This window comes from Cetorhinus maximus, chromosome 4 (assembly GCF_964194155.1).
Source record: "Cetorhinus maximus chromosome 4, sCetMax3.hap1.1, whole genome shotgun sequence".
NCBI lineage: Eukaryota > Metazoa > Chordata > Chondrichthyes > Lamniformes > Cetorhinidae > Cetorhinus > Cetorhinus maximus.
The window spans coordinates 13584141-13656229 of record NC_135882.1 but is presented as its reverse complement, the minus strand read 5'-3'; positions in this window follow the sequence as shown (position 1 = coordinate 13656229).

Sequence of the window (72089 nt, the reverse complement as noted above, 5' to 3'; positions counted from 1 at the left end):
TGGGCAGGACATCCCAACACACTCAGCTAAAATCGAATCACGATCCTAATCCTGCCATATCACCCCTGATTTGAATTTATTCTCTTTTGGTGGGTGTGTTTGTTGTTTGAAACAGCTTTGGAGTTAAAATGGTGGTTGTTGTGAACTGGGTGGTAAGTGGATTTTCGAGATTTTATCAGCTCGCTCACCTTGTTCCCATCAGGCAGTTTGGGTTAAAATTGGGGGCTTTGTTTTTAAATGTATGTACTAGGCCTAAGTCTCATGTGTCAGATATTAATTTGCACCTAAAATAACATTAATCCTGTGGACATTTTATACTAATTAGGGAGGGTTGCTGGTATCTGGCATGCACTTGCAGCTTAATGATTAATGGGCATTGTTAATAGCAATTTGAATCTACCCTTCATAATGTTCTTGCAAATTATGTTTTCTTAAAACTAATATTCTCCCCTGTTAAACCGCTGGACTTCCTTCCACCAGATCTTTATTTGTCAATGCTTCATCGTAGGATTAGATAAACCTCCCTAAATCCATGTGCTGGGAGTAATCATTCTTTTAAGATATTAATCACCTTGAATATCAGTGAAGGTGATTAATTAAATAAAAGCTGGACTAAAAATTGGATGGGACAGAAACCCTGGCTTGTTGCCTCTCCTGTTAAAAATAGATCTCACTGATTATTGAATTTATAAACTAAGGTTTTGTCTTTTGATTGACTTAAAACACAACATTCCATTGTAAAATAAGCCCATTTGTCACCAAAAATATTACGTTTTTAACATCATGTTTAAGATTTAACTATAAGTAATAACATAGTACCTCTATGACTCAATATTCTTTTTGGATTTCTTGTTTAAAGCAGCTAGTAAAGCAGAGTTCTTCTTCTCTAACCTTGGAATTAAAATAAATAGGATTTTTGCATGTGGTTTGTTACAACTTGAACTTGATTTAGTTAATCATATAGTTTCCCCTCTTAATTATAAATCCACAATGCTATTTATATCGTAACCAAAGCTAAAAGTTGCATACCATCAGAATTTGTTTCATCTGTAATTTTCATCAACCAATCTGATTTATACTTCAGGGACAGAAAACAGTGACTGTTTTTCAAAGAAGTGAGTTGAGTAGTGAGAAGGAATTAATGTACATTTATATAGAATAATATAATAACCATAGCCAAACTGGGAGGGACAGTGGAATGGAAGGATGAAGCACAATTTTTAGAATAAAATAGACAAGATACAGATGTGAGCAGGAAAGTAGCAGATAATATTTAATGCAGACAAGTGTAAAGCACCACAGATGGGAAGGAATAATGGGCATTTTTAAAAATTCATTTACGTGTGGGCGTCGCTGGCCAGGCCAGCATTTATCACCCATAATTACCCTTGAGAAGGTGGTGGTGAGCTGCTTTCTTGAACCACTACAATCCACATGGTGTAGGTACACCCACAGTGCTGTTAGGGAGGGAGTTTCAGGATTTTAACCCAGCAACAGTGAAGGAATGGCGATATATTTCCAAGTCAGGATGGTGAGTGGCTTGGGGGGGAACTTCCAGGTGGTGGTGTTCCCATGTATCTGCTGACCTTGTCCTTCTAGATGGTAGTAGTCGTGAATTTGAAAGGTGCTGCCTAAGGAGTTTTGGTGAGTTTCAGAAGTGCATCTTGTAGTTGGTACACACTGCTGCCACTGTTCATTGGTGGTGTAGGGAGTGAATGTTTGTGGAAGGGGTGCCAATCAAGTGGGCTACTTTGTCCTGGATATTGTCAAGCTTCTTGAATGTTGTTGGAGCTGCACTCATCCAGGCAAGTGGAGAGTATTCCATCATACTCCTGACTTGTAATGGCGGACAGGCTTTGGGGAGTCAGGAGGTGAGTTACTTGCTGCAGGATTCCTAGCCTCTGACCTGCTCTTGTAGCCACAGCATTTATATGGCTAGTCCAGTTCAGTTTCTGGTCAATGGTAACCCCTCAGGATACTGATAGTAGGGAATTCAGCGATGGTAATGCCATTGAATGTCAAGGGGCGATGGTTACATTCTCTCTTGTTGGAGATGGTCATTGCCTGGCACTTGTGTGGTGCGAATGTTACTTGCCACTTGTCAGCCCAAGCCTGGATACTGTCCATGTCTTGCAGCATTTGGACATGGACTGCTTCAATATCTGGTGTTGAAATAGCTAAGGACAAAGTTTAAAGAGACCCAGAAGCTTTAATAGATTAAACACTAATCAACAAGTGCAGACCAGCAATCAAGAAAACTAACTGAATATTGAATTACATATCTGAAATAATAGAATGGAAGTCAAAAGAAACCATGATCAACCTGTATAGTACTCTGGTGAGACCGCATTTTGTGTCTTGTGCCAGTTCTGTTATAAAATATATATAAAATCAGTGTTACCTCAGAATCTGCAAATTAAACATTCGGAGTCTCTGGTCAGCAAACTGGACTATTTTGTTCAATCCATCAACCTGTTAAAAATGCACATTCAACAGTGAGGAGAGGTACGATAACGATGAAATAATCTCAAGTCCTAACCACTGCAAAATGAAACTTACTTTTAAATAAAAATATAGGTTATCGACTTTCTTGGGCCTTAATTCTTCAAATAGTGCCAACTTCCTCGTGGAATATAATTATCATGTACTTTCAAGTTGTACTTGAAAAGAAGGGGAGGAATCAAAGGAACTCTATCCCTTTTAAGATGTTTTTTACCTGATGTGATTTTTCTCTGGCAGGTACTCTTAGCGAGTTACATGCATCATTTTCTTTAGCTACCAAATTAAAGTAACATAGAAGATAAAATAATTGGAAAATTAAGGGATTTGCTTGGGTCGGGGTGGGGATGCTGCTGAACAGTGGCTGAGGGAAATCAGAAGTAGGAGGAAAATTGGATGAGGCACGAAAATGCTGGTTGTATTCCCAAAAGCAGATTCACCAAGTGTTTCTGCTGGGGTTTGGGATTGTTTGGGTGACATCTGCTCCATACCCTAGAGCTTTCCTCCACTGCCAGATTTTCTGCTGCTTCCACTCCCCTGTAGCCAATGATCTGGATGTCAGGAAGAAACTGATACCCAGGTCTTTGCAGAGGTGAAATTGGGGCCTGCCATGGTCATGACCTTGAAGATCCCAAAATTGACTCTTAAAATTACTTTGTCAGAGTGGCAAAAATTTAGAGGAGCTCTTAGGGGTGGGCAGATATTGGCGAGGGCACCCTGCTGTGACCCGAGATATATCAGAGGGTCAGGAATGGAGGTCAGTGACATAGCGGACAAGATTTTAACTCATTCAAAACCCATTCAACTCATATCAAGTTAAAATCAGGGAGTGTGAAAATTTTCAAGCCCAGGTCTTTTCCTAAACACAAGGAAACCTACCCACTCCCTAAATCTGTGAAGAGGTTAAACAATATCATCTCTCTTGACAGTAATAGGTTGTATTTTTGTTACCTTTGTTTCTCTAGAAGCGAGGCAAAACTTGTGGGGTGAATTTCCTTGAGGCTTTCCCTACTCCACCAAAACAGTGTTTCTGTTGATCTTTACAGCAGTGCAGCAGGAGAAGCCCTGAGGAAATTTACCCCATTGTAAATGGTAGAGGAATTGACTAATTGACCTGCAAGAAGGTCACTCACAGCAATTATCTTTTAGTATATACTATGATACTTTCGAAGCTATCATACGTAAAAATATGACCTCAATGGTATCACAACTCCAAAGCACCACATGTACATATAGCAAAAATACTGCAATTGGCTCAAATATGTTCATGTTAACAATCCATTATGTGATACGTGCATGAATTAAAAATAGTTTATGAAGAAGTAGCAATGTGAAAGTGGCAAAAAAGACAATTCTCCTGTTTATCAAAGCAGCCATTCACCACCCAACATATACCGCTAAACAGACTAATCAAATAGCTCATCCACCATTTTGTGTCTTTGATTAAGTGTGAATGCACAGCTTGGAATAAAATTTATAATGAAACAAATGCATAAACATTTACACAATTTGAAACAGATCATTAAAGTTATCCATTAAAATTGAGTAAACAATTTTTGAATTGTCTGGAAGAAGTTTTACTCACACTGCACCTGTAGCAAAAATGGCTCTGCTAAACCACCACTCAATTCTGGGTTAATTAAGTCCAACAGTTGAATTCTAGGAGAGCTGACAAAAGAAGTTGGAGCCAAAACTGACAAAAGTTTTATAGGGCAGAATTTTTCGCTCGGCAGGCGGGCACACGCCCGACCCACTCGAGTGTGAAATGATGCGCATTGATGTCGATCGAGCATCCCGACGTCAACACACACTCTCACAATATTTCAGTCGGTGGGCATGCGCGGGAGATGGAGCTGCGCCCACCATTAATTAAGAGGCCAGTTAAGGCCTCTGACACCTCAAATGTCGGTGATTTTACGTAGCCTGTGCGATTTCTTGGCTGTAGCACGGGCAAAATGGGCAGGCGACAATTTGCAAAAGCTCATCCATGGGCGTGATAAGAAGGGTCAGCAGCATTGTCAATGTGAGTAATGAGGAGTTTTGGAGATCGTGTGCTGCTGGTTGCTTATTTGAACTGAACAGCTTCATCTCACTTCAGACTTCATTCTGAGCATTTCTAGCTTTATTTAAGGACTCATTGTTGTCTTCCAGGCCCCTGGAGGATTCAGACTGTGTGGGCCCTTCCAGGTAACAAAAGCCTTCCATAACCCTAGTGATGGGATTGTGGTCTCTGCTGGAGGCACCTCCTCCTCTGAAGAGGAACACAGGGGCAGAAAGGAGGGGAGGTCAGGTGTCCCAATGCAGTTTCCAAAGGAGCAACCTGTGGGCAGAGAGGTGCAGGCACGGGGCGGGGGGGGGGCAGGGCCAGCACAAAGTCCAAGGTGGAAGGGGCCGCAGAAGACGCCACGATCCTGCTGCTAGGATTTACAGGCGGCGATGCAGCTACCTCAATATGTCTGAGGTGCAATGCCGAAGGAGGCTCCGCCTCTCCAGGGAGGCCAATAACTCCATTTGTCAGATGATCGGGCCTGAAATCAGCTCCGACTGTGTGGGTGGACACCCTATTCCAGTGGCTCTGAAGGTCACAGCAGCCCTCAACTTCTATGCCTCCAGCTCTTTCCAGGGCTCAGTGGGGGACCTGTGTGGAGTCTCCCAATCAGCTGTCCACGGTTGCATCAAACTGGTGACAGAAACTTTGTTCAGGCATGCATTGACTTTCATTCATTTCCGCATGGACGAGACCAGCCAGGCTGAGCATGCCAGAGGCTTTGCAGCGATTGCTGGGTTCCCCTGCTTCCAGGGTTCCATCAACTGCACACATGTGGCCATCAAGGCATCAGCGGATGAGCTGGGTGCCTTTGTCAACAGGAAGGGATTCCACTCCATGCACGTGCAGATACTGGGTGATCACAAGATGCAGATTCAGCAAATCTGTGCAAGGTACCCTGGCAGTTCCCATGATGCTTGCATCCCGAGACACTCCCAGGTACCGAGGCTCTTCAGTGCTCCAGTCCAACTGGATGGATGGCTGCTGGGTGACAAGGGCTATCCCCTGAAAAGGTGGCTCATGACGCCTGTGCGCTACCGAAGAACAGAGGCCGAGCAGCAGTACAACAGGAGCCATGCCTCCACAAGGGCAGTGGTAGAGAAGACCATTGATCTTCTCAAGATCCGTTTACAATGCCTGGACCGTTCAGGGGCGCATTGCAATACTCCCCAGAGCAGGTGTCACTGATAGTGGTGGCATGCTGCGCTCTCCATAATCTGGCACTGGCAAGGGGGCACCCAGTGGAGGAAGAGGATGTTGACGGAGCTCCACAGGCAACAGATGATGAGTCCAGTAGTGAGTCTGAGGATGAGAACGGTGAGGAGAATGCTGAGGCCATGGAGGCAGACCTCGCTAACCACCAGGGAGGCAGGGACACCTGGGACGCATTGATCCAATGCTCCTTCAGCTAGGCTACCAAATAAGAATCACCGCCACATGCCAGGGCCGCAACCTCCAAACTTGATCCCTGAGAGGAGCATTTCCTTGGCCACCAAGATACACTCAGTGCCTGTGCAGGCCTACCCTACAGAACAAATGAAGCATACTCAGGCCGATAACACAAAATCAAATGTCATTTAATGTTGCAAGTGACACATTGCCGAATTGAACATTGTGTTGGTTGTAACACAATTAAAAAACTCAAAGCAAAATGGGGGAACAAAATATCACCTGTGACAAGCCCATCTTGTGCTTAAGGTGCTTCAAATTCACGTTTGCGGGTGGTACGTCTAGGTGCTCCCCTATCACTGGCACTGACATTGGAGACAGCCTGCTGATTCTGCTGTCTTGTTGGCCTTGAAGACCTTGGTGGTCATCCTCTGGCCAGTGGAGCCTGTGCTGGCCCCGTCTGGGAAGGAGCAGCCAGTGCCACAGCTGGCATCTCCCCAGTCACCGCAGCCTCATCAGATGCCACAGTCACTGGCGGAGGGGAGAACGAGCTGTTGCCGTCATTCAGAGCGTCCTGAGAGGAGCCCGCAGAGACGACAGGCAGCTGATGTGCCAACGTGAGGTCGCTCTGGACCTCCCTGCTCACCACTGATGGGTGGGCACCTAGCTGGGATACTGGGTGCCCCATCCATCTCACACACGGCCACTGATCAGTTAAGGTCATTGCTGGTGTGTGGGCTTGCAGGTCCGAGTGCATCCTGATTGTATCCCTGGTGCAGCCTCTCCATGAGTCACCACTCTCTCCATGGATGAGACATTGCGCTCAGCCATGAGGGTCAACGCAGTGGTCATGCTCCACAGGGACTCCTCCTAAGCAGAAACCATGGCATGCAAAGCCTCATGGATCTCCGTCAGATCCTCCCGCACATCCCGCTGCCTGATGGACGACTCCACAGGCCCATCATCAGCCTTCGACTGAGCATTGTCCTGGTCTCCAGCAGTCCTCCGACTGCTGGTGCCCTGGGCCTGCGTCCGTCTGCACCTCAAATGAGTGTGAAGTGCCCTCATCAACGTGCACCGAGATACTAGACGGTGATCTAAGGCTCACTGAGGTGCTGGTATCTGCGCTGGTGCCTGCTTGACAGAGCAGATGTGACGCAGGTGCATGGGGAGCATGGTGGCCCTTCAGGGTCCTCGGTGCGAACGCCTGCTGGTAAACCTAAAAGAGAGAAGAATATGTCATTAGTGAAAGTCATCACACTGTCCCTGTGCATGCCAGGCACCCTGGTGAGACAATGGAGATCTGCTTCATTGTGCCCTCGTCTTTCGATTTTCAATGGGGACTCCAGGTTTGAAGCTCACATCAATGAAGAGAGTACACTAGGATGTTGCACAAGCAGAAATTCTCACCTCGGTGCACTGCACTCTTACCTTCGTCTGACACCCTAACCTCACTGTGGCTGGTTGACTGAGATGCATGCCGCCTTCTCAAGCTCCAAGACCTCCTGCTCATAGCGGGTGAGGATGAGGAGGTGTGGGGGTCCTCCGCCAGTCCACGACCTCTCAATACTGTTATGAGATGTCTTCTCCTGAAAGGATAGAGGGGCATTGATTAGTCCACTCTCTACCTGCACCGCCAGTGCAGCCTGGCCAACCCCACCTGAGGAACACCTTGCAGGGCACACTCGAGTCATGGCCCTTGAGCTGCAAGACACTCAGTCCAAGCAGCCAGGGCTCACTTCCTTGGCCAACTCCAGTATCATTGACAGGTGCCACTAAGACTCTTACACCCCTGAAGTCCACGGTGGGGGTGGCCAGCCCTTAACTGTTCTTCATGCTGACCCATGCCAACACGGTACTCACCCTTCCTGAGTGCAGCAGATCATTGAAGCGCTTCTGGCACTGGAGCCAGGTGCACCACACCGCATCGTGGCTGCTCACCCGGGATGCCACCTCCTCCAATGCCTTCTTGGTGAGGTGCAGTGGCCTCCTCCTCCCGTCTCTGGGGACAAAGGTGTCCCTTCTGGCAGCCACCTCCTCCAGGAAGGCAGCGAGGCATTGTCGGAGAAACGTGGGGCCGACTGCCCCACCGACCTCATCTCCCGCATGGATTCTCCTTCCTGGGTCACAGCCATGTCACTGCTGCAGCACCACTTTTGAATCAGCCGCCGGGTCACCATTGGACCCGGTGGGCAACAGGCCCCCGCCTTCTCGGAGGTTCTCCAGCCGGCTTTCACGCTAGGTGGGCCTTAATTGGCCCGCCAGAGTGAAATCGCCTTCTGGCATTGATCACGGGTGGCTGTTGGATTCCAGACCGCCACCGCCCGCCAAGGTCAAAATTCTGCCCCGAGTATCTGTAATATGGAAGGAATAACAAGCTATTTACAACAATTTGTATTTATATGGCGTCTTTAATATAATGAAATGTCCCAAAGTACTTCATAGGAGCATTATGACCAAAGTATGACACCAAGCCATATAAAGAGATATTAGGTCAGATGACCAAAAGCTTGGTCAAAGAGGGAGATTTTAAGGAGTGTTTTATAGAAGGAAAGCGAGATAGAGAAAGAGGTGTAGAGAGGGTATTCCAGAGCTTGGGACCTGGGCAATTGAAGGCACAACTACCAATGGTGGAGCAATTAAAATTGAGGATGCACAAGAGGCCAGTATTAGAGGGGCGCAGATATTTCAGAAGATTGTGAGGCTGGAGGAGATTACAAACATAGGGAGTGGGCAAGGCCATGGAGGGATTTGAAAATGAGGATGCAAATTTTAAAATCAAGACATTGCTTGGCTAGGAACCAATGTAGGTCAGCACATGGATGATAGGGGAATGGGACTTGCTGCAAGTAAAGACACGGTCGGCAGAGTTTTGAATGACCTCAAGTTAATGAAAGGTAGAAAGTGGGTGACCAGCCAGCAAAGCATTGAACTAGCCACGTCTAGAGGAAACAAAGGCATGAATGAACATTTCAGCAGCAGAAGAGCGGAGATGGGCAATGTTGGAGGTGAATAGGCAGTCTTAGTGATGGCACAAATGAAGCTAGAAGCTCATCTTGGGATCAAATGTGATACCAAGATTGCAAATAGACTGGCTTAATCTCAATCTCAGAGTGTTGCCAGGAACAGGGATGAAGTTGGTAGTTAGTGAACGGAATTTGGAGCGGGCAGTGGCCTCGGTCTCCCCCATTACATAATTTTGAGGAAATTTCTGTTCATCCAGTACTAGATCACAGATCAACAGTCCAATAATTTAGCTACAGTGGACAAGTTGAGAGAGGTGGTGGTGAGGTAGATCTGGATGTCCTCAGCATATTTGTGGAAATAACACTGTCTCCAGATGAAGCTGCCATTAGATGAGAAATAGGAGGGGGCCAGATCCTTAGGGAACACCAGAGGTAATGATGCGGGAGCGGGAAGAAAAGTCATTGAGAGTGATACACTACCTATGATTAGACAGATACAAATGAAAACACGTGAGAGCAGTCCCACCCAGCTGGATGACAGTGGAGAGGCGGTGGAGGAGGATGGTGTGGTTTACTGTGTCAAAGGCTGCAGATAGATTGAGGAGGATGAGGAGGAAAAGTTTACCTTTGTCACAGTCACTTAGGATGTTATTTGTTACTTTGATAAGAGCTGTTTTGGTACTGTGGGAGGGAAGGAAACCTGATTGGGGGGATTCAAACATGGAGTTCCAGGAAAGGTGGGAACAGATTTGGGAGGCGACAACATGTTCAAGGATTTTGGAAAGGAAAGGGAGATTAGAGTTGGGACAATAATTTGCAAGGACACTGGGGTCAAGGGTTGGTTTTTTGAGGAGAGGGGTGATAAAGGCAGATTTAAACAACAAACTTAATTGGCCCGCCAGCGTGAAATCGCCTTCTGGCCCCGATCGCGGTTGGCAGTTGGCCTCCCAACTGTACCCGCCGAGCCAGCCCGACAAGGGCAAAATTCTGCCCACAGATTCGAATCACCAGATGATCCTATAAAGAATCATGCCAGTCATCCAGAGGCCTGCCCTCATGATCTGGAGACATAAGCTCAAATTCCACCATGGCAGCTGGGAAATTTAAATTCAGTTAATTAAATAAATCCAGAATAAAAAGCTAGTACGAAAATGGTGTGCATGAAATCACTGGATTGCTGTTAAACCCACCTAGCTCAACAATGTCCTTTAGGGAAGAAAATATGCTGTCCTTATCCAGTCTGGCCCACTCCAGATCCATAGTAAGGTGGTTGGCTCTTACCTGTCCTATGAAATGACCTAGCAAGCCAGGCAGTGGCATCAAACTGCAGAAAAAAAATGTCTAAGAAAAATAAAGCTGAATTGACCACCTGGCATCACCTGTAAACCAGACATGATAAAGGCGCAATCAGTTGGGTCAACACAGCAAAGACGTCCTCACTAAAATCTGGGAACCTGTGCCAAAATTAAGAGAACAGTCTCATAGACAAGTCAAGCGACACAGTCGTCTTCATAGAATCAGACTTTTCAGACAATGACCAAGACTCCTCCATTACCATCCTTGAATATGTCCTGTCTCAGCAATAGGGTAAACCCACCAGAGGCTGCAGTACAATTGAAACGGAGCAGCCCTGGGAGTCCTCCAATTTGACTTCGGATCTTATGAAGTTTCATGATATCAGGTCAAACAGGGGCAAGGAAACTTCCAATCATTTACCCGCCATCCTTCAGCAGATGGAGCAGACTTCAGTCAATTCAATTCACTCCATGTGATATCAAAAAATGGCTCAGTGCACCAGACGTAGAAAAGTCTGTGGCTAGACAATATCCCAGTTCTGGTGTTGAAGACTTGTGCTCCAGAACCAGCCTCACCTCTAGCCAAACTTTTCTAGTACTGCACCAGCATATACCCAACATTGGGGAAAATTTCCCAGACACAAAAAGCAGGATAAATCTAATCTGGCCAATTAACATCAGTTTACTCCTAATCATTAGCAAAGTGTTATCAAAAATGCTATCAAGTGGCACTTACTCAAAATAACCTGCTCACTGATGCTCAACTTGGGTTCTGTCGGGATTCAGCTCCAGACCTCATTACAAGGTTCAAACATGGACAAAAGAGCTGAAATCCAGGGGTGAGGTGAGACTGATTGCCCTTGATATCAAGGCAGCAATTAACCATTAAGGAGCCTTAGTAAAATTGAAGTCAATGGGAATTGGCTGAGGGGACAGGGGAATCTCTACACTGGCAGGAGTCGTATCCAACACAAAGGAAGATGATTATAATTGTTGGAAGCCAATCGTTACAGCCAGAGGACTTCAGTGCAGGAGTTCCTTAGTGTTACGGACCAAAACATCTTCAATGGCTTCATCAATTATCTTCCCTTCATCATAAGGTCAAAAGTAGGAATGTTTTCAGATGATTGTACAGTGTTCAGCTCCATTCACAACTCATCTGATAACAAATCAGTCTGTCCCTACGTGCAGAAAGACTTGGACAACCCTCAGGTTTGGGCTGATAACTGCCATGTAAGATTCGTGCCACACAAGTGCCAGGTAATGACCATCTCCAACAAGAGAGAGTCCAACCTTCTCCCTCTGACATTTAGTGGGATTACTATCTCATCATCAACATCCCAGGGGGCATCACTGACTAGAATCTTAACTGGATGAACCACATAAATAGTATGGCTACAAAAGCAAGTCAAAGATGGATATTCTGCAATAAGTATTCCACCTCCTGACTCCCCAAAGCCTGTCCATCATCTACAAGGCATAAGTCAAGAGTGTGATGGAATAATCCCCATTTGCCTGGATGAGAGCAGCTTCTATAGTATTCAAGAATCTTGACACTATCCAGGACAAAGCAGCCTGCTGGATGAACACCCTATTCATTCATTAAGCTTTAAACGTTCACTCCTACCACCACCCACACACTGTGGCTATAGTGTGTACCACATACAAAATGGGAATGGGATAAAGCAACTTGCCAAAGCTCTTTCAACAGCAGCACCTAAATCCAAGACCTCTACTGCCTAGAAGAACAAGGACAACAGACACACGGGAACACCACCACCTGCAAGTTGCCCAGCAAGTCACACACCACCCTGAGTTAGAAATATAGTCATCAATCCTTCATTGTCTGTTGCTGGGTCCAAATCCTGGAACTTTCTACTCAACAGCACTGTGGGTGTAACTACAGCACATGGACTGCAGAGGTTCATGAAGGCGGCTCAGCAGCGCATTCTCAAGGGTAATTAGTGATGGGTAATAAATGCTGGACTTGCCATCAATGTCAAACCCCATGAACAAACTAATGAAAAATAATAATGAACACAGAAAGGGCTCGAACATCTCTGATATCAAGACACCATGTCTCGTTATTTTGATTTAGCTCTGGGAAAAGGAACAGAGATCAGCACATAACCTGAAATCCTGATCTTCTTCAAACTAATGAGAATCTGACCATTATTTTTTCTAATCTGCCTGTTCATCTGAATGATACCTTAGGCTCCGTCTGACAAAATCAATCAACTTGATTGGTAACTGCAGATGCACTGCAGAAACTCACCAAGGCTCCTTAGGCAACACCCTCCAAACATACAACCACTACCATCTAGAAGGACAAAGGCAGCAGATATATGGGAACACCACCACCTGAAAGTTCCCCTCCAAGTCACTCACCATCCTTACTTGGAAATATATCGTCGTTCCTTCACTATCGCTGGGTCAAAATCCTGGAACTCCCTCCCTAACAGCACATTGGGTGTACCTACACCACATGGACTGCAGTGGTTCAAGAAGGCAGCTCACTATCACCTTCTCAACGGCAATTAGGGAGAGGCAATAAATGCTGGCCTAGCCAGTGAAGCCCCACATCCCTTGAATGAATTTAAAAAAAAACTAAGATTCAGTTGGATTTACTTTGGAAGATTATAAAAGGTGGTATTTTAGCCACTTAAAACACAATGGTTATGATTTCACAGGTTGGCCGGGAGGTGGGGGTGAGTATTGCTCCCTGCCCATTGCAAGAGTCGACCGGAGCTGATGCACCTAAAAAAGGCCGCCACACAGCCATGATCTGCTGCAGATGGGTTAAACAGGCTGAGAGTGGGGTTTTCACCCCTCAGTAGAACAAAGTCCTGCCCCCAAGAGCTGCCAATCAGTCTGAATAGCCGGCAGCTCTGAGAGTCCCAGCAGCACCAGAACTCAGTAATGCGCACTGCTGGGACTACAAGCAGGTCCACGCAGAACTTCGATAGATCCCTGAAGCTTTTAGGGCGTGGAGCGATTGGGCAGCTTAGGCAGGGGGGTGTGTGTTGTTGGGTTTGGGAGATCAGGTGGGGAGCAACAAGATGGTGAGGGGGAGTGGTAACATCACCCAATGCACACAGGGTTCCCCCAAAAGATGTATATCCACTTCCTTCCCACCTTTTAACCACTTGCATTAAAAAAAAACAGCCTGCCCATTCCTGTCCGCCTGCCCATGCCAACTGTGTTATGGGATAAAATCCAGATCAATGTTTTGGGAAGTTAGGAGATTCAAGGAAGTTGCAAAAAGCTTTCAAAGCAAATGGACAATTTACCTGGCTTCCCACTATAAATTACCATTGGTATTCAAGCCTAGATCTGTTGCAGGCAAAAAAGACAAACTTTTACTACAGGAAGTTGGACTCATCAATGCCAGACATCTTCTGCTTCCAAAATATATCATAAATTCTGTTGGAAGTGGGACAGGCAGAAGAAGAACTCACCCCTAAAGTGGCAAATAAATGCAAATGACAGTAAAACCCTAATCGGGCAGAAATCTCATTATTTCCACCTGTATGGCACTTAGTGTTGCAATCCCTCTAGGACAGTCTAGGTTAACCTCCAGGACACTACTGCAAGCAAGCCTGGAGAAAAATCATAGGGCATTCAAAAAGTGCGTTTATTTTCATTTGCCTTGAATATTTTTGTTTAATAATTATAAAAAATATTGGAACAGGGCAAAAGGCTCTTTGATTAAGAGTTAAAAATCATCCAGTCAGGTAACAAAGAAGCTGATTTCTTGAGAAAGCCGTGCACCGTGAGGGTGGAAGTGCTGGGCAGCCAATGGCAGGAACCTGGGAAGTCATGTGATGAATCTCTAGGAATACATCCAACTAGAGTTGGAGTTGGAGATCCTAAATCCACCTGATATGGTTCTAGCAATTCACAAACCAGGAAGGAGTTTGATTTTATAGACTCTGAGATATTCGGCAGAATCGTCCCAGATTTGCACTAAGTGCAATAGCAGGCAGGTAAAATGGCGCAATGGTGGGTTTTCACCCTGTATCATCTTAAACCCACCACATTAATTATGTATGCCCAGGAAATGCGCCATTTCGATGGTGGGCAGGCTCTCATTTGCCCGCCATGCCATCACCTCCATGCCTCATCGAGCCAGGCACCATATTTAAAGTCCAGCCGCGCGTACACATCTCAGTGCTCTCAGCCCACGACAGGAAAGATGTCCATAAAAGGCAAAAAGACTGCAGTCCCCAGGTTCAGTGATGTGTCACTGGAACATCTTTTGGACAACGTGGAGGCCTGCTGTGATGTTCTCTACCCCCACTCTGGCCGCAGGGTTGGCAGTGGCATGACCAACCAAGCGTGGGAGGCAGTGGCAGTGGTGATCAATGCCAATGCTGCACAGAAGAGTTTGGCCATCCAATGCAGATAGAGGATGAATGATCTCATCCATGCAGTCAGGGTATGGCAACCATCTCATTGCTCTAAACTCACACTCAAGCCTATCACACATTCACTGGCATCTCACTCACTGCCAGCTCAAGGGACATCACCACCCATTCTCAGACACATATACCTTCATATGTCCATCTGGCCTCATCTCCTCTGGAGACTGCCTCCTCAGCCTTCACCATCTTGAGGCCACTTACACAGATCAACATGTGCCTCCACACACACCCTGGGTTACCCTCCCTCCCCAGTACAGCCCTCGTCCTGCAGCCTCTTCCCTTGCCTAAGGCCACTTCTACCCCTTCGCCAAGCAAGCCCTAGCCTTGCAGCCATTGAAAAGCCACCCATATATGGCTGATCTGGTAGGTAGAGACTTGCCGTGAGCCCCACCTTAAAAGTGATGCGGTACGTGTTTCCCGGGAATGCCTGGCACTGATGACTGCGAATGCTAACCGAAGCAAGGTAGGCAATCAAAACTTGAAGTCCGAGCGAAGTGCAGCCCACCAGGAGCACGTTGCTTATGTGCTGTTGTGAAACATGTCAGCATGTTTACCCACCGATGTGGGCGGACGATCTAGCCGGGCAGGCCTAATAATGATATGCTGATGTATTACAACGGGGTTTCCGATGTGCAATGGTGGAGAATACAGCCCGCCATCGGCAGACTGAGCAGACGATCACGAACTGGTTTCATGCCGTCATGAAACCAATTGTGCCATATTGTCCACTCATGCCACCCGCCCGACGCTGGAAGGCACGAAAAATCCCGGCCTTTGCTAACTTGACATATATAACAATGAGTTGCAAATCGAGTCGCAGGGGTCAGTAGCTGCAGCCCAAAAAGACCATATTGCATAGAAAATAAGGGCTGTGTCACATTCACTTCAACAGAGAGAGTAATGCTAGTTTGAGGCGATGATTGGAGGTCTGGTTGCATTAGGATACAGTCTCCAATGTTTATAGCCTTCTACATTGTTGCTAACAAGATTTGGCTGCTATAAGTGGTGGATGATAAAGTCAAAAAGGTGAGTAACCAACATATTTTTCAGGACCAGGCAGTCTCCATTTAGCAACCGTCTTTCCTATTTATTAGCATTTGCATCCAGAATCTCATCACTAAAGTAATCGGACTGAGGTGTGAACTGTTGGTTTATTTTTATTCATTCATTTTAGATGTTGTTGGCTAGGCCAGCATTTATTGCCCATTCCGAATTGCCCTTGAGAAGGTGATGGTGAGCCAATTTTATGAACTTCGGCAGTCATGTGGTGAAGGTATTCCCATCGTGCTGTTAGGGGGGAGATTCCAGGATTTTGACACAATAATGATGAATTAGCAGTGATATATTTCCAAGTCAGGATGATGTGTGACTTGGAGGGGAATTTGAAGGCAATGCTGTGTCCATGTGTCAATTGCCCTTTCCTTCTATGTGGTAGAGGTCAAAGGTTTGGATGTGCTGTAGAAGATGCCTCAGAGAGTCACTGCAGTGCAACTTGTAGATAGTGCACATTGCAGTGACAATGTGCCGCTATGGATGGAGTGATTCTTTAAGGTGGTGGATGGGGTGCCAATGAAACTACTTGAAGACTCCATCATAGCTGAAATCAGCACAGCCTTTTAATTGTTGGCAGTTCAGTACCCAATTGTTGATGCACTGAAAACATTATAAGCAGTACCTTCGTAATTAACTCCTATGGTAATGGAAAATGCTTAGTGCTATTTATCCAATATGGGTGAGCACCTGTGCTAAGTGCGGGTGAGAACTGTACAAAAAAGTGCTTGAAAAAGGTATTGGGCACAACTTTTCTTCCTCTTGTGACGTTTATGTATTGTGTTTCTGCTGAAAACCAAGATTACTTTTCTCTCATTGCTAATAACCAATTTTAATTTTTCCTGACCAAGTAGGGGCAATGATTTTATCATTGACTGCAATTAATATGTTTACATTACTGACTATGATATACAAACATTGCTTCTTTGATTGTGTTTGACTTTTTGGTTCTTGTTTCTGAGGCAAAAGACCAAGTGCTCAAGTCCCAATCTAGTACCTGCATACATAATCTAAGCTGACCCTTCAGTGCATTACTACATTAGGCTTCAAGGCTGGATTTTCCCACAGGCTTCGGAACCCTGACATCGGGACCAAATGGGAGTCCCGAGCTAGATGGTGGAGCTATTTTCCCAGAGACAGCCTCCTAATTGGCTGCCTCCAAGCTTGCCATTCACTTGAGGAGGGCAGATGGGTTCCCAATGCTGCTGGCCCTGTGATTGGAGAGAGGCAGACACTGCTGAGGCAGGTAGGGGAACACAAGGTGCCTCAAATTGGAGGCGCCTCAGAGGAGTGAAAATAATGAATTTTTATTTAGAGGGACCATACAGCCTAACGCCATCAATCAGAGTGGAAACCCCTCTCGCAATAGCATTTGGGTCACAGATACAGCCTTTATTGGCAGAGGGCTCCTCTTAGGCACATCAGCCTTCTGCTCCTGTGGTTCACCCCCGAACCTCTGCAGGGAGGCCGCTGCCATTAAGCTGGTGACCTCCGCACACAGTGGAGGGCATTGCAGGGGCACTCTGCTGCCTGTAAAATGCCAGAGAGAACTCTATATGCTTGCTAATTGGGACTTTAAATATGCAGATTGACTGCCCTTTGCAAGGTACCAGACAGCCGATCTGCATTCCTGCCCAACACAGGGAAACTTCCCTGGAGGTGGGAATGTGTCGGGGGGGATGAGGGTCCCTGCTATTTTCCCAAAACTCCTGCTTCTACTTCCACCACAAAGGGGCCGGGAAAATTCTGCTCTTCAAAAGGAATTCATAACTGTAAAGTTCTTGGGAACAAATGCCTTAAATGCAAGTTTTTTTCCTGCAAGCCCTTGTACATAAAGCAAATTTATACTAAGCCTACAAATGTTGTACAGTTTCAAATAATGAAAGCTGATGTCTTGCAGTGAAATCTGGTATATTTCTAAAAAATCTCTTGGTTACAATTGCTGCAGAAAAGGATGGACTCTACAAGTAGTTGATGATAGGTACTTTGTGTTATGAGAAAACAAGTACAGGGTAAAGAGAAATAATTTCTGATTCCTTTTATGTAGACATGAGGATTTATATTTATTTATTGCTTTATGCAGGAATTTGTTACTCTAATGCTAGTTCTCTGGTGTTATAACTGATCTTCCTGGAAACTGCCTTAATATAAAACCAGATGGACAAGTGAATAGGGCTACCAATTCCTATTAAAACAGTACATGCCCCACCACCTGAAGAGTCAATTTTGAACAAATCCTCGCTGATGCCAGCTGCCCCACAGCCATCCAAGGAGCGTTAATTGGCTAGAGGTGGGTGTTTCACCCCTCCCTCAGGAGGAAGTCCCACCTTTAAAGATGGGACTGCTTCGCAGGGAGTTCTGTAGGTCCAGCAGCACCACCAGGAGCGGTGGCTGCTTCTGGACTACGTAGGTGCAGGGTGTAGTGGCGGGGACGGGAAGGGAGCCCTGGGGATGGTGGGGGGAAGGGGTGGAAGGTCGTGATTATGGCAAGGTCAGGTGGGGAGGCAGCATCTGGATGGGGCGGGGGTTGCCTTGTGTGGGATACTCGATCTGGAAAGGAGGCCAGTGATGGTGGTGCCCCAACCTCCTCCACTTCCCCATCTGAGGCCCGAGCAGGCTTTGCTGCCAGGCATCCTCACCCCACCCAGGAAATCTTACGCAACCCCCCCACCCCACCCCCACAACACCAAAACCTGCAAACTTGCTGGCGGGGGACCGTAAAATTCTGCCCATGAATTTCTGCTTTGGCATAATGAACTTGAGGTCACAATATATTGCAGCTATTATTTCCCCATATAAAACACTCAAATTTCAGTTACAACTTTAGACCATAAGATCTAGGAGCAGAAATTAGGCCATTCGGCCCATCGAGTCTGCTCCGCCATTCAATCATGGCTGATAATTTATCAACCCCATTCTCCCGCCTTCTCCCCGTAACCTTTGATACCCTTACCAATCAAGAACCTATCTATCTCGGTCTTAAATACACTCAATGACCTGGCCTCCACAGCCTTCTGTGGCAATGAATTCCATAGATTCACCACGCTCTGGCTAAAGAAGTTTCTCCTCATCTCTGTTCTAAAAGGTCTTCCCTTTACTCTGAGGCTGTGCCCTCGGGTCCTAGTCTCTCCTACTAATGGAAACATCTTCCCCAGGTCCACTCTATCCAGGCCTTTCAGTGTTCTGTAAGTTTCAATCAGATCCCCCCTCATTCTTCTAAACTCCATCGAGTATAGACCCAGAGTCCTCAAACGTTCCTCATAGGTTAAGCCTTTCATTCCTGGGATCATTCTCGTGAACCTCCTCTGGACCCTCTCCAGGACCAGCACATCCTTCCTGAGATACGGGGCCCAAAATTGCTCACAATATTCTAAATGTGGTCTGACCAGAGCCTTATAAAGCCTCAGCAGCACATCCCTGCTTTTATATTCTAGTCCTCTCAAAATAAGTGCCAACATTGCATTTGCTTTGTGTAGAAGGGACAAGGTGCTTCTTCAGAGTGGAGAGAAAATCACAGGAAAAATCATCACAGACTCTTCTCATGCATTCCAATATACTATTTTAAAACAATATTGGAAGAAGCCTTGTGCACGGTTCTCTTCACAGGTCGTTATTTTTCACTGTTAACACGAAATCTGGAGTCGTTCTTTTTGCTTTTCGCTTTCTGGTGGGATTTTAAAATCACAAACAGTTCCACTTTGATGAGAGAGGTTTCAGAAGAGAGAGAGATGGGGTAAGGCCTTTTTGCCCCATGGCAGTTTCTCTACGTAGAATCAAGTATCTTTTCACTCAAGAGCTGGATTACGTACTTCTCTCTAGTTTCAATCTGGGTTTATCTTAGCCACTATCTCTGAGAGCTCTGTAGACTCTGTGTCCCCGTAAAAAGCAGCAAGTGTCCTTCGCAAATGCAACATAGTAGCTGCTGTAGGCCAGTGTCCTTTACTTCGCAAAAAGTGTTCTTTTCAAAAAGTTCAAAGTACATATATGGCCAGCCGATGGACATATGAAGATATGTAACATGTCGTCATAATAATACCTTCACTAATCCCAGTGCAAAGGCTAGTGTGCTGAGAACGTGAACTAGGAGTCCAAGTGTTGGTCTGAATTTCTAACATGCTTTTAATATGTGAAACTTTGTCAAGATGCTAAAAATAAAATCTTGCATCACGGAGGAGAAAATAAATGATCCTCTCAAAAAACAGTACAAAAATTTATAATCCGACACTTGTTGTCATCTAGGAGGTGCATTTTGATAAAAGCTTGAGTAAACCTAACAGCAGTCTACTCTCATGCTGAAGGACAAAATAAGAACATTGAATTAAACAATACTGTAATCTTAACACTGAGTACCTTGTATTGGAGTTCATTCACACACGTGTGGAGCCTTATATTTTCTGTTGCAAGCAATTTAAACTCATCAGATGATTTCCCACTTTTACATTTTGCTTTCACTGCCTGAAAATTTAACACAATGGATTCCAGTTACACATTTTTCTGAATATTTACTGTACAGTGAAGATGTGTTACGATCATTTAATATTGGTAATTGATGCACTGGATAGAAATATCATACGAAGAACTATAAAAAGTTCAATAATCTACAAATTTTGTTGCAGAATTAAACTGCATTATTTTCAGTTTTATAGGAAAGATGAAAAACCTTGGGCTACATTTTCTTCTTCCAACAAGATGAAAGTAGTCATGGATGAGTATAAAGCTGTAATCTTCACTTTATACTTGTTCTGCCAATATTAATAAAGGCAAGAAAATATATCCCTTTATTTCTGTATTTTTTAAAATCAACAATGAGGTTGTATTACAGCTTGGAGCTATTTTTAGTTGAATCTGGGAAATGACCTGTATGGAACAAAACAGCTAATGGAATTTTGCTCTGCTGTTGGCCAAATTTGTTCCCGTGGACACCACGTAGCATTTGTGCACAAGACTGTCTCGGGAGCAGAAGGCAGGGTAGGAAAGGAACCAAGAGCAAAAAGGGAAAAAGTCAGAAGAGCCACAAAGACAAAAGCAGAGCAGAACAATACCATGCAATAGGCAAAGTTGAAAATGAAGTATTCTATGCTGCAAGCTCGATATTATAAACAGAACGTTTTATCAAGTTGATTTGCACACAAAGGCAAAAGTATTTTATCTAAATTCTCAATTAAAAGGTGGCTATACATCAGGGTGATTTATACCCTGGATTTTACAATAGATACTGCATAAATATATTAAAAGTGTAGCTATGAAAGCGAAAGTATTTTAGCACATATTACATCTTCAAATTTGTCACAATTTTCCAGTAAAGCATAAACTATTTTTAGTGTAAAATCTTTCCCTTTAGAACAAGGTAAGTATGTAGTGCCAATAATAATCTGATTTTTTTTCCACCTGGTCCTGTTTCTGTTTACATGATGTAGCAGCTTTCGTCTGATGGTAATCTGCAGTACATTTATTTAGCCCTCCTGGCTTGTGTGTATTGACATCCTGTAAAACATCAATTATGGACCTGATTTAATTGATGAAATAAAGTGTCACAAAATATTTTTTTTTGTTTGGAAACAGATGTAAAGGTTTCTGGATAACTGAGAGATGGGCTCATTTAGCATATTGTTATGACCAGGTTAGCAGGGGAGAACTGACTGTTCTCTTTGTCCTACTCCTCAGTTGGTTATAACAGTTTAAGTTTAAAAGGGAGGTGATATTGCCAATTTAATAGATATTTAACTGTGTATAGCTCAGTACATGAAATAGTTCAAACAGGTTCCTTCAGTTAACAAGTAAAGACTTAGTTTTATTACTAAAACTCACTCATATAAAGATGCAGAAATTATTAACAAAAAGTTTAAAATGTACAAATATGTCCAACTACCCACTAATGCAAAAACAACATGGACACAAAAAATAAACTCTGCTGAATAACTGATCTAAAAAAAACTTGGCCATGTAACAAGTCAGAAAAAATTATTCACAGAGTGTCCCAGAGGCTTGTTTACAGCTTTAGGGTCCTTTTCCATATTGGAGCAGTCAGGGCTGGTTAATTGGAATTCTTTAAGAACGCTCTGTTGCATCAATGAGGTCTTCTGGTGGGTTTTTCAAATCACAAGCAGTTCTGCTTTGATGAGAGAGGTTTCAGATGAAAGAAAGATGGGATAAGGCTATTGCCCCATGGCAGTCTCTCTGACTATATAAAATTAAGTAACTTTTCACTCAACAGCTGGATCACGTGACTTCTCTCTGGCTTCAATCTGGGCTTTACTTAGCCACTATCTCTGAGAGATCTATAGACTCTGTCTCCCCATAAAAAGCAATTGGTGCCCTTCACAAATGCAACATAATAGCTGCTGTAGGCCAGTGTCCTTTGCTTAGCAAAAAGTGTTCTTTTCAAAATGTTCAATGTAATTATATGTCCAGCCAATGACCTAAATTAATATTTTATATAACATATCTTCATAACAATACCATCATTAATAAATTTGCCAATATCTTTGGGACTCTTAGCTGAAAGATCTGTCTCCTCTCACCACCCTTTCTATGGTGTTAAGTAAAGTCCTTATTCCTTGCAGCTAGCCACCACGTCCTAATCCTAAATCTCACGTCAGCACACTAATCATTCCATGTTGTTATACAAGAGAGCCAAACAATAATCAGTCCTTAATAAAAACAAAAAGTGCTGGAAAAACTTAGCAGGTCTGGCAGCATCTACAGACAGAGAAACGGAATTAACGTTTCGAGTCGAATGACTCTTTGTGGGAACTGACTAATCAGTCCTTGCATGAAATAATCCATTGATATATTGCATCTGTTTACAAAAAATATCATTTGGTTTTGTCACCAAGCACACCCTTTGTGACTACACAAGCTTTACACTGCTTGATTCTAACATTTCCATTTGCCAATTCAGGGCCTGAGCTCTAAGATGTAGATAGCTCTGCAAAATGTTATTAGCCTTCTGGGAGGGAAGGAGTTCTTCTCTCAGGGTCTCAGGAGAAGGGGAAAGTGGTTTGTGAGAAGGAGGATTGTGTATGAAGATACCATCATCCTCAATGACTTCAGATGTGTAGCTGGCCAGGGTCTCAGCGAAGGCTACTCCGATAATGTCCAGCACTGTTTCCTCCATGGCGGTGAGGACATGTGCTGTGCCTGTCACCTGCTGATTAGCTGATACGGTGCCTGGTAAGGCACCAACTTGTCCTGCAAGAGAAGTGGAAGTGTATCAGTGAGTGTAGTTCAATCTATAGCTGTCATGGTTGATTAGTTGGCATTGTATGTGGGGTGTGAGGTTTGACCAATGCTAAGTGCGTGAGGGTGAGGTGAAGTTATTAATGTGAGATATAAGTCATGATTGATAGAGATTGTTGATGGGTGAGTGATGGGGGTGTGGTACATTGAGCAGTGACTATCGTTAGTGGTGCAGTTGCTAGGATCTGGCATTTGAAGATGCATTCACTAATCATGACTACACATCTGAGGTCACTGACCTTTTTTGTGTAATTGCATCATAGTCCTCAGCGCTTGACTCCTGGCTACCTGGTTCCATTACTCTGTAAAGTTTGTCTGGAGGACATCCAGGCCCCCTGTGGCTACATCACATTTCTCCTCCTCTCCAACTTCACCACCAAGGCCTCCACTGCAGCATCAGACTAACTTGGGAAACACCCCTTCACTGGCCGTAATTCACACTTCTTTCTGCAAAGTCTCTCTTCCACAAATTGTTCTAGCAGCTGCTTTAGCCAAAATGCACCTCCCCTCTAAAAACTGGCTTTTAATAGTGCAGGCTAAAAGTATTGCATAACCTGACACCCCCTGCTAAGGCATGTAACCATGCAACTGCGCATTCAGCATTGGCTGTATGCAGAAATCATGCAAATTAGTAGGCAGCGCAAAGCTGGTGCATTGGAAGCAACAAGCACAAGACTAATCAGACATCACAATTACCAGACCCATTTTCCCCAGGTATTGACTTTTACCCCCATGTTTCTTTAGTAGATGGCTAAAGTAGATAAGGGAAATTCACTTTGTGAAGTGACTCAGATATAAGACAAGGGGATAAAAGCAAAATACTGCAAATGCTGCAAATCTGAAACAAAAACAGAAAATGCTAGGAAAAACTCAGCAGGTCTGACAGCATCTGTGGAGAGAGAAACAGAGTTAACGTTTCGAGTCCGTATGATCTCTGAAAAAGGGTCATACGGACTTGAAATGTTAACTTTGTTTCTTTCGCCACAGATGCTGCTAGACCCTTTTAAGGCAAGGGGAATTAGATTAATCTGTGCCAATTAATAGCTTTTGAAACTTGCAGGTATAACAGTGTGTATCACAATTGTATTGAAGCACCTCAGTGCAATGTGATCTATGTCGATAACTTGAATACCATTACGCTGTCTGACTGCCTGTAATGACCATGTTGAAATGTCTGTAATGTTCATTGATTGTACTGAAGCACCTCATGATCTACGTGGATAACTTGAATATGATTGCACTTTTTGTGATGCCAATTTTGAAATGTTTTGCATTGTTCTTTCAGATATTTTATGAATAGAGTGCATTTTTCCAAAAAAAAAGTTGATTCTTCATGGGCTGAACAGAGACAGTATGGGCCGGGATTTTCCATGCCCGCCGGTGTCGGGCATGTTCGGTGGCATGAGCAGACAATATGGCACCATCAGTTTCACGATTGCATGAAACCAGTTTGCAATCGTGCACTCAGCCCACCGATGGTGGGTCACGCTGCCCGCCATCGAACATGGGGAACCTCATTGTAATACATCAGTGCCACCCCCACCTGGATTGTCCATTCAAGTTGGTGGGAAAACGTCAACATGTTTCACGACAGCACATTAGGAGGGTGCACCTGGTGGGCTACACTTCGCTCAGGACTTCAAGGTTGGTTTGCCTACCTTGCATCAGTCAGCGCTCACAGTCATCAGCACCAGGTTTCACAGACAGAACCGCATCACTTTTAGAGCGGCACATGGCAGGTCTCGACCTACCAGATCAGCCATATGTGGGTGGCTTTTCAATGGCTGCAAGGCAAGGGCTTACTTGGCGAAGAGAGGAGAAGTGGCCTCAGACAAGAGAAGAGGCTGCAGGACAAGGGCTGTACTGGGGAAGGAGGGTAACCTAGGATGTGTGTGGGGGGGGCACATGTTGATCTGTTAAGTAGCCTCAGATGGCGATGCCTGAGGAGGCAGTCTCCAGAGTAGATGAGGCCAGATGGATATGTGAGAGTATGTGTGTGAGAATGGGTGGTGATGATGCTTGAGCTGGCAGTGAGTGAGATGCCAGTGAATGTGTGATGGGCTTGAGTGTATGAGTTTAGAGTGATGAGATGGTTGCCATACCCTGGCTGTACAGATGAGATCATTCATCCTCTATCTGCATTGGATGGCCAACCTCTTCTGTGCAGCATTGGCACTGATCACGACTGCCATCGTCTACCAAGCCATTGTAATAATGTTGCTGCTCCTCCTGCAGACAAAGCGGGGTAGAGGGTATCACAGTGGGCCTCCATGGCATCCAAGGGGCAATTGAGGGTTGCAGTCTTCTTGCCTTTCAGGGCCATGTCTTCTTTGCTGCAGTCCTGGGCAGGAAGCACTGAATGCAGCTGTACTTTAAACGTGATGCCTGGTGTGATAAAGCAACGAGATGACAGTGTGGCAGGAGAATCGGAGCCCGCCTGCCATGGAAACAGCATGTTTCCCGGGAATGCATAAAAAATGTGGCGGGTTTGGGATGAAAACCCACCATTGCGGCCGGTGGGTAAAACATCGTTTTACCGCCCACTACTGCACTCAGTGCAAATCTGGGACGATTCCACCCATGCATTCACATGATGAATACTGAACAAGGTAATTATTGCTACACATCCTTGTACTATCCTTGCTGCCGCTTTTCATTTTAGCAGCATGTGGCCCTCCAACATAATATGTCATTCGATGTCAAAAGATTTATTGCAATAAAATATTTCAAGGTGGTGTGCGGAGACAGTGCAATGAAGCTTCATTTTTTGAAAAGACTGGTCGGAGATGGCAAGGTGCCTGAAATCCCTCAACTCTGTTGATGTGCAGGCACTTGATGGAGCCCAGGTATGTCCCAGAGCAATGAAGGGAAAACTGAAGCACTGGGATGCTCCCATTAACTTGTATGCAAAGAAATATAAAGCATTTGCAGCACAGAAACAGCCATTCTTCCCAAAAGCTCCAAGCCGATGTTAATGCCTCATGCGAGCCTCCTCCTACCCTCTTCATCATTTTCACAATATGTCCTTCTATTCCTCCCTCATACTTTCATCTACTTCCCCCTAAAATGCATCAATGCTATTCATCTTAACAGTAGCAAATTCCACATTCTAACCACTCTGGGTAAAGAATTCCCTTTCTGCTGTTACCCACAAATGCAAACATCATCTGCAAGTAAACCCTTCCATAATCTTTAAGATCTTTATCAGGTCACCCCTCAGTCTTCTCTTTTTCAGAGAGGAGTCCCAGCCTGTTCCAGCTCTTGGCCTTACAGCAGTACAGGTAGGAACCTGGAAATATATCTCTAGCCTGTTCTCCAGATCAGGAGTCCTTTAAGCGGGAAAGGAGAAAACTTACAATCAGCTGCCTAGGGTTTAGTGGGCAGTGACAGCCTCAAAATGGTTTTATTGCCCTGGGGCTGGCTCCATTTTGAAAGTGGACTATACTGTCAGGCGTCCAAAGTGTTTGTATGTTTCAAGCGTTAAGCCCCTTTCAATATGGGAATCAGGGTCCTAGGACGATTGCAATTTTAGGTTGGAACTATAGGCCTGGACAGTACAGGATCCTTCCAGTTACCACAAGCATTGGAACCAGGCACCCACTAAGGCAAATGCTCCATTATTCTTAATGCTCCAGAATTGACAGAAACATTTTGCATGCATGCATTGCATGAGTTCCTCAGGGTAGTGTCCTAGGCCCTATCATCTTCAGCTGCTTCATCAATGACCTTTCCTCCATCAAAAGGTCAATTTTGGGGATGTTCACTGACTGCACAATGTTCAGTATCATCCGCAACCCCTCAGATACTGAAGCAGTCCATGTGCATATGCAGCAAGACCTGGGCAACATTTAGACTTGGGCTGATAAGTAGCAAGTAACAGTCGCACCACACAAATGCCAGGCAATGACCATCTCCAACAAGGGAGAATCTAACCATGGAATGACACTACCATCACTGAATCCCCCTATCAACATCCTGGGGTTACCATTGACCAGAAACTGAACTGAACCAGCCATATAAATATTGTGGTTACAAGAACAGGTCAAGGGCTGGGAATTCTGCGACATATAACTCACCTGTTAACTCCCCAAAGCTGTCCACCATCTACAAGGCACAAGTCAGAAGTGTGATGGAACACCCTCTACTTGCCTGGGTGAGTGCAGCTCCAACAACACTCAAAAAGCTTGACACTATCCAGGGACAAAGCAGCCCGCTTGGTTGGCACTCCATCCACCAGCTTAAACATTCACTCCCTCCAGCATCGATGCCAAGCAGCAACAGTGTGTACCATCTACAAGATGCACTGCAGCAACTCACCAAGGCTCCTTAGACAGCACCTTCCAAACCCCCCCAACCTCTATCAGCTAGAACAAAAAGGGCAGCAGAGACATGGGAACCCCACCACCTGCAAGTTCCCCTCCAAGCCACACACCATCCTGACTTGGAACTATCGCCGTTCCTTCACTTTTACTGGGTCAAAATCCTGGAACTCTTTCTATCAGCAATGTGGATGTACCTACACCTGATGCAATGGTTCAAGGAGACGGCTCACCACCACCTTCTCAAGGGCAATTAGGCTTCAGCAACAAACATGCCATGAAAGAAACATAACCTGAATCACTTCTGCCCCAAACTCCACAAACACAACATATCCTCCCTTCCCCCGACCACATCTACACTTGAACTGCATAAGGGAGAGATGGTGGTGCAGTGGTAATATTAATGGGCTGATAATCGAGCGGCCTAAGCTATTCCTTTGGGGGCACAGGTTCAAATCACACCATGGCAGCTGGTGGAATTTAAATTCAATTAATAAATCCTGGAATATAAAGCTAGTCTCAGTAATCATAACCATGGGCAGAATATTTCAGTAGGGGTGGGCCCGACACGCATACGCACGATGACGTCGGGCGTGCGTCCCAATGTCACCGTGCACTATCGCGATATTTTGTTCAGTGGGTGGGCGCCGGAGTCAGCTACAAGCCCGCCGAAATGTAAATGGCCTATTGAGGCCATTAAGAGCTTAATTAAAGCACTTGTGTACGCTGCCTGTTCAACCTTAAGGTTGGTGGGCAGACGAAAAGCCCAAGCAGCCTTTGCGTTTTTCAGGAAACCTCACCCACGAGTGGGATGAGGTTTCGTAAAGCTTTTATTGAATAAATAAATAAATTTTCATAAATATAAAAACATGTCCCAACTCATGTGACACAGTCACATGAGGGGACATGTTTAAATAAATTTTAAAACCATTTATTTAATTATTTTAATATCGATTCAATCTCCCTGAGGCAGCTCCGTGCCTCAGCGAGAGTGAAGTGCTCTTTTGCGCACATGCACGAAAGAGCGCTGGCCCCGACTCCCCCTCCTGCCCCCACCCGCACAGGTAGCCTGAGCACTACCGGCGGCGTATTACGCTGGACAGGCCTTAATTGGCCCGCCCGTGTAAAATGGCAGCGCGGAGCTGATTGTGGGCGGCGATTGGCTCCGCGCCCACCCCTGCCCAGCCCACCCGCCATATGAAACATCCTGCCCCATGAAACTATCCTTGATTGTTGTAAAAACCCCTCTGGCTTTTTGTCCTTTAGGAAAGGAAATCTGATGCGCTGACCTGGTCTGGCCTACATATAATTTAGTAATGTGATTGACTCTTAAATATCCTCCAAAATGGCCTAACAAGCCACTCAGTTCAAGGGCAATTAGGAATGGGCAACAAATGCTGGCCTTGCCAGTGATGCACACACCCCATGAACAAATCATGGAAAATATAAGGTATGGTCAAGCACATGATTTGATGGATTTTTAGCATGGTTTGTTTCCCACTGTTTTTGTGAAATTAAGTTTCCACTTAGTTATGATTGAATGGCGGAGCAGACTCGATGGGTCGAATGGCCTAATTTCTGCTCCTATGTCTTATGATCTTATGTGTGCATGTAGAAATTCTGAAATGTGAGCTGTTAGCCCTGAACTATACTTTGATTGCCTCAGGGATTTTGAAGGGTTGAACAAACAGATTTGTACATATAGGTAGAGCTGAATGTCAAAATCTGGCAAAGGGTGGTGGTCGCCTTGTTTGCATGTCTTTCAAAAGGCATGGCCTACTGGAATTTAGCCTGCTAATGTTTAATAGAAACAATAGCAAAATGGTTTTGTTACTGAGCTAGTAATCCAGAGGCCTAGACTAATGAAATGAAGGCATGAGTTCAGATCCCACCATGGCAGTTGGGTAATTTAAATTTCGTTAATTAAATAATTCTGTAATAAAAAGTCAGTATTAGCAATAGTGACCATGAAACTACAGGATTGTTACAAAACAACATCTGATTCAATAATGCCCTTCAGGGAAAGAATATGTGTGAATTCTGACCCACACCAATGTGGTTGACTCCTATCTGCCTTCTGAAATGGCCTAGCAAGCCACTTTGTGATCAAGAATATGTTTCACCACTACCTTCTCAATAGCAATTAGGGATGGGCAATAAATGCACGTGGCCCTGCCAGTGATGTCCACATTCCATGAATGAATTTTAAAAATAGGTTGCAGAATACCCTTCTCCTTGGATTCCATTAAGGAAATTCTTAAGCTCAATAACAATTAAACCAATTAGCATGGCAATTTTGCTTCATCTCTCCCTTCTCTTGCCAAGCTTCCTTTCAAAGCGAGCTCACTCATACATTACACTGGAATAGTAGTTCATGCCTAGAACATGTTTTATTTATGTTTTTATTAATATATTATTCTACAGTTAGTTTCACTTTACTCTTCCCCAGTATCCAATTAAACAGTGATTGGCATCTCAAAGTTTTAACATTGAGTTTGAAATTCCTGTTTACAGTATGGGGAGAATTCTCACCCCATCTGGGGGGTTGTGCGGGGGCGAGCGCAAACCTGATCGGCGCCCCCAATCGGCTCTGTGCCACCATTTAACGTGGGCGGGCCAATTAAGGCCTGCCCAGCGTGATGCGCACCTGAAAACGCTGAGCTCTCTGTACAGACGGGGGTGGGGGTTTCCCTGAGTCGGGGCTAAAGAGTGCAGAAATCTCCTTGAGGCACCTCTGTGCCTCAGGGAGATTAGTTTAAGTTTTAAACATCTAAGTAAAGAAAATAAAAATTTTTAAGACATATCCCCTCATGTGACAGTGTCACATGAGCTAAGACATGTCAATTAATTTTTTAAAAACATTTTATTCAATTTTTAAACACTTCATGAAATCTCATCCTGCCCGTGGATGAGGTTCCATGAAAAATGCGAAGGCTGCCTGGGCTCTTCGCCTGCCTGCCAACCTTAAGGTTGGACGGGCAGCTGAGTTTATTACCTTAAATTAGTTTTTAACAGGCCTTAATAGGCCTTTGACAGTTCGGCGGGCACGCAGCCGGGCCAAACCAAAAATCTAAATGACACGCAGAGACATCGGGACACACGCCCAATGTATCCCCGTGTAATTTTACGGCTCGGTGAGCAGGCCCTGCCCCCGCTCACCGAGCCGAAAATTCTGGTCTATATTTTCAGCAAGAGGTAATTATAGAGCTACAATCATCTACTCTGATCTATAGCAAAGTTACTAGGTTTAACTTTCAACTTGCTCAGCACCACTACACTTTTGGTTCCCAAACCATATTGCCTGTTGCTCATTGCTTTGCAGAATATACTGACCCTACTCGAGACATTACTTGCAAAAGCCAGTATGACATCCTTGAACCTTAGAACATACGAATATAAGAACTAGGAGCAGGAGTAGGCAATTCAGCCCCTCGAGCCTGTCCCACCATTCATTACGATCATGGCTGATCTCATTTTGGCCTCAACTCCAATTTCCCGTCCTCTCCCCATAACCTTTCAACCCATTATTAATTTAAAATCTGTCTATCTCCTCCTTAAATTTATTCAGTGTCCCGGCAGCCACTGCACTCTGAGGTAGTGAATTCCACAGATTCACGACCCTTTGAGAAAAGTAATTCCTCCTCATCTCTGATTTAAATCTACTACCCTTTAGCCTAAAACTATGGCCTCTCGTTCTAGAATGCCCCACCAGGGGGAACATCCGCTCCACGTCTACTTTGTCTATCCCCTTTAGCATCTTATATACCTCAATTAGATCTCCTCTCATCCTTCTAAACTCTAGCGAGTATAAGCCTAAACTGCTCAATCTCTCCTCATAAGACAAGCCCCGCATCTCTGGAATCAATCTAGTGAACCTCCTCTGAACCGCCTCCAATGCAACTACATCCTTCCTCAAGTAAGGGGACCAAAACTGTGCACAGTACTCCAGGTGCGGTCTCACTAATGCTTTGTATAGTTGCAACAACACTTCCCTATTTTTATACTCTATTCCTTTAGCAATAAATGCCAAAATTCCATTTGCCTTCCTTATTACCTGCTGTACCTGCATACTAGCTTTCAGCGATTCATGCATGAGGACACCCAAATCCCTCTGCACTGAAGCGTTCTGAAGTTTCTCTCCATTTAAATAATAAGTCGCCTTTTTATTCTTCCGACCAAAATGGATAACCTCACATTAATTAATGTTAAACTCTATCTGCCAATTCACCTAACCTGTCCATATCTATTTGTAAATTTGTTATTTCTTCATCGCAACTTACTTTCCCACCTATTTTGGTGTCATCTGCAAATTTAGCTATAGTACCTTCTATCCCTGAATCCAAGTCATTAATATAGTTTGTAAATAGTTGGGGCCCAAGGACCAAACCCTGTGGCACCCCACTAGTTACAGCTTGTGAAGGCTCTGCTCCCGTCAAAAATGGTGCTTCCCACCCAAATCAAAATGTTGCAATATCGTCAATCTCATTAAAAGGTCAAAAAGTTGCATGAAATGCATAAGCTGCTACTGCGAAGTGTATCCACTGAAAAAAATGGGTGTGTGTGATAAGGATTCAATGGCCTGCGAGGAAGTCTGAAAGGGAGGAAAAACTTTGCAGCATCAGTATTTTCCCAATCTATTTGGTATGCTGTCTTGAGAGGTTTTGCCTTGGTTGGCTTGCTGAGGTTTCTAAACTCCTTTCATATTTGCAGCCAGGTCTTTTTTGCCTGGTGGAAACACCATCAACGCTTTTCCTCCTCTCGCCTTTGTTACAATCCTTTTAGAGACTGATAACTTTTAAAAAGAGATATTAATTTCCCAGTGGCCAACGCAAAGGAATCGCATGACGAGATTTCATGTTTTAAGACTTTTACCATAACAACAAACTAAAATCAACATTGTGCTACATTACTTAGTAGGTCATTAAAACTTTGAACTACAGAACAGGTATTCTCCAGTAGCTTCTTAACACAACCTATGATGTTTATATGTTACGGCAAATTCTCAACAATGCGTAGTTTTGTATTTAAAGTCCAAAACGTCTCCCAGCAATTCAGCAGGCTGACTTCTCCCTGCCTGACCACAATGAATCTTCCAGTGTCCTTTTAAACAAAATCTCCTTCACTCAATCTTCTGAGCATATTTGAGTAGAATTCCAGCAGCAAGGCACCAACTGGTGATTATTTGCTTTTCAACTCTCCACAACAAGCTTCATTCCTTCAAACAGGGGTTCCATCTTCACTAGCACTCCACTTGGCAATTAACCCAAAAGCAGTCCTTTTCTTCTGCCTGGTGTTGCAGCACCTGCTTTCATTCTGGGTGCCTCTGAGAGTCTGCAAGCAGCAAGTACAGCTGCCTTCTCTTATATGTCCTGTTAACATCTAGCACCTTACTCCATGGATTTTGACCTGTCCCCATGACAAACAGATCACATGGGCTTGTCTTTGGGCAGAACGAGTAGGAGGTCAGATGCCTTTCTCTGTTATTCAATTTTACCTTGAATTAAGGGTGACAGTTTGAAACATAACCATCTTATAGAGCCTTGCATTCACAACACCAGTATTTTGTGTGACTGTGCAATGTCAAACAGGGCAACCCTCTTCCAACAATACCTCGACTGATGCATCAATAAACTGCAGTTTCATCAATACTGGCGCTTCATTTTTGACAATAATTTGTGATGTAATCAAATCTTTTTGTGCTAAAAAATGCCTTCCTTTTAAACTTCTGCTGTAGGGCATATCATATGCTGGGAGCTTACTGTGTTTAGTATTTTTAAATTTTTTTCACGGGATTTGTGCTTGTGCTGGCTGGGCTAGCATTTATTGCCTATCCCTAGTTGCCCTTGAGAAGGTGGGGTGAGCTGCCTTCTTGAACAGCTGCAGTCATGTGGTGGAGGTACGTTAAGACATATGAGTTCCAGAATTTTGACCCAGTGACAGTGAAGGAATAGCGATATAGTTCCAAGTCAGGATGGTTGTGGTTTGGAGTGGAACTTGCAGATGGTGGTGTTCCCATGTATCTGCTGCCCTTGTCCTTCTAGGTGGTAGAGGTCATGGGTTTCAAAGGTGCTGTTGAAGGAGCCTTGGTGAGTTTCTGTAGTGCATCTTGTAGGTGGTACACACTACTGCCACTGTGAGTCAGTGACAGAGGGAGTGAATGTTTAAGTTGGCGGATGAGGTGCCAATCAAGCAGGCTGCTTTTTCCTGGATGATGTTGAGCTTCGTGAGTGTTGTTGGAGCTGCACTCATCCAGGCAAGTGGAGAATATTCCATCACACTCTTGACTTGTGCCTTGTAGACGATGGTCTGGCTTTGGGGAGTCAGGGGGTGAGTTACTCGCCGCAGAATTCCCAGCTTCTGACCTGCTCTTGTAGCCACAATATTTATATGGCTAGTCCAGTTCAGTTTCTGGTCAATGGTAACCCCCAGGATGCTGCTAGTTGTATAACAGAGCTAATTCCAGAACGTTAGCCAGACTCACGACTGTAAACTTTTGCTGGGCCTAAAGCCAACTAGAGTTCATTCCTCTCTAGCCCCAAAAAATCATGGGGCAGGATTTTACGTCCCGCGGGTGGGCATACGCCCAACCTGATCATGTCCCTCTTCATGTGACATGTTTATATCATTTTTACAATCTTTATTTGTGTTTCTCCAATTCTTCAGTTCCCTGAGGCAGCTCTGTGCCCTCAGGGAGCTTTCAGTGTGCACTCCCCCGCGCATGCGCAGAACTCCTGCGCTCGCCCTCCTCCCGCCCCCACCCCAGCAGCACTGAGGGTCTTAGTGTGCCTTTCACTCTGGCCGGCCATTAATTGGCCAGCCAGTGTGAAATCGTGGTGGGGGCCCGAGGGCGGGTGGTGAACCGTTTCATGACGAAGGGAAAACCCTGCCCATGGAAAATCTGCACAGTTGTAAACCACACTAGAGAAATTTTAAATTAGATATTCAGTTCCTTGATGGATCAGTCACAAAAGAAAGGAACAGATTCATTTTATATGGCGGGTCAGCAGTTCTATGCAAACCTATAGAACTAGCACTGTCTACTTTATTAACAGGTCCTTTGGATAGATAACTCAGAGTGACATCCTCATCATTAAAATAAACAATTACATTACAAAGCAAACCCATGGGGAAAAGGAAACAACTTGTATTTATTAGTAATGAAGTACTTTTATCTGACCTCATCTTCAACGCCAATAGCTGCCTTCTTATCCAAGGTATCTTCCTTAGGGGCAGATTTGTCAATATCGGTATCTAAGAATCAGTACAGGAAGAATGATTTTGTATATTTCATATTTTCCCTTGGGGTTTTTTTTTAGAATTTAAACTACATTTGGGTGGGAGGGTTGGGGTGTGGTGGGGGCAAGGGGAATCTCAGCCCCCAGCAACAGGCGGGAGAGGGTCAGGAGTAGGTTAATATTTCAAAAACCTGAAACCCACCCCAACCCAGCTCGAATATGTTCACTTCCAATTTTAATGGAGGCAGGTTAGGGCTGGACAGCCACCTCTTGAGAGGCAGCTCAGTTGTTTAAGTAAGCTAACAAGGCCGCATGCCTCAACCTTTTAGATTTAGCAGCTGTGACCTAGTTTCCCAAACTCTGGGAAAACTGACAGCTGAAGGTAGGCAATAACAGCTTGATGCAGCAGCTCAGTGCCTTTCCAGCACTACTTGTGGGCCAGGAGGAGCAGGAGTGCTTCCCACTCCAGCTCTCTAAGCAAAACTGCTTCCCTCCTGAAGCCCCCTCCCCAAACCCATGATCCAATTTCCACAGCCCAACCAACAATCCCCCCTATCCGCAATCCAATCTCCCTGCATTCTGAAACTTCCTCAACCCGTAATTTCCCCCTTCACTGACCCGTGATCTCTTCAAACCACTTTCTCCACCTCCCCCCTCATAACACAATCTCTCCCTCCCTTACTTATTTCTGCCGCCCAGCTCCGGCCTTCCAACATCTGCCTTCCAACCCAACAGCTGTCCAGCTTTTCAATTCGGCCAGCAGCTGGATAGGAAACAGGGAAATAAGGTTCAAGTGATGTTCTGCCATTAAATTTAGCAAAACCTCAAAGTAACATACACTTCTGGACATCTACAAACCCCACACCCCCACAGACCCCCTCTGTGTTATCCTGAAACAATTTCATCACAACTCTAGCCTTCTACAATAAAAACTCTACTATCGAATACCAATTTTGGAATATAATATTTCTCATAACAAAAGAAAAAATATTTTGAATATCTGCATTAATGCAATTTTCTTTGAACACTCTTATGCACAAACCCACCACACTGTGTGAAGAAATTCCCCCTAAATTCTTTTATTGGCCTGTTAGTGGCTATCTTTTATTAAACAGCCCCATGCGCGGGACTCCAACACAAGTTTCTCATGTTCACTCTATTAAATCCTTTAATAATCTTAAAGACCTCAGCATATATAAATCTCTGATGGCACTGCAGAGATTTTCTAGGCTCATTTTCTCAAAGTCCATTAATCTGTCCTTACCACAATAACTGGCATTGCATACTGCTTCATCTTTTTCACCATCATTGGTATCATCCGCATCATCCTGAATTCAAAGTTGAATAGAAAGAAATTAATGTTGTGACAACCCAAAAGGTAATTGAGTAAAACTTCAGAGTATCTAATGAGTTCCACTGCAGTCAAAATCCCAGAAATAAACTTGCCACACAGATGGGAATGATTTTCATTTTCAAAAAAAGATGCAGAGTAACACAGAGCAGTAAATTTAGTGGCTGCCGCTTTTATCTGAACGCAGTCTATTATTCACCCTGTATGATGTCAGTCAGCATTGAAGGTGTGCATCCAAAGCTCCAGATCAAAACAAGGAGTTTCATTAATGTATTGAAATGTGGGGCAGAGATGTCCTCTGTATAAATTTCTCAGCATGTGGATATACAGGTCGTCAATGGAAAACTATTCCCAGGAAACTAGGTAAAAGGGTTTCTAGGCACTGGCAGGTCAGGTAAAAGTTCATTTAGAAGGACACAGAATGGAACGATAAGCTTTTTTGGGTTCCCCTTGACCATTTTTCAATTTGTTTCTCTGGCTATCTAAGCTACATCTAATTTTACACTCATGGTGTGCTCCCTAGTGCTGTCCAAATCTGCACCTATTACTGTGAAAATTATTCAAATGAGCACATCCTGGTGCATTGAGTATCCTTAGCACTTGACATTTCTGGCAGGATCTGCACCAGTTCTAAGTCATTTCAACTGACTTACGCCTGCAGACAAAAGTCTACCTAAATATTTCACGAAAAAGAAGGAAGGATGTTTCAATAAGGTCAATGATGCCAAGAATGCTCCAAGTCGGAAGAAAATATTGGGCCACGTCTTACTGGAAGCAAGAGCACATCTTGTAGTGTCTCTGTTAGTTCAACTTTTCTCCTCAATCTTTAGCTCAAATTTTTTTTGCACTGTGACTTGCTGGAAATGTGAGTTGATAATGGCACGGCAAGGGCCACCTGCCTTCAGGGACCTCCGTGAATGGTGGGACCCATTCTGCTCTCTTTGATTGATGAGATTTAAGGATTGAGAAAGAAAAGGAGGAAAGAATTAGAGCCAGGTCAGGTACAGAAAGAGAAATAAAGTGAGGGAACAAAATATTGGAACGAAACAGAAAGGAAAAGCAGGAAAATAATTTTAAATTTTTAAATTTGACATTTTAAAAATTTCCAAGAACATTCAGACCCTGAATGAATGAGACTCCACAATTTAAATAGTTCAATTTCTGGACCAGAGAGGGTGATTGGTAGCCATTAACAATGGTCACATCATTAAAAAGGTACTTAACACTGTAGCGAGTTTAATAGACAGCTGTCGTGCAAATGCAGCAAGTTCTTAAAAATAAAGGGGAGGATAAGGGTGAGCTGTCGTTTGAGTTGTGCATAAATTGACCAGCAAACTCTGGACATTTGCAACTCACACAAATCACTTAATCACTTGGAATTTGCTGGTTCATTTGCATGTTAATAATGGTGTATATTATTAATACGCCTTTGCTTTTCAAGCAAGACTCGGCTTAAGGTTCAACCATCAGCTTCTCAAAGGGACCAGTCCCCTGATCCTCACAGGAAGTGTGAAAGGGCTTTTTTGCTTCGACTGTGTAAAAGAAGTTGGTGACTATATGTGACTGTGAAAGTAGCTTTGATTCTGCTAAGGTTAAAGAAATGGACAGGGAAGGCAGGGGGTGACTCATGCAGATCAACAGAATTCTACCTAAACATTAAACTCAGCGGGGCATCCATGTCTCCCATCTTGCTAGGTTTATCGTCTACTACCAAGCTCCCCCACACCTTTCCAATTTCCTACCCCCACTCTATAAATATCGAGCCCTTAGTATCTACTGGTCAACAATTATATACTGAATTTTGTTTTACAAGAGTACAGCACTGAAACATCCACCACTTTTTTCTGTAAATCATTAACAGATGATGTAATGTGACACAAAAATAAACAAAAGTATATCAACTTTTATGCTTTTAGCATACAAAAGTTATCCTTGTATCAAACCATGAAGTGCCATACCTGTGATAGCTCTGAAGCTGTGCCGATAGTTTCAGTTTCTAAGTACAGCTCATCTTTCTTGTTGCAAACTGAATAAGTATCTGGTTGAGACGTGCTGCCAAAATGATACCGGCTGCTGATACCGTCCTCAGATTCTAGGTTATCTGCTTCTCGACTCTGTTTCTGATTCTGTTTGTTGCACAGTTTCAAATGTTGCATCGTGCCTGCAAAAATACCAAAAATGATGATTTCAAAAAGTGCATTTAGCTGAAAGCAATGTGCAGGTTGATCATAGAAACATAGAAAATAGGAGCAGGAGTAGGCCATTCGGCCCTTCGAGCCTGCTCCGCCATTCATTATGATCATGGCTGATCATCCAACTCAATAACCTGCTCCCGCTTTCTCCCCATATCCTTTGATCTGTTGCAAAAATATTACTAACCACCTGGGCGGAGACAGGTAGGGCATGAGCTGGCACACATGGGCAGCAACTCTATGAAAGCTGATGAAACATCTATGGAAGAGAAAGTTATTGGCAGCCAAGTCCCAGGCTGAGCTGCAGGAGTAAAATATTGGGATCTGGACATGCTTTTCTATTTCATTATCCCCCAATGTATGATTTATTTCTGTAATTGTAATTGGAAGCATCTGGGACCAGATAGTTCAAAAGGGATCAGCTAGAGGTTGAGTCCTAGTCTTCTGGTCCTCTTCCTCTACAAGGTTTTAAACTCTGTTCCACACCACCGCCCCCTCACCCTCACCAAAGATGCAAGTTCCCAACAACTCCCAGTTCTGCAAAAGCACAAGTCCTAGTGTACATCAGGATCTCTCTCCTCACCTTACCATTTTTGGATTCCGCAACCCCATAACTGCATTCCCAGTACTCTCTCATTATACAGCTTCCTTCAATGCCCACCCCACCAACCTGAATGCTTGAGAATGTTTTACTCAAGACCCCCAGATCCCATGATCTTGCTCCCCAAAATCAAGAGCCCAGAGCCAATCTTCCTAAAAGGTCCATCACCAGTGTTCTCAGAATCCTGGACTCTTGTCTTAGTGCTTCCTTGGGAGTTTACCTCACAATACTGCGAGAAGGAGATCTTACTGATAGATTCCAAGGTCAACCCCTCATATTTTTAAGCTCAAATACTGGGCATTTACACTCCTATTCTAGGTATTAATCCCTCCACCCTCACCATCTTCACCATGAGAAATGCCATTTTTGGGAAAGCATATGTCTTTGCCTTTTCTATTGATGCTATAAAGGGAATTAGATGTAAGAACTAACATCTGGTAAACGATATCATCTATCACACCACAGATAGTTCTGATGTACTGCCAATGGTTCCAACCAAGAGACCGAAGGGGCCCATGCCGATAAGGCCAGGGGTTAAACTCTCATCGGCCTCACACTGCGAAGGGTCTGATGACTTCCTGTTCCCCAGGACAACCCCCACCGTTCCCTGCAGAGCTCCTGTCGTTAAAACTCAAGCGTATGTTCCTCCTTCAATAGACTCTGCGCTCTTCGGCTACAACTCCTGTTCCTCCTCTCCTTCTTCCATTGATACTGGCACTAGCCAATACCCCAACCCAAGTTGATGTGACCAAGGATAAACATATGGATTTTTAAAAATTCTTTGATGGGATGTGGGCATCACTGGCAAGGTCGGCATTTGTTGCCTATCACTAATTGCCCTTGAACTGAATTAAGAGTCAATCACATTGCTGTGGATCTGGAGTCGCATGTAGGCCAGACCAGGTAAGGATGGCAGATTTCCTTCCCGAAAGAGCATTAGTGGACCAGATGGGTTTTTACAACAATCGATGATGGTTTAATGTTCACCATTACTAAGGTTAGATTTTCAATTCCAGATTTTTTATCTGAATTTCAATTCTACTAGCTGTATTAGTGGGATTTGATCCCATGTCCCCAAAGCATTAGCCTAGGTCCGGGATTTTCCGGCCCCATTGGTGTTGGGCATCATGGCAGGTGGGAGGGTGGGGGACAATATGGCAAAAAGGCCAAAAATTGGTTTCACGCCGTCGTGAAACTAGTTTGCGATCGTCTGCTCCAACTGTCAATGGCGGGCCGCGTTTCCTGCTGCCACACATCGGGAACCTAATTTCAATACTTCGCCATCTCATTATAAACTCTGCTCGCCAGAATCGTTCCCCACCATGTTGGATCATCCGGGCACGTTGGTGCCAATGTGTTTCACAACTACATAAGGGACGTGCACCTGGCGAGCTGCACTTCACTCGGAATGTTGAGGTTTGTTTGCCCACCATGCTTCGGGCAGCATCGCGGCCATCAGCGCCAGGCTTTGCAGGCAGCACCACAACACTTTTAGGGGGCTCACGGACAGGACTGTACCTACCAGACCAGTAAGGCATGGGTGGCTTTTCATCGGCTACAGGGCTAGGGCTTGCTTGGGGAAGGAGTTGAAGTGGCCTCAGGCAAGGGAAGAGCTCCAGGGCGAGGAATATAATGGGAAACGGGGTATCTCAGGGTGTGTGTGGGGGCACATGTTGATCTGTGCGTGGCCGCAAGATGGTGAGGGCTGAGGAGGCAGTCTCCAGAGGAGATGAGGCCAGAAGGAGATGTGAGGGTGTGTGTGTGAGAGAGTGAGGGGTGATGTCCCTTGAGCTGGCAGTGAGTGAGATGCCAGTGAATGTGTGATGACCTTCTGAGTGTGTGAGTTTCGAGTGATCAGATGGTTGCCTTACCCAGGCATCACGGATGAAATCATTCATTCGTTTTCTGTAGTGGATGGCCGACCTCTTGTGTGCAGCAACGGCACTGACCACCTCTGCCACCACCTCCCAAGCCGGAGTGGTGAGACTGACGGGCCTCCTGTGGCCAGAGTGGGGGTAGAGGACATCACAGTGGGCCTTCGCGGTGTCCAGAAGGCATCCCAGGGATGCGTCACTGAATCGGGGGGCTGCACTCTTCTTGGCTTTTGGGGCCATGTCTTCACCGGAGCAGTCCTGGGCTGCGAGCATTGGAAAGTGTGCGCTCGGCTGCAGTTCAAATATGGCGCCCTGCGTGAGAAAGCGGTGAGATAATGGCGTGGCGGGCAAATCGGAGGCCGCCCACCAGCTAGACGGCGTATTTCCTGTAGCTGCATAATTAAGGAGGCGGGAATGGGACGATACATTGCGAAAATCTGTCATTGTGGCCAGTGGGTAAAGCGACTTTTTTCCCACCTGCTACCGCACTTTGTACAAATCTGGGGCGACTCCGCCCTAGGTCTCTGGATTACTAGTCTAGTGATATTACCGCTATGCCACCATCTCCCTGTAAGGATACTTCAGTTATGTAGATAGGTTGGAAAGGGTGGGACTATTGTCCTTGGACAGGTTTTATACAGGTATACAAAACCAGAAGGGGTCTGGACTAAATAGATGGGGGGAAAACGGTTCACATTGGTGGAGGGATTGGAAACAAGGTGGTCCAGATTTAAAGTAACTGGCAAAAGAAGCAATGGAGACATGAGGAAAACCTTTTCACGCAATGAATGGGTGAGATCTGGAATGAACTGCCTGAATGTGTGGCGGAGGCAGGTTCAATCGAAGCATGTAAGAAGGAATTGGATTCTTATCCGAAAAAGAAGAATGTGCAGGACTAGGAGGAGAAGGCAGGGGAATGGTATTAGGTAAATTGCTCCTTTGCAGAGCCAACGCAGACACAAAGGGCTGAATGGCCTCCTGCTGTACTGTGACCATTCTGTGATTCTGAATCAAGTGTCAATTTTACCACAATCAACAATCTGTCAGAACTCTTAATTAGAAAGTAACACAGGAAAAACATAATTTGTGTAAGATTGCTGAATTTAGCTCGATGTTCCTATAGTTGGGCCATTTTCCCAAAAGTTTTATGGCACAAAGGTGATTTCCCGTAAGCACATCAGCCTCCTATGGATCTCAGTCTGTTCTTGTCCATGCCGTGAATGTTTTAGTATATCCAGGTTAAACAATTGACTCCTAATCACTTAACGTTGTTCATTAAAGATCACATTGGATGTCCACCATGTTCTCCATTTCTTCTGAAATGTGGAAAATATCACATCACCAGACCAAGGGGTTTACGCTAAATCTGCTTAGCTGAGTTTACCTGCAGGTTAAATAATTCACAGTAGCCAAATCACAGACTTATATCGCGCAAGATACTGAAACACAATACTTCAAAACAATCAAATTAGAATCAGTCCACAAAACGTCAACAGACTCTTGTTAGATTGTATTTCTTACATAGTCCAATAAGTGACAGGACATTTAGATAAAACATTAAGGTTTGGATGGAACATTAACAAATTTCTTGGCAGGCTTTGCAGACACAAGCAAGCATATCACCCCTTCATCATGGAGTCCAAATCTTCTCCCAAATCTAAATCTTAGCAATCAGAATCGTGAGTTCTGGCAAATGGGGCATCTTTCAGGTTAAAGGTTTGTTCTTAAAATAACCAAAAGTTGCTCACCAACAAATGGGATCCTCTGAGACATACAGCCGGGTGAAGATAATTTTTTATTCTGTGTTTGCCCAAGCCATCTGACATCGCATCAAATAAAATACACAAATCTCTCCATTTTTGTACTTTGCCTTATTGGGCGTTGTAACATCAGAAAAGCTCAAATGAATTTCAGCACTTTTAATAAATGTCGTATGGTGGGATGTCATCACACATTGTATAGTGGCAATGCTGACTAAGTTTTTGTCCTACACTTCAGAATAATTGCTAGGTAGGTCGTACTCTTGTGAAGAAACATATGTAAAGTTTCTCCCTGTCTTTCCTCTAAAGAGAAAATCCAGTGAAAAGTCAGGAACATGCCTCTGTTGCATAAGGTACTCAAATTGAAGTCTTGAGCTATGGAAACTCATGAGGTGGTCCTGGAGCCTTCTAGGATCCTCACATTTTTGCTTCTCTATTATTAGGTTGTCATATTTCTCTCTATATTTATGAATAAATATCATCTTGTCCATGAGATCCACCTCCTGCTCCCTTGATCCTATACCCACTAAACTGCTGATCATCCAACTTCCCCTCCTGGCCCCAATGTTAGCCGAATGTGTAAATGGTTCTCTCTTTAGACGTTGTTCCTCTGTTGTTTAAATCTGCCTTCATCACCCCTCTCCTCAAAAATCCAACCCTTGACCCCAGTGTCCTTGCAAATTATTGTCCCAACTCTAATCTCCCTTTCCTTTCCAAAATCCTTGAACATGTTGTCGTCTCCCAAATCTGATCCCATCTTTCCTGGAACTCCATGTTTGAATCCCTCCAATCAGGTTTCCTTCCCTCCCTCAGTACCAAAACAGCTCTTATCAAAGTAATAAATAACATCCTAAGTGACAATGACAAAGGTTAACTTTTCCTCCTCATCCTCCTCAATCTATCTGCAGCCTTTGACAGAGTAAACCACACCATCCTCTTCCACCGCCTCTCCACTGTCATCCAGCTGGGTGGGACTGCTCTCACGTGTTTTCATTTGTATCTGTCTAATCATAGGTAGTGTATCACTCTCCATGACTTCTCTTCTTGCATCATTACCTCTGGTGTTCCCTAAGGATCTGGCCCCCTCCTATTTCTCATCTAATGGCAGCTTCATCTGAAGACAGTGTTATTTCCACATATACGCTGAAGACATCCAGCTCTACCTCACTACCACCCCTCTCTCAACTCGTCCACTGTTGTTAAATTATTGGACTGCTGATCTGTGATCCAGTACTGGCTGAGCAGAAACTTCCTCCAATTATGTAATGGGACAGACCAAGGCAACTGTCCGCTCCAAACTCTGTTCACTAACTGCCAACTTCATCCCTCTCCCTGGCAACACTCTGAGATTAAGCCAGTCTATTTGCAATCTTGGTATCCAGTCTCAGCTCTTCTGCTGCTGAAATGCTCATTCATGCCTTTATTTCCTATAGACGCGGCTAGTTCAATGTTTTGCCAACTGGTCACTCACATTCTACCTTCCATAAACTTGAGGTCATTCAAAACCCTGCTGCCTATGTCTTTACTCGCAGCAAGTCCCATTTCCCTATCATCCCTGTGCTGACCTACACTGGCTCCCAGTCAAGCAATGTTTTGATTTTAAAACTTGCATCCTCAATTTCAAATCCCTCCATGGCCTTGCCCACTCCCTATGTTTGTAATCTCCAAGCTCTCAACCTTCTGAAATATCTGCACCCCTCTAATTCTGGCCTCTTGTGCATCCTCAATTTTAATTGCTCCACCATTAGTGGCTATGCCTTCAATTGCCTAGGTACCAAGCTCTGGAGTACCCTCTCTACACCTCCTTCTTTCTCTACCTTGCTTTCCTCCTTCAAAACACTCCTTAAATCTTTTGGTCATCTGACCTAATATCTCTTTATCTGGCTCGGTATCATACTTCATTTATAATGCTCCTGTGAAGCACTTTGGGACATTTCATTACATTAAAGATGCTATATAAATACAAATTTTTGTAAATAGCTTGTTATTTCTTCCACATTACAGATACTCGGTTTCATTAGAGAAATCATAGCAGAGTTTTACTTCAGTTAATTGATAGTCAATTGGAAGTTGGAATGCCCGACCTCTGGGAAGCGTTCCAACAATCCCACCTTATCTGAATTGATTAGGAACTCAAACTGCAATGAAACCATCTGGGCTGTCCAGGAGTATGGAAAAGGCCCAAACAGCATATTACCTCTGTGCAGCACTCGCCCCACATCATAACCAATGCTCTGTACAGGGAGGTTCAGGACTGGAGGAAGTCATTTCAGTCCATATGGCTGGCCAGAGTTTGAAAGCAATTCTTAAATCAATATAAAGCATGAAAACTAAGTAGGAAAGGCTCACCTTTAGCTTTGCAAGCATCAGGTTCGTTGTGGTTGTTCTGTTCTGCCCTGGAACGAAAAGCCCTTCCACTTGTATTACTGCTGCCACTTGTGGAATCTGGAGAACTGCTTTTGGTAGAGGGGAACATTTTAATAATGACAGCAACGTTTTAAGCCAATCTTAGAACTACATTGGAACAAGAGTGGGCTATTCAGCCCCTTGAGTCTGATTCACTATTCAATTAAATCATGGACAATCAGTATCTTAACTCTATTTACCCCCCACGATTCCATAACCGTATCTCTTAATATGGATATTTATTACTACAATGAACCGCATCCCTCCAAAACACTCAAGTTCATATGGGATCAATGAGGCTCACTCGCGGGACTGGCTCCCCTGGACTTCTCCCTAATCACAGTACCAGAAATTAGGTCAATATCAACTCATTAAATAATTGGTCACATTCCTGCCGGGAAGAGAAAACTAAATAAAATTTAAAATGAGCCTTCTGTTAGGATGTTAAATTTGGGAAGAAGGGAATGTTGGTAATACACCAAGTTTTGAGCGGTATTGCATAGAATGCCCAGCACATAAACAAGCCATTCAGTCCAACTGATCCATGCTGGTGTTCATGCTCCTTCTTTGACCTCTTCTCATCTAACCCTATTAGCATAACCTTCTAAGAAGGTCAGAGGATGACTGGGATTTTTTGACTGACACTTCTTATCCTTAGTGGATGCTGGTTTCCAGGTTTCCTTGGGAAGCAACATTGCAGCAACTATGCCTTACTAGAGTGTAGAAAAATATTGGGTGTCCATGAAAATCAGTAATCCAACCAATGATATCTCTTGAGGAAATGTTCATACATTTAGTATTATTGTTGTATGGATGGAAGGATTTTAACTAGTAAACTGAGGAAGAGGAATGGCAAATCCTACAGTACATGGAGGGGTGGGGGCAATAGTTAAGAATAAATAGTGAAGGTTCAGCCCAAATGACATACACAAATAGATGGAAAATCCTGGACCTTTCTAGCTTTTTAGAGTAAAGTCTTTATCCTGAAATCTTTGGATCTCATTCCAATAGCTCTTAGATAATTTGGGGAATTGTGGCATGAGGTTCTGGTATAAAACCCTCCTTTAGTGCCCTTTTCTTAAATAAATTTTTCAATATAATATAGGCATCCTCAAAAATGCAGGTTATTTTTGGTGTAACTGGACATGACAGATACCCTCTTCCTCAGTAATAAGAACAGAAAATGCTAGAAAAACTCAGCAGGTCTGGCACCATCTGTGGAGAGAGAAACAGTGAAGAGTCAAGTGGACTCGAAACATTAACTGTTTCTCTCTCCACAAATGCTGCCGGACCTCCTTAGTTTTACTGGCATTTTCTGTTTTTATTTCAGATTTCCAGCATCAACGGTATTTCGCTTTTATTATACCCCTTTCCTCAGCAACAGCTTCAGCTCAGCCATCATAGTAACTGTTGATGTTGCACAATCGTAATGCAGGCCCGAGGAGCTTGAACAAAGACCTCAAACTTTTGATTAAAACATCTGCCTATTTATTAAAATACCTGTCTGCTTGTTCTGAGAAAGTCCCAAAAGTGTTTAACAGCCAATTAATTATCTTTGAAGTGTAGTCCCCTTTTTTTCCTTTACAACAGTGACTGCACTTCAAAAGCACTTCATTGATTGTAAACCACTTTGGGATGTCCCAGGATGAGAAAGGCAACATATAAATGCAAGTTCTTTTCAATGTGGCAGCCAATTTGCACATAACGTGATCCTACAATAGCAATGGTGTTGGTTGAGGGTTAAATATTGACTAGGACACCAGGCAAATTCCCCAGCTCTTCTTCGATGTGTCATGGGATCTTTTATGTATGTCCACCTGAGAAAGCAGGTGGGTCTTCCATTTGACATCTCATCTGAAAGAGGGCACCTCTGACAGTGTAGCACTCCCTCAATACTGCATTGAAGAGGCAGCCTGGACTATGTGCTCAAGTTCTTGAGTGGTATCCAAACCCTTGAACTTCTGACTGATAGACCACAGTGCTACCATGGAGCTAGGGCTGAGATTTTAGGTTGGATTTTGGTGCAGATCTGGGATGGTAAAAAGAGTAAAATGGGTCCTCTGAGGCTAGTCTCTCAAATCAGTTGCAAAAAAACTCTACTTGAATTATCTTCTGAACTCAAGTCAACAGCCAAGATCCTTTCAAGGCCAGTCAGGAGCCTGATACATCCCATGTAAACAGGTATTAAGAGGATGTGGTTAACCTTTGTGGACCATTCCCACCAACTTTTGTCCCAGACTAGCCCCAAATAAACACAATAAATGGCCTTAGAAGCTATCAGAAAGGATTACAGAGGAAATACCATAATAAGGTTTCTATTCAAAGTACCGTTTTGCACTAGGGAATGTTCTTTTGCTATGAAGAGAAGGAAAATGGGGACATGGAAGAGGCAAGTCTGAAGGCTCTTGGAATAAGGCTTCACAGAAGCCACCTGGGAGGGTTAGTGATTACAGCAAAGTAGGACTATGGGGGTCTTTACTTAGTCTTTTCTGATCATTAGTACCTCAAAGGACATTGCTTCCCACCAGGACCTATCCTGGAAAGATGTTAACTTCTGACTGAAGACCTGCTGTCCACTTCCACCAGGAGAACAACACTGTCTGTACCAGTCAAGGTCACCACTGCCTTGAATTTCTTTTTGATCCTGCCAGGCATGATCTGACAACCTTTTTCACATTAAATAGGCAGCTTCCCATCACTGCATCAAAAAGGTCACTAATTTTGTATTAAGGTTTTTCACAATCCACATCCTTCCCATTAAAAGCAGACAAAGAGAGAAAGCTTCCCAGTTCTGTTGACGGGGTAGGGTGCGCACAGGCGGAAAGAACAACTGGCAGAACAAGTCACTCAAAGTGTCATATGACAACCCCCTCAATTTTATTACTAGGAAAGTTTTTCATTCCGTTAATGCCCAGATAGCGTGCAATATCAATCAGCTTACTGGTGCCACATATCCAGGAAACTGCCATGATGCTTTCATCATGTGACGTTCCAGTAGACTGGCCATCATAGCTTCGAGCCATGTCTTCCATGGGAGAACGGCGAAAGAGAAGTAAGAGGCCTCTGCTACTACAAGTCAAAGAACAGACCAAAGAAACGTTTGGCGTTTCTATAAATCGGATGGAGCCCTGTAAGCCAGTCCAGTGAAAATCCCAAGAATCATTGTGGCTTACTACGCTTGGCATAGTTTCAGAATGGAGAAAGCTTGCTGCTTTGAGAAACTGAAAATGACGCTGCTAGAGGGTGGAGAGTCCTTTTTCCTCACAGCACGAGGAGGGTTCGCTGAAGGAGAACCTCTGGAGTAGTACAGCCAGCAGCTAGAGAAAGGGATACTGTTAGGAAATAGAAATCGTTTAAGTAAGTTATATGTGTATTTGGGTGTGTTAGGAATAAGGTATATCTTTAAGTTTCAGTTCAATTTATTTTTTTCTCTATTTGTGGGTTAAAAAGTGAAACCTGGGATCTGGTTTCATTTTTGAGTAGAGACAGCAGGGGCAGAATTTTACATCCCTCAGGCAGGCACGTGCCCGACCCGATCGGGCGTAAAATAGTGTGCGATGATGTCAGATGAGCGTCCTGACAATCATCACACACGTGCGTGATATTTAGGTCGGTGAGCGGCGCGAGAGTTGGCAGATCGTCCACCGACAATTGAGAGGCCTATTAAGGCCCTTAATCAATTAATAAAAAGCAATTTTTTGCTGCCCCTTCCAACCTTACAAATCGGCCAGGTAGCCTTTGGATTTTTTAGGAAACCTCATCCATAGGCAGGATGAGGTTTCCAATAGTAATTTTTTTTAAAAAAAATTTTTTTACACCTAATTTTTATTATGTTTCTGCTATTGTTACCGTATTCTACGTCGGGACATGTTTTTAACATTTTTAAAATTCTTTTTGATTGTACAATTCTTCAGCTCGCTGAGGCAGCTCGCTGCCTTCAGGGAGCTTTCAGTGCGCGCTCCCTCACGCCCGCGCAGACTTCTGCACTCGCCCTCCTCCCGCCCTCCCCACCCCGGCAATGCTGAGCTCCTCAGCGCACCTTTCATGCTGGACGGCCGTTATTTGGCCATCCGGCGTGAAATCGCAGTCGGGGGCCAATTGCGGGCAGCCGACCGTTTCCCAGCCGCTCCCGGGCCTGCTGACTGCACCCGAAAATCCTGCCCCAGGTCTAAAGCTGTGTTTGTATATTTGCATTTCTACTGAGTTTTATGACCCTTGAAGTGGAGAGATGTGTTTTCAAGGGCTGGGTAGTGGTTTAGGAAAGTTAAAACAAGGTTAGGAAAAAAAAGCTGTGCTGTTGCCTAGCAACAGGAGGCTCCACAGAGATAGAAGGGTAGTTTCAGCTCAGTTGCTAGCAGCTGCAGTATAGGAGGGACAGAGAGCAAGTCCCAAATTGAAGCTCAGTTGAAGCCAGGATTCCAGAGAGGCTGAACAGCAGAGGGACAGACAGCAAGTCCCAAACTGAAGTTGCCAGAGAGGCTGGACAGGAGAGGAAACTACAGAAGCAGCTTCCAGAAACTACAGAAGAAAGTCCCCAAATCCAGGGGAGTGGAACAGGAATGGTCCAAAGAGGACAGTCTCATCAAAGGACAAAGACAGGAATCTGGAAAAGGTCCTGTTCTGGGGAAGTGAAAGTAAGGAGCAGAGAGGAGAGCCAAGAGGACAGCTGAAGGTCCGTAACTCTCTACTATGGGCATGTGAAACGGTGGTGTTCTGTTGACAAGGCTGAGTCAGCGAGAGAGAGGGCGTGAAAGAAAGCTTGAATGCACGTGGTGATCCGGGGAGGGGAACATCGGAAAGAGAGTTCAAAGCCCTGGGGGTGAACCCTTGCGGAAGGCATCAGAGAGAAAGTGTCGGGTTTGGGAGAAGATTCCAAAATAAGGTCTTGGAGAGTGGAGATTGGAAACCCTCATGTGAAAGATGGATTTCAGTGAGACCGGTTGGCTCACAGTGTGACAAGCATCTGGGGGGAGTTGAGAAGAGATCCATAGTATCTGCATGGGGTGGAATCTATCACTTGGTTTCAGAGTGTGGTGTGTCTGACCACAGGTTTCCTATTGGTTTACATGGACTGTGTACTTACTGTGAACATTAGAGTATACGATAGCTTTTGTAACTTGTGTTATCCTTATAAATCTGTATATATCTGTGAAAGTACAGTTGTGGGTGAAGGAGTATTGTAACATAGTTCATCTTTTCTTGTTTAATAAATATTTTATTCTTTAGTTAAAAGTTCATCAGCTGACTCCTGTGACTGTTCAGTAGCCCTTCTCCACGTATCTAAACAAAAAAATAAAAGTTAGGATCTATCAAACCGGGTTCCACCCTGGGATCTGGTTTGTCCGGTAGTAACATCAGCTGGGATCATAACAATACACAACAAATAGCCCAGTGCTTTCAATAAAGGTGGACTCCCCAACTACAGTCACTTCACATCTGCTTATTCTCCCTTCCACAACCCACAACCCACCCTACCCACAACACCCTCATAAAGTCTCTGACTGTCAAAGAATTTTGGCAAGTTCTTTTATAAGGTAGAACTTCACATTTCCTCTGCTATCGTCCAAACCCCTTATAAACAAACACAGAAATGAACTCAGGATTCTGTGCAACAAGCAAGTGTTTATGGGTTTAACACAATGATTTACAAATATATTCAGCTGAAAACATGAAATTACAGCAATGGCTGCACTTCAAAAGCATAATGTTGGCTGTAAAGTGCTTTGAGATGTACCAAGGTTATGAAAGATGCTATAGAAATGCAAGGTTTTCTGTTTATGTGCCAAAATTCTGCCAATTAAAACAACAGTGCAATACCTTCCTCTCAGCTCATTTTTTCTGGGCCTTTTGTTTAAAGCAGCTAACAAAATGGAGTTCTTCTTTTCTAACCTATAAAATGAAACAAAAGTATTCATCATAGTTTATGTTTTCAGCGGTGGTGCCTTCAGGGTATATCCCAATCCTCTGAACTTCACAAGTAAAGGGAATAGTTTACACTTGTCTTATATTTTAAAGGAGGTCTTATAGCGCATTTGGTGGTGTCCTTGGCTCAAGGCCGGAAGCTCTGGGTTCGAGTCCGACTCCAGGACTTGATATCCATGGAAAGTCCATTCATGATGTGGCCAAGCCAAGACTGATTATTAACCTGTAAATCCTTCCAATACGCCTAAGGCAGGTGGTAAGAGTGGGAGACTCTCCTGGTCAGCCAGGCTTGATGTGAACTGGTGCCCCTCAAGCTATAGCCTCTGGCAACTGGCTAGTGACCTGTTCCAGGGAAAACTAGCTATGGGAACAGACGTAAACATCTGCTCTGTTTGCCTCATGCATCTCCAGGTGCAGGAAGGGAATTAAGAAGAAGAGTGTTTTAAAATCTGGGATATAAAATTCAGAGAAAGAAGGACAGGTTTTCCTCTTATGGCACATGGAAATATATAGGATTGCCTGAGTTCATAGTGGAAAATTGGGTGGTCAGGAGCACACATGTGTAGCACAGCCTGTCTGATTTTACATCGATTTAAATGAACAGGCAGAAAATCGAGCAGACTCCAATGTGGGCAAGTGATCCTTTCCATCCAATCTTCAACGATATGCTGAACCTGGGCAAACCCTTCTGAACATCCTGCTCCACTATTTCTGATGGGGCAGAATTTTCCCTTTAACCCTCAGCCACAGTGTATAGGTAAAAATCAGGTTCCATTACGTACATACAATTCCTTCTGCCCAACTTCCCCTTTGCACTCCACCTAGGCAATTACTCAATGACCAAGCACAGAAGAACAAAATCTGCCCTGCGCTCTCAGACATGTTTCATTTTCAGAGGTGGAATTCAGCGGCAGATGTAAGCGCAGATTAGGATCAAAACTTTCCAAGGGTTAAGCTAATTGTATTCATTTGAATATTAAATTCCACCATTAAGATCAACTCTTCGGGATCAAGAACCAGCTCATTGTCTTTTATTTTTGTGAATACATTTGCCCTCATCCATGTCAGTCCCACTGCAGAGAAATTAAACTTTTACTTTCTGGTTCCCACGCTGAAGGTAAATAGAAGTCCGTTCGATCTGTCCTGACCTGTACTGGCTTTAGGATTCTTCACCCTCACACCCCCAAAGCAAAGTTAGCCTCAGATGTTCCTAACCAGCCTGTATCTTTCTGCCCTTAACCTCGATGTACTTTACCCCCACTCAACGCACTCCCATACACAAGATGCAGCAATTTAAAAAGACAAGAACGCTGATACAATTAAGGAAAAAAACAAACAAAAAAAATTAGGTGCCCGACACTTAAACTTGTAACATTGTGGCTATATCAAAATGTGGCAAATACTGAGAATCGTAAATGAGAGCATAATCACACTTTAAAAACAAGTATAGTTTTTCATGGATATTAATTGCTTATGATTATGGTCAACCGAAATCAGCAGGCAGAAATATTATTCTAGAAATAAGTTCACTGGTTTCTCCAACATTCTTTTTTAATTGAAACTTAATGTTTTGTCACAAACATAATACAATTGTGGAGATCACTGACTGCTCTAAGCTTGAATTTGGTACTTATACTGTATGTCCCAGAATTTGTGTAGAAGTAGACCAGAATAAAGAGCTGACTCTAAAGGCTCACGGGACAGCTGTTAATGGACTAGACTTTTCTAAATATGACTTTTTTTCTACTGTGTTGATAAGTGGGCCACATTATGCTTTGACATGCGTGTTGTTGTGATGGGGTTTGCTTTTGGACAAGAGCCACTTAACTAATGTGATGTGAATTTTTTAACCTGGTCAAATTTGATCAAATAAGGAAGCTGCTGTCCGTAGAGCAACTCTTCAGGGATCAGCTCAACCTTCAGAGCCGAGCACAATGATAGTGGCAGTCCTGTTAAATTGGATCTTTTGGCTCCATTCGTGAACTCTATATTTAGAACAGTAGGGCCTTTTTTGCTGCAAAATTTATGAAATTGCAAATTGTACTTGCAAGATGGCTGAAGGCTTCAATGATTAAATTAATCGCGGTGATAACACGCACGTTATCCACCTGCTTACCTGCTATGATCGCCATATTCTAAGCAGATTTCTGATTGTCACTATTATTGCAAGAAGATCTGCAACATTACCTTAAAATGTGCAAATTATTCACTTGAAGTCTTTGGTCAGCAAATTGGATTACTTTGTTGAAGCCATTAACCTGTTGAAATTTTAGAACAACAAAGTTAACTAATTTATTAATACACTCGGCACCCAAATGATGCAGAGAAACCTACTGTTATTACAAACATTAAATCAGTTATAAAAAGGATCTGAACAGCCCAATGGTTATGCAAAGCTCATTGCACTCATGAGTACATGAACTTTAATGTTGTTTAGTTGCAACTGCTCCATTGCACACGTGACAAAGTAATCATAATCAATAAAAAAAAATCAAAGAGAACAGTTCTGGAGCTCCTGAAGTGAGAGGGGTCAATAGGAGGTCCTCCAGTAATGACATCAGCAATCCACCATCACAAATGAGCATTGCTAATGTTCGGGGGGGCATTGGGGGCAGGGAGCAGAGAGATCTAGAGGTCACCTCAGGACCTTAAGAGATTTTTAAAATTTTGATCAATAAAAAAGGTCACCGAAGTGATGGAGAGGCAACCCCTCCTCCGGATGGCCGATGACTGTAGCTGCGGCCCATTGTCCATGCCGGGTGCAATGGATGGATCCCGAGGTAGATGGAGTGCTGGCCGCTACCCTCCCCCTTGTTCTGCTGCCAGGAGGCCACCTCCGCCCCATGGCCATTTTCTGGCATCAGTGGGGGCCCTGTAAGCCATCTAATTGGCCTAATAGGCTACCCACCTTTTATGGGCAGGTAGCTGTCACCCCACCACAATCCTCCATGAATGAAAATGGTCCTGAGGCAGGAACATGGCAGGAGACCAGCCTGCTAGCCAATGGCAGGAAATTGTGGGCTCATCTGCCTTCAGTCCCACCTCATCCGACATTTGAAAATTCGGCCCCATTTGTGCCACATTCTACCCATAAGTGCATGCATGTTTGTGTTATGCAATACGTTGGAGCAGGCGAAATGCTACTAAATGCCTAAAGTGGAAGAAACATGAATTATTTATATTTAGGGGCAATGACCGTCTTGTCACTCAAGAGGGTGTGAGGAACTGATGTTCCCCAATTGTTATTTGGTTAAAAGCGTGCACCAAAATAATTTTCCTTGGTGAAATAAGGACAGTAAGGAGGTCAGCAACTAGGAGATGCAGAGAGGCAATGTCATCCTTAGCACCTTGTTGTAAATTCAGTGCACTAATATAACAGCAGAACAATTATCCATTAAGTGAGGTTAGTCTTGAATTAATCCAACGTAAGCACGCAAATAAATTTTTACCCACTTCATTTCTTAGCATGTACTTTTATTAAGGATTTAATATATAGACAAACTTACTATTTTATATATATGTATATGTATAAATATATACATGAAAGATGAAGTTAACAAAATGAACATTTAATACCTTGCATGTCAGTTCTTTCACACATTTGTGAAGTTTTACATTTTCTGCTGCAAGTATCTTACATTCTTCATTCTTCTTCACAATGCGTTTTTGTACTGTTTCATTCTAAAATGTAAATTGCAATTAAATAATTGAACTGTAAATGACCATCAGAATCTCCATAATGCCTTACACAAATACTTGTTGTAAAAAAATCTTTTAACAAAAAAAAGCACAGCAGAATTCAGAAAATGTACAGGAACTAGAGGAATTGAATGTGTAAGTCAAAATAAAAGGAGAGAAATCTCCTTTTAGGAGAGCGGGGGATGGTGGTGCAATTGTAATGTTGCTGGTTTATCAACCCAGACACCCAGGCTAATGATCTAGGGACATAGGTTCAAATCCCACCACCACAGTTGGCAAAATTTAATCAGTCACAAGGGGGCATAAGTTCAAGGTGAGGGGCAGAAGGTTTAGGGGGGATGTGAGGAAAAACTTTTTTACCCAGAGGGTGGTGATGGTCTGGAACGCGCTGCCTGGGAGGGTGGTGGAGGCGGGTTGCCTCAAATCCTTTAAAAAGTACCTGGATGAGCATTTGGCACATCATAACATTCAAGGCTATGGGCCAAGTGCTGGTAAATGGGATTAGGTAGGTAGGGCAGGTGTTTCTCATGTGATGGTGCAGACTTGATGGGCCAAAGGGCCTCTTCTGCACTGTGATTCTGTGTGTTTCTGTGTGAAATCAAACTCTGTTAAAGTGATCATGGAGAAAATCATTTTGAAATTCAATGGGAAGCGAACGTTGCAAAAATGAAATGTTAGAATCAACCAGAATATGCATGTCTAGGAATTATAAGAAATGAGATGGACCAGAGTAGGAGAGTGCTTGCTCCTCAGCCTAACTATCAGAATGTCTTTCAACTCTAGTTGAGGAAGAGCCAGTCAGAATGGCCTTAAAGGATACTGATCGCTAAAAACAATCCACTACATGTTTTTTGTTATCCTTTGATGGGATGTGGGTGTCACTGTGCTTGTTGCCCATCCCTAATTGCCCTTGAACTGAGTTCAGTTAAAGTCAACCACATTGTTGTGGATCTAGAGTCACATGTAGGCCAAACAAGGCAAGGTGGCAGATTTCCTTCCCTAAAGAGCATTAGTGAACCAGATGGGTTTTTATAACAATTGATAACAGTTTTATGGTCACCATTTCTGAGACTGGCTTTCAATTCCAGATTTTATTAATTGAATTTAAATTCCCCCAATTGCCATGATGGGATTTGAATCCATATCCCACCCACTCCCCCAAGCATTAGCTTGGATCAAGGATGTTACCACTACACCACCATTTTCCCCCCCATGTAAATAGAGGGAACTTTACAGCAAGAGTTAAAACAATTCCCTGTGAGGAAAAAGGGAAAATTATGAAATCACTCAACCTCGCTGGCCTTGTTCACCTGATTGGGGCTAACTATAGATACCTGAGAACATGTAGTTTTCTCACTGTCTTGAAATGAGGTATGGTTCAGAAAACCACAAGTAGGGGAAGGAGGAAATACTTTCAACAAGGGCAGTCAAAACATACTTTGAGAAATTACAGATTGAACATCCTGCTTGTGTGTTTCTGGCATAGAACCATGCCCACAGGGAACACAGATTGGAAAATTATAACATGCAGCCTTTTTTCCCATCCATAAAATCAACTATGTAAAATTAATTAATTGGTGCCTCTGCTGAGAGTGTCAACGGAGAAAATTTACCCTTCTATTTTTACTTCTCTAATCCAACACTAACCTTGCTAGTTTTGTTGGATGATGTACAGTTGCCTAAAGATCCTCCCACTTTTGAATCAATTGCTGCGCATTCCTGAAATCAAACAAATGTTTCTTTAGGAAATGCTTCTCTCATCTTAATGCTTGGTGCTTGTCAACAGATTAGAGTTACTTTCCCATTAACTAATAAACAACTACTATATATTATATATATAAATTAACTAATGGGAAATTGTAGGAATTCCTAAGGCACTCATGCCAAATTTTATCACTGAAATTTTAATGGAGCTATTAACGTACTACTTTTTCATTCTTTGTTAAAATAGCGGAGAAGAAATTTGATATGAGTAGGTTAAGCATTTGTGCAATAACAGATGTTGCTGCAGCCAACATTAGTAAGGTTTGATCACACTCTTTTGCCATTATGATGTAGATGTACCATTATGGCGTCTGTATCCCTCATTTTACAAGTTCAAATAGAGAACAAAGCAGTCAATCACTAAAATCCAATAATTAGAACAAAAGCTGATGCTCGTTTACATTCTTAGAAATACATTCTCCATCAAAAGGATAGCATTTGCTTTTCTTGAGAATGACTGATCAAGCCTCATATTAAAACAATCTGTACTAAACATATACAAAAGATCACTTCACCTCTTGTTTCGAATGTTTGATTTTATTGTTCACCGCAGGTACTTTTTCCTTCAAATCTGTGATTTCTTTATTGTCAGTGTCCCCACCTGGAGGCATACCATTAGAACAGCTGTTGGATTCCTGGAACAGAATTACATTATACACCTTAACACACTTTTTACCTGACCACATTTGTGGACGAGTGACCCTGGGGGATATTAAAGTTTTTAACTGGGCAACAGCTCAATAGGTATATTTTAATAAGTCCTAGTATCTTATATACTTCCTTTTATGCATGCATTACTTATACCGTACAGCTCTCCCCTCCCTGCAAGGGGCCATTTTTGTGTCCCTACTGTCCCATTGGTGCCCAGAAACAGGGCGGTAACAGGACGAAGATAAAATGGGGAGCAGAGGCATCCAGTGAATCCTTTTCGTCCACCCATTCCAATTTTCAGGTGGACTTTGATCCTGACTGCGGAAGCTTCCACTCAGGACAGGCAGGAGTCTCATGAATAATGTAAACTAAGGTCAGTTAACACGGTCACAGGGTCCAGTGGCATTATCAACTCTGCCTTGTTTGCTATAAGCGGTCCTTGGCTCCTGCTCGCAAAACGTGAGCGCTAAGAGGTTGGGAAGCACCTCTTTTGAGTATAATTTGAAAGGGATCCTTAGCTACATTTAAGGAAAGTTGGAAGCAGCACTATTTTTACTGCAGTTGTGGGTAGGTCTTGAGCCTTAATGGTTTCCAATATTTTGCCTCCTTGTTGGCATGGCATAAACTCTTTCCTCCCACTATTAACACCTGCTCATTTTCATTACTGCTGCTTTTGCTCTTCTTCCCTTTCAAAAGTGCTACCAAAACTCTTCTTCCCTTTCAAGGGTGCTAGCAAAATCAGTCTCCTCGCCACATTTCACGTCCTAGTTTGGCGAGCTGCCTAAATGTTTCGCAGATTTTTTTGTGGGCGTCACTGGCAAGGCCAGCATCTATTGCCCATTCCCTTGTTCAGAGGGCATTTTTTAAAAGAATCATGGGTCTGAGTCACAGGTGAGGACTGCAGATTTCCTTCCCTGAAGGACATTAGTGAACCAGATGTGTTTTTACAATAATCGACAATTGTTCCATGATCAACATTGGACTTTTAATTCCAGATTTTTATTGAATTCAAATTCCACCACCTGCCATGGTGGGATTCAAAGGGGTCTCTGGATTACTAGCCCAGCGACAATACCACTATGCCATCACCTCCCTGGCTCACTCATTTTAATAAGGCCCAACCATGAAAATGCGTCAGGCCCCATGCCCAATTAAACGTGCAACCTCTATTTATCTTTTTGTAAAATGGCGGATGTTTCTTAGAATAGATAAAACTGCTGTTTAAGGTTCCAATGAAGAGGAGCAATAACGAGCATTTCAGACTTGGACATTTCCCATCAGCATTGCTGACCACAATATCCAGCATCCAAGTCAGTATGGGTCCAGTGACAACACTATGAACAGTGACTTAATATTTTGTGTAACCTGTCAAAAAATCATGAACTTTGTGTAACATAAGGAAGGGGAGATGGTGGTGTAGTTGTAATGTCACTGGGCTAGTAATCCAGACTAATGCTCTGGGGGGACATGGGTTTAAATCCAATTGTGGCAGCTGGTGGAATTTAAATTCCTTTAACAAAATCTGGAATTGAAAGCCAGTCTCAGCAATGGTGACCATGAAACTGTTATCAGTTGTTGTGAAAAAAACCCCATCTGGTTCAATAATGCCCTTTAGAGAAGGAAATCTACCATCGTTACCTGGTCTGGCCTATGTGTGACTCCAGACCCACAGCAGTGTGGTTGGCTTTTAACTGCCCTCTGAAATGGCTTAGTAGCCACTCAGTTCAAGGCCGATTAGGGATGGGTAACAAATGTTGGTCTGCCAGTGACCCCCACATCTCATCAAAAAATAAAAAATATTCAACTAGCAGTGGGAAGGGGCGTTGCCACGTGGGGAGCCTGTAATACAAAGCCCATTGGGTTTGCTTACAGGGTTCCTCATTCAAAGGCATTCAATGGTTTATTGGGGAACCCAGTATCGGTAAGGCGGGGGAGGTGGGGTGGGTGAAACGACTGAAAGCCAACCTTCCTGTCCTTGCCTCTGACCCCCGCTTCAATCCCACCCTCCGGCTCTCACTCCTTTGACCAGGGATCCCTTGTTGATCCTGGGCCTCTGGTGGGTGCATTCCCGGCAGCTGCTGCTGATTCTGGTGGTGCCGATGGCAATGGAGAGCGGCCGGCCTCTGATTGACTGCTCCCGGGGCTCTTAATCCAGGGGAACGCCTGACGCTGGCCACTTAACGTCGGGTTGGGGTGGGGGGTTCTCTCACCGGTCCTCCAGTTGCTGGGTAAGACCCCCATCCAATTATTAAGTTCTGCCCCATCTTATTTGACTGAAAAGATTCCAGGGTCTAAGGTTTGAGGGTGCAGGTAACCAGTTTGCGAATGAATGGTTGTCCCCAGCAGCTTATTGACCAGATGACAGAATTCACTATAACCTTCCTGCTGATCGAGAGCCTCATCATGCACTTGTTTTTGCATTAGGTCCAGGTGACTGACGCTGTTAAGGTAGACATGCTGCTGGAGGTAGTTTGTTCTCTGAAAGGTGCACATCTGGGCCTCCCATTTCTTGAGCTCTTGCTACACCATAAGGTGACACAGATCAGCCTGGCCAGCAGCTCTGTAGTCTCAACAGTGCCAGAAGACAGCAGTGGCCGCTGCTAGGACTACAACCAGCCCCTATGAAGAAGAGAAGATGGATACCGGACTTAAGGTAAGTTCAGGAATTTTGGTTGGGCGTGGCAGCGAGACCCCAGCGAGATGGGGGAGAGGGGTAGTGTTAGAGTGGCTGCAGTTGGGGGGGTAATACCTTGGGTAAGGTGCTCCCAATGGGCACAGGGGATCCCCAAAGATGGTACCCCTCCCTTCTTGCCTGAGGTGAAAGCTGCTGGGCTGTTCGCCGTGCCCCCGCCTTCCCACGCAGACCACGGCGGAGGTGGAATGAGGCCCTTAAGTGACAGTTAATTGTCCACTTAAGGGCCTCTATACGGCTAAGGGAGGGGGTGCTGCCTGACGCTTTATCCACCTCACCCCCCTGTAATATGAGCGTTAGGTCAGGGGTGCCCCCTACCTTTAAATACGCTGGTTGGGGGTCCATAAAATTAATTCCCATGATTCCGAGCTGCCATAAAATGGGAAACGAAACCTCTATTTTCACTTTCAATTGCTCTTGCTTTCCTTTTTACTCAAATTCGCTTTTTCGCACTAAACAACCAAGGAGTGGGTATGTATTCCTCAACTAAACGCATGCTTCCCTGACTATGCAACTTAGACTAATGAATTGGTATAACAAACAAAGTTCCAAATGCTGGTTTTAATTACCCGGCAAATAATTATTCCTTCCATTGACGAAAGAATGACATCTATTTTGGAGAGTATTTGGCTGGTTCTCCTTACGCAGACAGAATTGGCGCAATCTCCTTTGTCAGATGGCCCTTTGGTAGATAAATCAGAGTGCACCAACTTCACGTCCTAGGTGAACATTTTGTAATGAAATAAATTTAGTTGTACTTCAAAGAAAAAGTTATTTTTCTAAAAATGTATACTTGTGCAAGATAGCCAAACAATGGCAGGGATGAAAGCAAGTTATAATGTTTTTTTCCGTTCTCAGGATGTGACCAAACTGCATGGCAAGGCTGCATGCATTGGCCGAGAAATTAACGCTTGGCTGTCTTTGTTGGCACAAGTGTGTGAATTGCAAGGACGGTTAAGAGTCCGTCATGCAATGCAAGGCTGGAGTCAGATACATGCCAGACCGGGTAAAGGTGGCACATCCCTTTGTTGAAGGACATTAAGGAACTAGATGATTTTTTTTTCCCCCTGGTGCTCGTCCACAAATTATCAAATCTCATGAATTCAATTTCACTGCATGCCATGGGGAAATTTGAATTTGTGAATTACAAGTTGCTGGTCTAGGATATAACCACTGAACTATTGTGTCTCCATTTAAAAACATGGCCATAATTATAACATTTGGACATGATTCAGCGAACACAGTAATCATGCACAGTTGTTACCCAACCATAAGATTGCCATTGTAAGGTAATCTGCTCCAGAACCATTAGAAAGATAAAATATCAAATGAAAATATGTTTTTAATTTTTTTTTGCCATTTAACTCGTGAAAAGCTAGAATTTTGAGCCTTCCATCTTTAAAAAATACCGCCTACTTCCACCATAAAATAACACATGGTGCATGTGGGAAATTCATCAGAGAAGTCACTTATAGGGCAAGGAACAGCATCTTGCTGATCCTATGCATCAACCTTTGTATTTCATCTTTACTGCTTGTAACATTCCTAGCCATACTTTTTCACCAGTATACTTGATCTCCAAATGCAGATCTCCCAGGTTCCTATGTTGATAAACTCTAACTGATTCAAAATTCAACTAGATGTATCATATCCCATGTTTAGGGGTGCTCATCCATCATGCACTGGTTCCCTGCCCCAAGTACAGTGGATTTAAAGTTTTGAAGATCCCTCCACAGCTCTGCCCTACCGTAACTTCATAACATCTTCCAGCCTTAATATCCTTGCCAAAACCTTGGGTCCTCCAGCTCCAGCCTTCTGTCTATATCCTTCCACCTCCCCCATCATTAATGGCTTCTTCAGCTGCCTTGATGCTACTCTCTGAAAGTCCTTTGCTAAACCTCCACTCCTCTACCCCTTTAAAAGTCTCGTTTAAAACCCATTTCTTTCCACCAACATTTTGGTCACCTCTTCTAACTCTCCCACATTATAATTCGTGTGGTGTCTGTCCCTTTTCAGGTGTCCCCTATGCAAAGCATCACGTGACATGTTTTTACACTGACGTTGCTACAATAATGCAATTTGATGCTGCTGGTTTCTTCTAACATGTAGAAGAACGAACAATTTTTTGAATAAAGTATGAGGAAGGAGTACCAAACACACACTGCCTAAAACTCCCAGTTGCACTTCTTAGAAAGAACAATATATTTAACATCTCACCAGAATTATGTTAGCCAGCATTTTCATGTTTTGTCTGATTTCTTTTTCTTTCTTTTTGGAAGTATCTTTCAATGCATTCATTTCAGTTTTCAACTTCTGCACCACAATATTGGTTTGCCTTTCCTAACCAAAACACAATGTAATAAAGGAGGGAGGAGGAAGAAATGTAAAAGTTGTTTACATTTTCCACATGACTTTGCTTTCCTTATAAAAAATTAACCTAGGGGTCCTGTAAACATCCAGAGGCACTGGAGTCAGATTCATTCACTGTGGTTTAAAAGTGTAAGTATTTTAAAATTCAACAGAGTTTCATGTCATTAAATGTCTCTGCGCCTCACATTTTGATTGTAAATCTCAGTTTCAACATATCCCCAATCTTGGAAGCTGTTAAATAACTTGCCGAATACCTTTTATTCATCCTTACAGGTATTTCTATTACGGTACAAACCACAGCCAATGGCTTACTAACTACTTAACTTGACAAATTAATATAAAACGCCACATGGTTATTAGAATAAATGCTGTGACTAGACCTTTTAGGAGGTTGTCCAGTCCATAAGGTAAGTTTTCCTACAAAAATCAGGCGCAAAAAATTCTAACTTGAACCTTCTGTGTTTTTTTAAAAACATTTCAGTTCAACCTCATAGGATAAATGGCACAGAAACAAGCCAATCGGCCCAACCAGTTCATGCTGGTGTTTATGCTTCACTCCAGCCTCCTCCCATTTTTCTCATCTAAATGGAATCCATGAACAAAGAAACGGAATTGTTAAATGGTCACTTCATGTCAGGAAGGGAAAGAAAAGTTGCCTCAAGCAGCATAAGGAAGTTTTAAGAGTCTTGACAGGGGAGATGCTGGAAGGGTGTCGCCCCTGGCTGGTGAGTGCAGAGCTAGGATCAGTCTCAGAAGAAGGGGTTGGCAGCATTTAGAAGTGAGATGAGGAGAATTTCTTCACTTAGTGGGCTGTGACTCTTTGGAATGCTCTATTCCAGAGAACTGAGTATGTTCGTGACAGAGATCAATAGATTTTTGGATATTAACGGAATCAAAGGATCAATAGTGTGGAGTTGAGGTAGATCAGTCATGATTTTATTGAATGGCAGAGCAAGCTCGAAGGACCATATGATCTACTCCTGCCTACTCCTCTTGTGTGTTGGAATATCAAAGTTACATGCTGATATCTGATTTAATTATTGTTTCCTTCTTACTCCCACAATTTCTCAGTGAGATAAGCTTCCCGTAGGTTTTGCCTCTGGTCAAACTGTGCACTGTCTCAGATCCTTCAGAGCCAATTCTAATTTAATGTGCAAAGTAAGAAATTGCCAGTTAGAATGGGGCCTCTCACTGACAACCCGGCAAAGGAGAGCAGAATCTCTGCCACAGTCATGGCTTTGTAAGGACTGCGGTTTGCATTTTGAAAAGATGTGGCCATATACAGGTAAGTTACCATACATGGGGTCAAACATTGTTTCCTCCTGTGCAAAGGCAGTATTTTGGGTAAAAAAAGCTGTATATAGCAAAGCAGTTTAGGAGGCGGAAAGTGGATTCTGTGGCGGGACGTAGCACGTGAACCACCTGCCGAATGGACAGTGAAGCGGTGATGCTTTCCTTGGCTTTCCAATCACCTTCCCCAAAAAACAGTAGAAGATGGTGGTCAGAGAAAACGCTGCCTACAGTGCCCACAGCATCTGTGAATAGACACAGGAGAAAGCACACCTTAAGAAGGCTGCAGCGATATCCTAGCTGCCTCAAGTGTGCATGTCACAAAGTTGTTATCAGCAGGCTGATACACATTTACTGCTGTCTTACGGAAAGAACTGTGATACTTACCACGAAGAGAACATTGGCCATTTAAATCCTCATGACATTTCAAAGTGCTTCACACATTAACATTACTTTTTGAACTCCTGCCACTGTTTTGTAGATAAACACAGCAGCTAAATTATGCACGGCAAGCTGTGACAAATGGCAATGCAATAAATGGCCAGTTAATGTGGCTACCCATAGAAAGTGGCTTGGAAGAGCTGGGCGGGATAACAGGGTAATTAAACTAAATTAATGTCTGAGGAGAGAAAGAGAGAGAGAGAAATTCTCTTACTCGAGATACTCCAGTGATCTAATGGTGGTCCAACTCCATGGCGCTACTACATTTCCAAAGGGTTAGGGGGTGAGTGATAAAAGGCAGCATCTGGCCATGTGTCTCCTGGTCCCCTTCTGGTTACAGGACCTGCCACTCCTCACCAGTGTACTACCTCTTCAGCTGACACAGCTGTGTTACTGCTTCTAAACATTAATGAGAGGGGTGTAAAGTGGAGTGTTGTGCTGGCTTGTTCAAGCGTATTGGGGTGTTGCTCCTGCAGGCTGCAATGGCAGAAACAACAGCACAGCATCTAGGCCAGCACTCCAGTGCGGTATGAGGGGGCATTGCACTGGTGGAGGTGTTGCCTTTTGGATAAGACATTAAACCAACACTGCATTTGGTCTCAGGTGAACGTAAAGGACTCGATGACACTATTCAAAGAAGAACAGGGGAGTTCTTCCTGCATTACAGGCAAAATTTATCCCTCAACCAAAATTACCAAAAAAGATTATCTGGCCATTTATTCATTCATGGGATCTGGGCTTCACTGGCTAGGCCAGCATTTATTGCCCATCCCTAATTGCCCTTGAGAAAGTGGTGGTGAGCTGCAGTGCATGTGGTGTAGATACACCCACAGTGCTGTTAGGGAGAGAGTTCCAGGATTTTGTTTTTACATGAAGCATGTCCATGTTCAAGTTGGCATATATTTAAGCTGCAGCTTTCAATTGAAAGCCCTGGCATGCTAACATCTTGCAAGGTGCATCACATATTAAGTCATTGTAACACAGCCTTGCTGCACAATGGTCAGATGGTCACAAGCAGCTTTCATCACTCACCCTCCCCAACCCTTTCTAAATGGATTAGCGCCATGAAATTGGACCACTGTTAAATCACTGCAGCACCTCAAGTTAGTGAATCTCTCTCTCTCTCTCACAGACATTAATTTGGTTTAATTACTCAGTTAGCCCGCCCAGCTCTACCATGCCACTTTCTGAGATTTCTAAAGTTGCCTTTAAGCTCATCCCTAGAATACCAGATCCAGCTTGGTCCTTTGGGTAGCCACATTATAATGATAGTTCACATTTAGTCTGGGAGTTATAAAACCATCAAGCTTTACAAACATGTGCTTAACGCCTTGCTACACATCCTTGGTACACAGTATACATAGTTGCACGCATTGTCTTACTAAATGAAACTAATCAACAGCACTCTTACAAACTAATAGATTTGCAGCCAACAACCGCTTAGAGCAGACTGTGACTTTTGTGAGCACCTTATTTTGTCTGTTTGCTGTACTGCCAAGGACTCTGTAGCTACTTTTGCTTAAGAATGCAAGCTAGCAGCAAATGTGCATCAGCTTTCTGCCACCTGACATTCTGCTCCTGCCCATCTGCTGCTTCCTGCCATCTTCGAGCAAGCAACTGAGTGAGTGGAAGGAGATTAAACCTGGAGTCCAAATCACCCAGGCCTCGTACAGCTGAAGTCAGGACAATTTGGCTAAACCACACCCCCCTACCCAATTTCCAACACGATTTGAAATTGGGGCTTTGCATTTGCATGCTTGCGTGCCAATTATTTGCCACTCCATTGCAAATGATTATGCCCACATTATCTCTAAACATCGCCTGCAAGAACTTGTCACGCTAAAATGACATCCTCCACATTAGTGGAAGCGCTGCTGGATTAGCATTGGCAGGAAGGTGTAATTACAGCATTGACAACTTTGCACAGTTGCCGGTCTAAATGAGGACATGGGACATAGGAATTATTATGGAAATAACACAGAAATAAAGACAAAAAATAGTACTTTAAAATGGGGGCTGAACTCAACAGTAACTAGCTATAAATAATTAATGTATATAACTCAGTCGTCTTCCTTATCCTTATTAAATTCTCAAGCAAATTAGCAAATCTGTTCTTAGCATGTGGTTGCTTAGTGAGAACATACTTTCTCCTGTTGCTCTGCAGCCAGCATATGAAACTCCTTTTTCCACCTCCTGGCAGCCAGCTCTGCTGATTTCTTTTTTTTGGTCTCCTCCTCTGCAATCTGTTGTAGCCTGTGGTTCTCATTTCTCACTGTGGAAATTTCTTGCTTTAGGTTTAGCGTGTCTAGATGCTCCCTTTCAGACTGCACACGAAGGACTTCAATCTCACCAACCAGCTTGTTGTAGTTCTTGTTAATCTGCTCCCTCTCCGCAGTCATCGCTTCCTCTTGCCTGTTATACTCATCCTTGGAAGAACAAAGGGGATTATTTTTTCTTCATACCTTTTTTGGTTAAAAAAAACACTTACTTAAGTGGTTTGAGAATCTGAACCCAGTTCGGGTTGAAGGATTGTACATAATGAATGGAGGTATCTAACAAAACCCATAATATCACAAGTAAAAGATAGGTAACATTGTTTAATTATTATTTCTAATTCTTTAGATTGCCGCTACTTTCATTTCACAGTAATATTGAACTTTTTACTTAAATTCATTGAGGCTGTCACTACTTACTGAGGGACCAAACTGTGCATCTCGCACGCTACAGAAGCTTTGCTATACTTTATTGTAGAGAGATGCAGTTCAGTTTGACTGGCTTCTTCTGTGAGCTGCTTTGAATTGACCACAGGTTTCAACCTTTTCCATTCAATGAACAGGAAATAAATTCATGGAATAGCTAAATGCTATACTAACAAACATTATTTCCTTTGAAGTCCTGAAAGTGAAATAAACTAGCTCAGGACGTGAGGTGAAAGATTAGATAAATACTGCTGCATTCGTCATTTTATTTTTTGGAGATTGTGGGGAGGCAGAGTAAGTTCAAATTCCTTTCTCAGGAGTTGCAATGGATTGGGTGGGGAACACGCTATGCATGGTCCGTGGAATGAATGAGCTTGATTGCAAGTGAATGACCTTTCTCATTCTATAACAGCAGCAACAACTTGCTTTTCTGGGGCATCTCTAATCTTGTAAAACTTTCCAAGGCTTTTTCACAGGAGCGATTCTCAAACAGAACTTGACACTGAGCTATGTAAAGAGATATTAGGAGAGGGAACCAAAAGCTTGGTCAAAGAGGTCGGTTTTACGGAGGGTCTTACAGGAGATGCGAGAGGTTTAGGGAGGGAATTCCAGACTTAGGCTGCCGAAGGTACAGCCAACAGTGATGGAATGATGGAAATCGGGGTTGCGGGAGAGGCCGGAGTTGGAGGAAAACAGAGATCTCGGAGGTGTAGGGCAGGAGGAGGTTACAGAGATAGGGAGTGGCGAGTCCATGGAAGAATTTGAAAATAAGGATGAGAAATTTAAAATCAAGGCATTGCCAGACCGGGAGTCAATGTAGGTCAGCAAGCACAGAGCAATGGGTAAACGGGAATTTTCTGCGAGTTAGGGTATGGATAGTAGAGTTGTGGATTAACTTAAATTCACCAAAGGGGTATGGGGCTGGGCAGGAAAACACTGGAATAGTCAAATCTGGAACAACAAAGACATGGGTGAGGGTTTCTACAGCAGATGAGCTGAGACCCGGATGAAGATGATGTTATGCAGCTGAAAGTTGGTGGTCTTGGTGATGGTGAAAACATGGGGTCGGAAGTTAAGCAAGGGTCAAATAGCATGTTACGGTTGCGAACAATCTGGTTCAGCTTCGGACAGTGGCTAGGGTTCTATGTTCACTTTTATATAATTACGTAATACTACTTTACAGTCTTGTAAGAGCAGACAGTTTGTACATTGGCTCCATGATAGTAATGCACATCGGAAAAGTAACACATTCTGATTCCTCCATGCCAGGAATTCTCCTAACGGCTGGCAGCTGGTTCAGAACAGGATTGATGAGTAAGGTCTGGTAAGCCGATTACTTGGCTGTCTTCTCGTCTGTGTGTGCAAAGTTAAAAAATAAGATGGACTCAAAAGGCATAAGGTGTGCACCACCTCTAGGTGACACGGCAGATCTGCAACTGTGCAACCACGGACTGATCTCACCTCATCAGTATTTCAAGGTTGTTCCTGGTACATGAGGCAAGATGTGACAGGAGAACACTGAATTCACAATAGTGGTATTGGCTGCTGTTAAACATGACCTTTAAAGGCATACAGTATTTTGGGCCTCACAATGGCTTCCAACAGAAATGCTGGATGTGGTGTTCAGGCATTGGAGGCTATAGACAGGACGTCCCAGCATGAGGAATGGTCCTATGCTACACATCTGGCTCCACCCTTATTGGGTTTAGTAGCACTTACTTTTCATAAGTTGTTCCCGCATGTTCCTTATGTTCCACAGTTGACTTGCATTGCCCGATATCTACTTGTATGTTGCTGTAATCCAGGTGATGTAATAATATGTCCCCCTCGACATAGAAGCTGGATAGCATATCTTTCATACAAGCTCTCATCGTGCTTCTCCATTCTTTTAGTAGGTAGACTATTTAGATTTCAGTGAGGTGAATATGGTGTTCTGAGAACAAGGTGAGTGCTGCAAGATTGGATCGTTGCTAGTGCAGTGGCCCAGAGGTGTTTGGTCGGTCTTAGAGAATGAAATTGTGTGGTTCAGGGAGTGATCGAAGGGCCTGGAGGACGAGATCAGGAAGGAGGGCAACTCCTCAGGAAGGAAGGTCTTCCCAGGGCTTGGAGGTTGTAGTTGGGTAGGAGCAATCGGGCGCCATGGAGTTCGGGGATGTTGGGACTGGGAACGGCAGCAACAGGCTATATTTAGGATTGGTTGCCTCAAGGCAAACCAATGTTAGGCCCAGGTACCTGAAGCAGTTGTTAGGTGCCTTGTTTTAATTTTGAAAAGACCAAACAACTGCTTCTGGCTTGAATAAAGGATGCCTCTTACTTGACCTTACCCAAAATGGCAGGCAGCACATTTCCAGTTGGAAATATATATGAACATCCTGTGCAACAAGCAGGTGTAGCTTGGCCCAAATAAATCCCTATACACGGTGGCATAGTTTCAGATTCCTAAAATATTAGCTGCTCAAGTCATATTTCAAATTGTATAGTACTGAAAGTTCCAAAGCAATGAGATAGTGCTAAAAAAATAGTCAATGCTAAAAGTGCGTATATGTCCCATATATTGCTCGATAGTGAGTAAGATGGCCGCTTACATAAATGCAACTGGCAAAGTGAGCAAGATAATAACCAGATAACATCAGGCCACATACAGATGGGCCTGTCCAAATGAATATCCCAGTCCTTGAATCTGCGCAAATTTAGAATGTGCATAAAATATGTAAATACAGTTCTTTTAAGGGACAAGGTCATTACTTTGTGATGACAATATATTAGCCAGGCAAGCTCTCGGTAATCAACTGAATAGTTTATTACCCTACAATTTTCAATTTGTGGTATCTACATCATTAAGCTTCAGCAGCATGACAGAGCTTAGGGCACTGTCTAACTTGTGTATCTTTATGCATACATACTCAATACCATTGCTAAAGCTATCCAATGATATGCAGAAATGAAGCACAATTCTGGTGGATAATCATAATTTTTTCCTCTTCTAAGCTAAGGGTGTTCTGTTCTAGATTTTATGATTCTGTATAGCACTCCAATTGAGAAATAAGAAAAATGAATAAAACTTAACATAAACTAATTTTTTTTCTTACTTTTAAGGACTGGACTTGCTGTTCCAATTTATTTTTTTCTGTTTTGATCTCAGCTAAATTCACAAGGGCCGCCTCTATTTTTTTCTCCAGTTTGGCTATAACAGTGAGCATTTGTTCATTTTCTGCTGCTGTAATATTTAGATTTGTTTGCAGATCAACACACTGATTTGCCAAGCTTTTGTTCTCACAAACCACACATTGGTGATGTTCCTGTATTTGACTGTAATCAGCATTCAGCTTTCCAATTTGCAAGTGAAGATTCCTGTTGGCCACCTCTAGTTCTGTAAGCTGCCACTGAATTTTTTGTAATCTAGACTTAACAGTTTCTGCAGTATCTTCAATTGCGTCTTTTGCCAGCATCATCTTCTGGTTATATTCTTGCATTTCTTTTGTGGCATTTTCCAAGCTTTTTAAACTTAGGACCAACTGTTCTTTTTGTGACGTGCTTTTGCCCACCGGTTCCATTTCGGAAAGGTCACATTTGGGGCTTGTGACCTGGTTCCGCAGGGCCTCGTTTTGTTGTTCTGGGTCCTTTTCTAGATCTGGCACTTTCTCATCCAGGCAACTATTCCCTTCTTGTGGGTTTACAGTCTGAACATAGTCATTAAGGTAATTCACATCACACATTGAGTGACGTAATTCAGAGTGTCCACTGGTGCTTTCACACTGTGCGTTCTCTACAGGTACCATTAACGAACTGCTTTGTTGCTCTGTCACCAGATTCTGATCCTCCTCATAAACACTGGCCACAGATGATTCCTCCCCAGGAAAAATGGGAAAGCTCTCAGCGTCAACTTCACTAACCTCATCATCCTGGAATCTTCTTACCTTTTTTTTTAAAAGAAAGAGAAACAACGTTAGGGCCATAGGAAAAGTTTCTTCCGTCCTTTTTCTTAAACTTACTTATTTTTCTTTTACAAGGCATCATGAATTCCGTTTCCTCCGCTGCTTTTGGTGGCATATTCTCCCTTTCATGTTGATCTGGTCACCGACTCACATCTGCTGGAAATGGTTTTCCCTATTTTAACAAAAAACTACTGCGGATGCTGGAAATCCAAAACAAAAACAGAATTACCTCACGACCCTTCCTTTTCTTCTCCACCGATGCTGCCAGACCTGCTGAGTTTTTCCAGGTAATTCTGTTTTTGTTTTCCCTATTTTAACTTTATCAAAGTTCTTCATAACTGTGAATGCTTCTATCCAATATCTTAGTCCTTTCTGCTCTAATATAAAAACCAGGGTTCCTCTCATTTCTCTTTATAACTCTCATCTCTGATGTGATCTTAGTTAATTTCTTCTGTACCTCCAACTAGGCCATCAGATCCTACCTAAAGTAAAGCACCGAGAATAGGACACAATATTCTAACTGAGGGCTAACCAGCTAATCATTGGAAAATATGTGGCACTACCTTTTTGCCTTTAAACCCAACATCTCTATTCCTGAAACCTAGGATCCCGCACACTTTTATTCATTAAATTCATCAAGTTGTCTCTCACTTGTAAAGATGTATATCTGAACCACTAAGTCTACATTCTCCTGAACTACTTCTAAAGTTTTACAATTTTATGTAATTGCCCAGTCTTTGACATTATGAAGGGCTTCAATAGGGTAGATTTCCAAGGGTCGTGAAAATGGGCAGAACTTAATGCTCTTCCCCGAGGAGAATTTTGAGGCAGGGGGGCACTTAATCAGGCTAGGGGGTGCGGGGTGAGGACCCTGCCGCCTTCCTGGCTTTGCATCGATTAAGTTCAGGGCAGGAAGATTTGTAGATGGCCTTCTTGCCTCACTGCCAATGGAGATTGCAGGCAGCCGGCCTCTGATTAACCAGCAGCTCCCCGGGGTGGGGGTGGGATTATCCGCCCTGGGGTACTTGATCCTGGGGAAGGCTGCTGCTGCTTGCCACTTAAGTGCCCGATTGGCTCTTAATACGGTGGGCCTTCCCCAACAGAGGCAACGCGGCGCTGCCTCCAGTTAGTGGGCAAGACCCCCGTCGTCTGGATTAAATTTCGCCTAATGTTTTCACCTGTAGGAGAGTTCAAAGCTAAGGGCCATCTATATAAGATAGTCATTAATAAATCCAATAAAGAATTCAGGAGAAATTTCTTTACTCAGAGGGTGGTGAGAATGTGGAAATTGCCACAAGGATCAGCTGAGGAGAATATCATAGGCACCTTTTAAGGGGAAGCTAGATAAGTCAACGAGGGAGAAAGAAATTGAAAGAGTTGGTGATAAGTTGAGGTGAAATTAGGTGAAATAGGCTCATGTGGAGCATAAACACTAGCATAGGCCAGTTGGGCTGAATGGCCTGTTTCTGTGATGCAAATCCTACCGGTACATAATTCTATATGATGTAGAAGGGATTTTATGTATATTGTATTTTGTTCTGGGAACAAAATATACATTGAGAAAAAGAATGGTGAACTGAATATTCGTACTATTTTGTTCATTGTTGTCACAATTGCTTTGAAGAAAAATAAGGAAAAACAATTTTAATGAACCTCTTACTTCATTTTTAGGCATGTGACACCATATCTGAAGCAACTTGGTTCGAAGTCCCTCTGTCAATAATTGGTTTGCCTGCATTAAAGCTTTAACATGATCGAGCTGTTTTGTCACAGTATCGTGCTGCTGCTGAATCTGTGAATTTTCAGTGACCGTTGTACTAAGCTCCTGTAGTCCTTTATTCAGCTCATCTTCTTTGGGTTTACTTGCCTTCTAAAAAATAAATCATATTTTAAAATGATCAGTACTGCTGTCAGATTACAGAGGGTTGCTTAATTGAGGACTGGAAGTTACAAGGCGCAAGAGATTGAGCTCTGTAGTG